We start from the raw sequence: 71,923 nt of genomic DNA, 5'->3' as shown, positions 1-71,923 counted from the left end.
AAGCAGTGGGAAGTTTCTATCGAGACTGCAAGGCATGCGTACGAGTAGGAAAAGAGGAGAGTGATTGGTTCCCAGTGGAGGTCTGTCTACGGTAAGGGTGCGTGATGTCTCCATGGTTGTTTAATTTGTTTATGGATGGGGTGGTTAGGGAGGTAAATGCAAGAATTTTGGAGAGAACGACGAATATGCAGTACGTTAAGGAGTATAACATATTATCCCTAGGGATAGGGAAGAAAGAATACTTCCCACTTATTCCCTGTGTGTCGTACAAGGCGACTAAAGGGGGGAAGGGGAGAGAGCGGGGGCCTGGAAATCATTTCCAACACATCCCCCCTCCTCTGTACAACCCTATCAATATATATGTAGAATCTTAACTTTACAGTGAAGAGATATATGCATAATCATCACTAGAAAGAGAAAACAAAAATGTGAGTATTTCCGTTTGATTCATCCTCACACTTCCTCATCTTTTCACCTATTCCCACCTTCACTAACCCCATTCACCTCCACTAAACACTCTATCATCACTACACTCTAATCTTCCTTGGTGAAGTACACTAGCACCCACCCCCTCCCTTCCCCATCCATCTTCACTACACATTTTATCTTCACTACAGTCATCTTCCTTACACGCGAAAATACACTAGACCCCCCCCCCCTCCCCTCCACATTTATCTTCCCTACTCATTTTATCTTCACTACACTCTCATCTACCTTACACGCTAAAATACACTAGCCCCCCCCCCCCCCCAGCCTCCCCTTTCAACTTCACTACACATTTTATCTTCACTACACTCTCATCTTCTCTACATGCTCAAATACAGTAGTCCATCTCTCCCCTTTCATCTTCACTACACATATTTCATCTTCACTACACCCTTATCTTCTCTATACTCTTACCTGCATTAGCCCCCCTTCATCTTCATTAAACATTTTATCCTCGCTACATATGGATCTTTACTGCAAACCTCTTCTTCAATACATCCTCGACACATTCGATCATGTTCACTATACCCTCACCCTCTCTCCTTATTCAGTGAAGTATCGTTTGTCCGAATAAAAGACTTCACTATATTTAGCTTCACTATATTTTTGTATATACAAGGACATCCGAGGTTACGTGGTAAAGTTTGTTATGACTCTCGAAGACATTATCAAAATGTTCCTCCTCGAAAGATTTTTCCACCGCCTGCACGAATTGCTGGTCCTGGTAAAGGAGAGGTTGGGGTTGGTGGTTCCCCACCACGATGTCCCTCTTATCCATCGCATTGAGCAGCAGATGCGCCTCGCTCCTCGCTGCCTCAAGGAGGAACACTCAGACAACGACCTCTTCAGCTCCATCACCATCTTCGAAGACGACAAGAAAGATGAATCATCCCTTGATCTCAATGCAGATGAACGCCATCTCGTCATACGACCCGACCTCGATGTTGTGCGCCACATAAGGACACTGGGGAAGGGAGGGAACGGGAGTGTGGACTTGGTGGACTTCAAAGGTCATACGAGGGTTATGAAGACGCTCCTCAGGGAAGCAGACGTTCCTGGATTGCTGAGAGAAATCAGAATTCAGCTCGAATTAGCAGGCGCAGGAGGAGCCCCCGAGATACATGGACTGAGCCTGGTTCCTGCCAGGGTGATAATGACCTACACTGGTCAGACTTGCGATCAGTATATAAAGGAATGCACGCAGCAGGAAGCAGTCCGGACGCTCATCCTCGTTGCCCAGAAACTTCAGGAAATCCACGAGAAGGGTTTCGCCCACAATGACCTCAAACTAAACAACATAACTATTGGCGTTTCCGAGGACGTTGACATCCACATCATTGACTACGGCCTCAGCACCAGGCTTGGAGATGTCCTCTGGCCCTCCGGCAAACGATGTGCTAGACGCCTCTGGTACGCACCCGAGTTGTACGCAGGCAAGCCATCTACTCCAGCAAGCGACGTGTATTCATTTGGTGAAGTCATTGCCAAGGTCGGCAAAATGATCACCAACCCGAATATTAGTGGTGCTTTGACCGTGCTTCAAACGTTTGCCAAGAAGGACCGTCCCGCAGACCGACCCACCCTCAGCAACTTGATTAAACAGTTGAGAATCATCGCTGAAGCTGCCCATGTTTTATGCCTGAGGGGACAGGCAAGACGCCCTCCTCCCCATGTTGGATGAATACCACTTTCTATGGTCATGGGACGAACAAATATTAATTTTGTTATGAAGTGGAAATAAGTTTTGTTATGTTGTACTAGAGGACAGTAATGTTTAGTTCTGGAGTGAATAAGATGAAAAAAAAAAAAAAGGAATTTTTTAATCAAAAAAAAAAATATTTAATTTTCGCCCTATCTCTCTTAAGAAGGCATATGATAGAGTAGATAGAGATGCTCTGTGGAAGGTCTTACGAGTATATGGTGTGGGAGGTAAGCTGTTAGAAGCAGTGGGAAGTTTCTATCGAGACTGCAAGGCATGCGTACGAGTAGGAAAAGAGGAGAGTGATTGGTTCCCAGTGGAGGTCTGTCTACGGTAAGGGTGCGTGATGTCTCCATGGTTGTTTAATTTGTTTATGGATGGGGTGGTTAGGGAGGTAAATGCAAGAATTTTGGAGAGAACGACGAATATGCAGTACGTTAAGGAGTATAACATATTATCCCTAGGGATAGGGAAGAAAGAATACTTCCCACTTATTCCCTGTGTGTCGTACAAGGCGACTAAAGGGGGGAAGGGGAGAGAGCGGGGGCCTGGAAATCATTTCCAACACATCCCCCCTCCTCTGTACAACCCTATCAATATATATGTAGAATCTTAACTTTACAGTGAAGAGATATATGCATAATCATCACTAGAAAGAGAAAACAAAAATGTGAGTATTTCCGTTTGATTCATCCTCACACTTCCTCATCTTTTCACCATTCCCACCTTCACTAACCCCATTCACCTCCACTAAACACTCTATCATCACTACACTCTAATCTTCCTTGGTGAAGTACACTAGCACCCACCCCCTCCCTTCCCCATCCATCTTCACTACACATTTTATCTTCACTACAGTCATCTTCCTTACACGCGAAAATACACTAGGCCCCCCCCCCCCTCCCCTCCACATTTATCTTCCCTACTCATTTTATCTTCACTACACTCTCATCTACCTTACACGCTAAAATACACTAGCCCCCCCCCCCCCCAGCCTCCCCTTTCAACTTCACTACACATTTTATCTTCACTACACTCTCATCTTCTCTACATGCTCAAATACAGTAGTCCATCTCTCCCCTTTCATCTTCACTACACATATTTCATCTTCACTACACCCTTATCTTCTCTATACTCTTACCTGCATTAGCCCCCCTTCATCTTCATTAAACATTTTATCCTCGCTACATATGGATCTTTACTGCAAACCTCTTCTTCAATACATCCTCGACACATTCGATCATGTTCACTATACCCTCACCCTCTCTCCTTATCCAGTGAAATATCGTTTCTCCGAATAAAAGACTTCACTATATTTAGCTTCACTATATTTTTGTATATACAAGGACATCCGAGGTTACGTGGTAAAGTTTGTTATGACTCGAAGACATTATCAAAATGTTCCTCCTCGCAAGATTTTTCCACCGCCTGCACGAATTGCTGGTCCTGGTAAAGGAGAGGTTGGGGTTGGTGGTTCCCCACCACGATGTCCCTCTTATCCATCGCATTGAGCAGCAGATGCGCCTAGCTCCTCGCTGCCTCAAGGACGAATACACAGACAACGACCTCTTCAGCTCCATCACCATCTTCGAAGACGACAAGAAAGATGAATCCTCCCTTGTTCTCAATGCAGATGAACGCCATCTCGTCATACGACCCGACCTCGATGTTGTGCGTCACATAAGGACACTGGGGAAGGGAGGGAACGGGAGTGTGGACTTGGTGGACTTCAAAGGTCATACGAGGGTTATGAAGACGCTCCTCAGGGAAGCAGACGTTCCTGGATTGCTGAGAGAAATCAGAATTCAGCTCGAATTAGCAGGCGCAGGAGGAGCCCCCGAGATACATGGACTGAGCCTGGTTCCTGCCATGGTGATAATGACCTACACTGGTCAGACTTGCGATAAGTATATAAAGGAATGCACGCAGCAGGAAGCAGTCCGGACGCTCATCCTCGTCGCCCAGAAACTTCAGGAAATCCACGAGAAGGGTTTCGCCCACAATGACCTCAAACTAAACAACATAACTATTGGCGTTTCCAAGGACGTTGACATCCACATCATTGACTACGGCCTCAGCACCAGGCTTGGAGATGTCCTCTGGCCCTCCGGCAAACGATCTGCTAGATGCCTCTGGTACGCACCCGAGTTGTACGCAGGCAAGCCATCTACTCCAGCAAGCGACGTGTATTCATTTGGTGAAGTCATTGCCAAGGTCGGCAAAATGATCACCAACCCCAATATTAGTGGTGCTTTGACCGTGCTTCAAACGTTTGCCAAGAAGGACCGTCCCGCAGACCGACCCACCCTCAGCAACTTGATTAAACAGTTGAGAATCATCGATGAAGCTGCCCAAGTTATGTGCCTGAGGGAACAGGCAAGACGCCCTCCTCCCCATGTTGGATGAATACCACTTTCTATGGTCATGGGACGAACAAATATTAATTTTGTTATGAAGTGGAAATAAGTTTTGTTATGTTGTACTAGAGGACAGTAATGTTTAGTTCTGGAGTGAATAAGATGAAAAAAAAAAAAAGGAATTTTTTAATCAAAAAAAAAAATATTTAATTTTCGCCCTATCTCTCTTAAGATGGCATATGATAGAGTAGATAGAGATGCTCTGTGGAAGGTCGTACGATTATATGGTGTGGGAGGTAAGCTGTTAGAAGCAGTGGGAAGTTTCTATCGAGACTGCAAGGCATGCGTACGAGTAGGAAAAGAGGAGAGTGATTGGTTCCCAGTGGAGGTCTGTCTACGGTAAGGGTGCGTGATGTCTCCATGGTTGTTTAATTTGTTTATGGATGGGGTGGTTAGGGAGGTAAATGCAAGAATTTTGGAGAGAACGACGAATATGCAGTACGTTAAGGAGTATAACATATTATCCCTAGGGATAGGGAAGAAAGAATACTTCCCACTTATTCCCTGTGTGTCGTACAAGGCGACTAAAGGGGGGAAGGGAGAGAGCGGGGGCCTGGAAATCATTTCCAACACATCCCCCCTCCTCTGTACAACCCTATCAATATATATGTAGAATCTTAACTTTACAGTGAAGAGATATATGCATAATCATCACTGGAAAGAGAAAACAAAAATGTGAGTATTTCCGTTTGATTCATCCTCACACTTCCTCATCTTTTCACCATTCCCACCTTCACTAACCCCATTCACCTCCACTAAACACTCTATCATCACCACACTCTAATCTTCCTTGGTGAAGTACACTAACACCCACCCCCTCCCTTCCCCATCCATCTTCACTACACATTTTATCTTCACTACACTCATCTTCCTTACACGCGAAAATACACTAGACCCCCCCCCCTCCCCTCCACATTTATCTTCCCTACTCATTTTATCTTCACTACACTCTCATCTACCTTACACGCTAAAATACACTTCCCCCCCCCCCCCCAGCCTCCCCTTTCAACTTCACTACACATTTTATCTTCACTACACTCTCATCTTCTCTACATGCTCAAATACAGTAGTCCATCTCTCCCCTTTCATCTTCACTACACATATTTCATCTTCACTACACCCTTATCTTCTCTATACTCTTACCTGCATTAGCCCCCCTTCATCTTCATTAAACATTTTATCCTCGCTACATATGGATCTTTACTGCAAACCTCTTCTTCAATACATCCTCGACACATTCGATCATGTTCACTATACCCTCACCCTCTCTCCTTATCCAGTGAAATATCGTTTCTCCGAATAAAAGACTTCACTATATTTAGCTTCACTATATTTTTGTATATACAAGGACATCCGAGGTTACGTGGTAAAGTTTGTTATGACTCTCGAAGACATTATCAAAATGTTCCTCCTCGCAAGATTTTTCCACCGCCTGCACGAACTGCTGGTCCTGGTAAAGGAGAGGTTGGGGTTGGTGGTTCCCCACCACGATGTCCCTCTTATCCATCGCATTGAGCAGCAGATGCGCCTCGCTCCTCGCTGCCTCAAGGAGGAACACACAGACAACGACCTCTTCAGCTCCATCACCGTCTTCGAAGACGACAAGAAAGATGAATCCTCCCTTGTTCTCAATGCAGATGAACGCCATCTCGTCATACGACCCGACCTCGATGTTGTGCGCCACATAAGGACACTGGGGAAGGGAGGGAACGGGAGTGTGGACTTGGTGGACTTCAAAGGTCATACGAGGGTTATGAAGACGCTCCTCAGGGAAGCAGACGTTCCTGGATTGCTGAGAGAAATCAGAATTCAGCTCGAATTAGCAGGCGCAGGAGGAGCCCCCGAGATACATGGACTGAGCCTGGTTCCTGCCAGGGTGATAATGACCTACACTGGTCAGACTTGCGATCAGTATATAAAGGAATGCACGCAGCAGGAAGCAGTCCGGACGCTCATCCTCGTCGCCCAGAAACTTCAGGAAATCCACGAGAAGGGTTTCGCCCACAATGACCTCAAACTAAACAACATAACTATTGGCGTTTCCGAGGACGTTGACATCCACATCATTGACTACGGCCTCAGCACCAGGCTTGGAGATGTCCTCTGGCCCTCCGGCAAACGATGTGCTAGACGCCTCTGGTACGCACCCGAGTTGTACGCAGGCAAGCCATCTACTCCAGCAAGCGACGTGTATTCATTTGGTGAAGTCATTGCCAAGGTCGGCAAAATGATCACCAACCCGAATATTAGTGGTGCTTTGACCGTGCTTCAAACGTTTGCCAAGAAGGACCGTCCAGCAGACCGACCCACCCTCAGCAACTTGATTAAACAGTTGAGAATCATCGCTGAAGCTGCCCAAGTTATGTGCCTGAGGGAACAGGCAAGACGCCCTCCTCCCCATGTTGGATGAATACCACTTTCTATGGTCATGGGACGAACAAATATTAATTATGTTATCAAGTGGAAATCAGTTTTGTTTATGTTGTACTAGAGGACAGTAATGTTTAGTTCTAGAGTGAATAAGATGAAAAAAAAAAAGGAATTTTTTAATCAAAAAAAAAAATATTTAATTTTCGTCCCTATCTCTCTTAAGAAGGCATATGATAGAGTAGATAGAGATGCTCTGTGGAAGGTCTTACGAGTATATGGTGTGGGAGGTAAGCTGTTAGAAGCAGTGGGAAGTTTCTATCGAGACTGCAAGGCATGCGTACGAGTAGGAAAAGAGGAGAGTGATTGGTTCCCAGTGGAGGTCTGTCTACGGCAAGGGTGCGTGATGTCTCCATGGTTATCTAATTTGTTTATGGATGGGGTGGTTAGGGATGGGGTGGTTAGGGAGGTAAATGCAAGAGTTTTGGAGAGAACGGCGAATATGCAGTACGTTAAGGATTAGATGCCTGGGAAGTGAGTCAATCGTTGTTCGCCGATGATACGCCTCTGGTAGCTGATTTTTTTTTTTTTTCCAAAAGAAGGAACAGAGGGGGCCAGGTGAGGATATTCCAAAAAAGGCCCAGTCCTCTGTTCTTAACGCTACCTCGCTAACGCGGGAAATGGCGAATAGTTTAAAAGAAAGAATATATATATATATATATATATATATATATATATATATATATATATATATATATCGTTAATGAGATGGCCTTGAATAGGACCCCAGCTGCGCGTGCCGTCTCAGCTAAAAAAAAAAGTAAGAATAATGATAATGATAAACCCATATAAAATCAAGTCTAGTTTACTACTCAAGGTTAGCATTCAATAAACTACAGCAGTGTAGGTATCTTTATTTTCTCAACAAATAAAATATATATATGCTCTATAGCGTCACAGTACAATAATACTTCATTCTAGATATGCTGAACACTGAAAACCAATATAGAATATCCAAGAGAATTCAATAAAGATGATTATTCACATAATTTGTTCATATATATATATATATATATATATATATATATATATATATATATATATATATATATATATATATATATATATATATATATAATGGATAGGCAGTCATATCTCCTGTCTGCAGACGCACCGAGAATTTGCCAGGCGCGCAGCAAGTAACCCCGCACACAGTTTTTAAATAACTCATCCATTTTCTCAGTTTGATAGAAAATGGTGGCTACTTGAGTGGTATATTTTCAGTAAATATACAGCTGCGGGGCGGGCGAAGGCTCTTCTGGCAGCATGAGAGGCATGAGAGAAAAAAATGGGTAGGGTGAGTCGTTATACCACTGGACAATGCCATTCAGCCGTTCTGTAACGCAACGCATCAAAGGATTACGTTGCCGTCAGAGTGGCTGCTTGCTCCAAGTCCGAATGCCAAAGGTTAATGAGTAGATACTCAGCAGAGCCTCTCAACCTTCTGCAGGAGTGAGCAAAGGAGGAAGAAACCCGACCGGGGACCTGGGTGGGAAACAGTAATGCCTACATAGTCCCTGCGTGACCAACAGAGCGACTAAGACGAGTTGGGGGAGGAGGAGTTGTTACTTTCTAAAAGAAGATATCAAATTCCCTCGACTCGTTTTCCTTTATGATCTTTCGTTTTCAGTGAATTACGTTCTTAGTGACACACCTTTCCATGTTCCAGGGTTTTAATCAGAAGGTTAATATCCTTTTCGTTACGTAGACTTTTTTGTTTTTTTTGTTCGTAAGGAGAGGTTTTTACGCGACTTTTTGTTTTCAGATTAAAAAAATCTAATTAGTCATAAGGTAATCTAATTAGTCATAAGGTAATCTAAATCATAAGGTCATCTAAGTCATAAGGTAATCTAATTAGTCATAAGGTAATCTAATTAGTCATAAGGTAATCTAAATCATAAGGTCATCTAAGTCATAAGGTAATCTAATTAGTCATAAGGTAATCTAATTAGTCATAAGGTAATCTAATTAGTCATAAGGTAATCTAAATCATAAGGTCATCTAAGTCATAAGGTAATCTAATTAGTCATAAGGTAATCTAAATCATAAGGTCATCTAAGTCATAAGGTAATCTAAATCATAAGGTCATCTAAGTCATAAGGTAATCTAAATCATAAGGTCATCTAAGTCATAAGGTCATCTAAGTCATAAGGTAATCTAATTAGTCATAAGGTAATCTAATTAGTCATAAGGTAATCTAAATCATAAGGTCATCTAAGTCATAAGGTCATCTAAGTCATAAGGTAATCTAAATCATAAGGTCATCTAAGTCATAAGGTCATCTAAGTCATAAGGTCATCTAAGTCATAAGGTCATCTAAGTCATAAGGTAATCTAATTAGTCATAAGGTAATCTAATTAGTCATAAGGTAATCTAATTAGTCATAAGGTAATCTAATTAGTCATAAGGTAATCTAATTAGTCATAAGGTAATCTAATTAGTCATAAGGTAATCTAATTAGTCATAAGGTAATCTAAATCATAAGGTCATCTAAGTCATAAGGTAATCTAAATCATAAGGTCATCTAAGTCATAAGGTCATCTAAGTCATAAGGTAATCTAATTAGTCATAAGGTAATCTAATTAGTCATAAGGTAATCTAAATCATAAGGTCATCTAAGTCATAAGGTAATCTAAATCATAAGGTCATCTAAGTCATAAGGTAATCTAATTAGTCATAAGGTAATCTAAATCATAAGGTCATCTAAGTCATAAGGTAATCTAAATCATAAGGTCATCTAAGTCATAAGGTAATCTAAATCATAAGGTCATCTAAGTCATAAGGTAATCTAATTAGTCATAAGGTAATCTAAATCATAAGGTCATCTAAGTCATAAGGTCATCTAAGTCATAAGGTAATCTAATTAGTCATAAGGTAATCTAATTAGTCATAAGGTAATCTAATTAGTCATAAGGTAATCTAATTAGTCATAAGGTAATCTAATTAGTCATAAGGTAATCTAATTAGTCATAAGGTAATCTAATTAGTCATAAGGTAATCTAATTAGTCATAAGGTAATCTAATTAGTCATAAGGTAATCTAATTAGTCATAAGGTAATCTAATTAGTCATAAGGTAATCTAATTAGTCATAAGGTAATCTAAATCATAAGGTCATCTAAGTCATAAGGTCATCTAAGTCATAAGGTAATCTAAATCATAAGGTCATCTAAGTCATAAGGTCATCTAAGTCATAAGGTCATCTAAGTCATAAGGTCATCTAAGTCATAAGGTAATCTAATTAGTCATAAGGTAATCTAATTAGTCATAAGGTAATCTAATTAGTCATAAGGTAATCTAAATCATAAGGTCATCTAAGTCATAAGGTAATCTAATTAGTCATAAGGTAATCTAAATCATAAGGTCATCTAAGTCATAAGGTAATCTAAATCATAAGGTCATCTAAGTCATAAGGTAATCTAAATCATAAGGTCATCTAAGTCATAAGGTCATCTAAGTCATAAGGTCATCTAAGTCATAAGGTCATCTAAGTCATAAGGTCATCTAAGTCATAAGGTAATCTAAATCATAAGGTCATCTAAGTCATAAGGTAATCTAAATCATAAGGTCATCTAAGTCATAAGGTCATCTAAGTCATAAGGTCATCTAAGTCATAAGGTCATCTAAGTCATAAGGTCATCTAAGTCATAAGGTCATCTAAGTCATAAGGTCATCTAAGTCATAAGGTCATCTAAGTCATAAGGTCATCTAAGTCATAAGGTCATCTAAGTCATAAGGTCATCTAAGTCATAAGGTCATCTAAGTCATAAGGTCATCTAAGTCATAAGGTCATCTAAGTCATAAGGTCATCTAAGTCATAAGGTCATCTAAGTCATAAGGTCATCTAAGTCATAAGGTAATCTAATTAGTCATAAGGTAATCTAATTAGTCATAAGGTAATCTAAATCATAAGGTCATCTAAGTCATAAGGTCATCTAAGTCATAAGGTCATCTAAGTCATAAGGTCATCTAAGTCATAAGGTCATCTAAGTCATAAGGTCATCTAAGTCATAAGGTCATCTAAGTCATAAGGTCATCTAAGTCATAAGGTCATCTAAGTCATAAGGTAATCTAATTAGTCATAAGGTAATCTAAATCATAAGGTCATCTAAGTCATAAGGTAATCTAAATCATAAGGTCATCTAAGTCATAAGGTAATCTAATTAGTCATAAGGTAATCTAATTAGTCATAAGGTAATCTAATTAGTCATAAGGTAATCTAAATCATAAGGTCATCTAAGTCATAAGGTAATCTAATTAGTCATAAGGTAATCTAATTAGTCATAAGGTAATCTAAATCATAAGGTAATCTAAGTCATAAGGTAATCTTAGTCATAAGGTAATCTAAATCATAAGGTCATCTAAGTCATAAGGTCATCTAAGTCATAAGGTCATCTAAGTCAAAAGGTAATCTTAGTCATAAGGTAATCTAAATCATAAGGTAATCTAAATCATATGGTCATCTAAGTCATAAGGTAATCTAAATCATAAGGTCATCTAAGTCATAAGGTAATCTAATTAGTCATAAGGTAATCTAAATCATAAGGTAATCTAAGTCATAAGGTAATCTAATAAGTCATAAGGTCATCTAAGTCATAAGGTCATCTAAGTCATAAGGTCATCTAAGTCATAAGGTCATCTAAGTCATAATGTCACCCATCTTGAGTTTACCCTCATACCTCATACACTACTCACCTTAACACACTCACCTGCGAGTATCATGACCCACCCTATTTTTCACCTTATTTGCCACCTGTTTCTATCAACTTACAGCAGATCTGGCTGAACACCCACCTACCTCCACCTACTGCAGGAGACATAGCAGTTCGCCAGTCTCTCCAACTTAACTGATCTACAACCTATTCTGTCCCCCCAACCCTACCTCATCTCTACGTAAATCTCCCGAAGGGGAAATTTGTGGGGAAACCTCACAGAGGCGTTGACGACGCCCTTTTCCTCTTCAAGAGAACCCAATCCTGAAGGAGCTTCCTGACGAAGTTGGTACACAGAGATGGCCCCAGTGCCCTCAAGACCTCAATGCGGCCCCCTTTTTTTTGAAGGGTTCTCGATCCTTAAGGAGCTCCTGACGAAGGTAGTATACAGAGATGTCCCGTTCCCTTAAAACCTCAATGCCGCTCTTGTTTTTCGAAAGTATTCTCGGCTCTTAAGGTGCTCCTGAAGGCGTTGCCGACGAAGAGAGGCTCGCGCTACGAGCCGCCTCACCTGTAGGAGACCTCGGAGACGTTGATGCGGCCCTTCTCCCCTGTGGTCTCCGTCCTCGAGGTGATGTTGACCGTGTTACCGAAGAGGCAGTACCTCGGCATCCGCTGTCCGATGACGCCAGTCACCACTTCGCCCGAGTGGATGCCGATGGTGATGTACTGGAGGAGACGAAGGAGAATGGTGAGGTACGGGGAAGAGGTAGGAGGAGGAGGAGGAGGATAAGGAAGAGGAGGAGGAGGAGCAGGAGGAGGAGAGGAAGAGGAGGAGGAGGAGCAGGAGGAGGGGTAGAGGAGGAAGAGGGAAGAGGAAGAAGAGGAGGAGGAGGTGGAAGCACCATCTTTACGTACCAAAAGTGGGCAGGACGAAGGACCCTCAATGTCTTATCAGGTTTGAGATGGAATCGTGAGTGTATGAGGGATAAGGATACATTCATCTCTAGTTGTTGGAATACTGGAAGGTTGTGTTTAAGGTTAAGGAGATGGGAAGGGTATATGTGGCCTGGACTAGACGCCTGAGATGTACTGCAACACACTTTGAAAACTGTTGTGACGAACTGGAAAAAAATATAAAAAAAGATAAAATGTAATTCAGTGGACAGTGTGGCTGTTCGCTGTCATGTCTGAAACTCTCTCTCTCTCTCTCTCTCTCTCTCTCTCTCTCTCTCTCTCTCTCTCTCTCTCTCTCTCTCTCTCTCTCTCTCTCTTGGAGGAGGAGGAGGAGCAGCAGCAGCAGGAGTGAGGGAAGGTGTGGGGTGAAGAAGAAGGAGGAGGAGGAGGGAGGAGCAGCGAGCACAACTCACCACCCGCTGGCCGTCGACGATAACCCCAGCGGTTTTCTCCATCATATCCAAGGCCAGATTGGCTATGCAGCGCGCGTGGTGATCACACATCTCCGGCAGCCCGCTCACGGCCATGTACTTGTCTCCCACCGTCTCCACCTGGTGTACAAGTGTACGGATCACCCTTGGTGTACAGGTGTACAGATCACCCTAAAACTGAGGTTTTTCAAACCTAAAACTGAGGTCTTCCAACCTAAAACTGAGGTTTTTCAAATCTAAAACAGATTTTTCAACCTAAAACTGAGGTTCTTAACCCAAAACTGAGGTTTTTAACCCAATCTATTCCCATCAGAAACCCCCTCTCTTCACCTTGACCTCTCCAAAACCCCCACACTAATATCACTTTGACCTGACCTTCCTACATACTATTAAGTAACACTGACCTGACCTGACCTTTATATATACACTACTCTACAACCTGACCTTTTCATACTATGCTTAGCCTGACCTGACCTGACCTTATGTACACACTACAACCTGACTACTTTTTTAATACTCTGCTTAGCTTGACCTGACCTGACCTGACCTTGTAGACGTTGGGGTTCTTGACCTCGTCGGTGAGAACGTCAAAGGTCGTGTAGAGGTCATTCAGCATTTTAACGATCTTAGAAGCTCCAGCGATGTCCGTGTGGCGAGAGCAGTACTCCGTGAACCCCACGATACCTGTATGGTACGTGTTCGTGTGTGTGTGTGGTGTGTGTGTGTGTGTGTGTGTGTGTGTGTGTGTGTGTGTGTGTGTGTGTGTGTATGTGTGGGTGGGTGTGTGTGTGTGTGTATGTGTGGGTGGGTGTGTGTGTGTGTGTGTGTGTGTGTGTGTGTGTGTGTGTGTGTGTGTGGGTGTGTGTGTGTGTGTGTGTGTGTGTGTGTGTGTGTGTGTGTGTGTGTGTGTGTGTGTGTGTGTGTGTTGGATGTAGATTTTGCTCGTTATTCACTGAATATCTAAGAAGATTTGGGTTTTTATATCAGGCAACTTTTTCAGTCGAGTGGAGGAATGTAAGTGAGGGAAATGTTCAGCAATATGTTCAACATGGGGTATATATATATATATATATATATATATATATATATATATATATATATATATATATATATATATATATATATATATATATATATATATATATGACGGTTGAGGAAGAACACAGAACCATGTTCAGCATGGGGTATATATATGAGGCTTGAAGAAGAACAAAGAACAATGTTCAGCATGTTATATGAGGGTTGAGGAAGAACATAGAACAATGTTCATCATGGTATATATATGAGGGATGAGGAAGAACATAGAACTATGTTAAACATGGTATATATAAATGAGAGTTGAGGAAGAACATAGAACAATGTTCAACATGTTATGCGAGGGTTGAGGAAGAACATCGAACTTAACAAATAAGGTCCAAAAGTGAGAGTAATAAAGATGGTCCACAGAAGTAAGAGCTACAGAGAGAGGCTTGAGAACGTAAGATGGTCCACTGTGGAAGAGAGAAGAGTAAGGGATGATTTGATCACGATCTTTTAAGGAAACTCAAGCAGCGAGTCTCTTCGAGGGTAGAACTCCCTTTAAAAAAGAGAGAGAGAGAGAGAGAGAGAGAGAGAGAGAGAGAGAGAGAGAGAGAGAGAGAGAGAGAGAGAGACTGACTCACTCTCTCACCTGAGAAAAGCAACGTTACCACCTCGTACCGACGTGGATGCACTGGGCGCTTGTGCCTCAACTCATTGGCAATGCTGATGGGTAGGACAGAATACAGCAGTCTGGTGGATACAGAATACAAGATCAGTTTTCTATGATACATAGACTGTATACAGAATACAAGATTAGTTTTCTATAATACATAGACTATATAGAGAACAACATCAGTTTTTTGATGAAATTTCTATAATACATAGACCATTTCTGTCATTTGCAAAGAGAAGATATATACCTATAATGATTTAATATAGATATGGGACGAACACACACACAACACACACACAGAATGAACAAGAACAGAGAAGGGGGCCAGGTGAGGATATTCCCTTAAAGGCCCAGTCCACTGTTCTTAACGCTACATCGCTGACGCGGGAACTGGAGAATAGTATGAAAGAAAAAGAAAGATATATATATATATATATATATATATATATATATATATATATATATATATATATATATATATATGAGTGAGAAATGAGTCATATAACTCACAGACTCATGAATGAGTCACGAGCCATCATGATTTATAACACGACTCACTTGTCTGTTTTCTGTCTCTCGCTCTCGAGTTCTCGGTGCGTGTGTTGCAACTTGTCTGTGAGGATCTCGAGCTTGGTGGTCAGGTTGTACTCGGCCTCGAACTTCTCGCTGAGGAGGACCAGGTCTCGCGTGGCGTCGTGGAGGGGGATGTCCGATAGATAGAGACCACGACGGTACAAGTCGTCTAGGTTCAGGACGGAGGGCGAGCACACGTACAACATGAGATCCGTTTCAGGCAGGTAGATCATCTGACCCTAGGTGTAAATGAAAGTAGAGTAGATTGTAAATAAATAGGTGTAAATGAAAGTAGATTGTAAATGAACGTTAGGTGTAAATGAAAGTAGAGTAGATTGTAAATGAACATAAAAAGGTGTAAATCAAAGTAGAATAGACTGCAAGTGTTTATGTAAATGAATTGTAAACTATTGTAAATGAACTACGTATTATTACCTTGTTTTTTGCAGAGCTAGTGAGTGAGGTCGTATTATTAATACATCTCTCTCTCTCTCTCTCTCTCTCTCTCTCTCTCTCTCTCTCTCTCTCTCTCTCTCTCTCTCTCTCTCTCTCTCTCTCTCTCTCTCTCTCTCTCCATACAGCTTGTTCTTTAACATCAAATCTATCCTTTATTCATCATACATTCCCTTTCATCAACACCCCCTTCTCTTCTTCCTTCTTCTTCATTTTCTTCTTGTTCTTCTTCCTCTTCTTCTTCTTCTTCTTCTTCTTCTTCTTCTTCTTCTTCTTCTTCTTCTTCTTCCTCCTCTACCTCATCTTGTTCTTCTTCTCTTCCTCCTCCTCCTCCTCCTCCCCTCAACACACACACCCTCCTCTCCTCTCCTCCCTCCCTCATATTCCCAAGTCACTCTTCCTCATCCCTTCCCTCACACATCACCTTTACAAACTCGTCCGGAACCCTGGCTCTTACCTTCAGCCTGAGGCATCCCTGGTCGGTGCCCAGGTCACGGTTGTCTCCACGGGTCGAGACGATCCCCTCCCTGGTGCGCAAGACGTAGATTGTGTTGATGTGGGACAGGATGTTGTCAAAGCTCAGCTCCATATGGGGCCTTACCTGCAGGGAGGGAGAGAGAGAGAGAGAGAGAGAGAGAGAGAGAGAGAGAGAGAGAGAGAGAGAGAGAGAGAGAGAGAGAGAGAGAGAAGGGATGGAGGTGAGAGAGAGAGGGAGGGAAAGAGATAAATGTAATTATACGCATTCGGACATGTGTAAAAGTCGAGGAGCGAGGGGAGGCGGGAGTGGAGGTTTAAGGTGTGGGGTGGAGAGAGAGACAGACCCACTGGTCATTTGGCAGTGATTTCTATTTGCAGTGGCGACTGAAGGGGGGTCTTAATTGGGGGGCGGTTAAAGGGTCTTAAAGGGGGGGATGTGGAGGAGAGGGGGGTTTTAAATTGGTAATGGTTGGGGAAGGGGGGGGGAAATGTTTGGAATGGTCCATCAGCCCAATTTCAGGTCATAACACAGGGGTTCCCGTAAGAACCATTGGTTAAGGTCAAGGCTAATGGATATACTCGGGGAGATATATACCCGTAATGGATATACATAGGGGAATATACCCAAGGCTATACAGGACGCTATATTACCTTATATATTTCTAGACGTGAGATTGGTATATAGATTTCATGAGGTGGGTAGAGAGAGAGAGACATAGATATAGAGTTAAGATATAGTTAGACATAGTGTCTTATGTCTAACTTTCATTCTAGTACTTCATGAGTTAGAAGTCTCACACATTTCTGTCTACAATGAGTAATTATGATTTCGTTAATCATAGGGTCATTAAGTGATGAGGTCAACTTGTCATCTAATTGGTAATTCGACCGATCAATATAACACATAACCCATTAAAAAAAATGACTATATTAATCATTACACTCGCCAACTAATCACACACTGAAGTAATTAGTTAGAAGTCAGTTAAAAAAGAAAATGGATGCTTAATGACCTGGACTCCCCCATATATGTACATAAAAAAATAATATATAAGACACAAAGAAAAAAATGAACACCAACCTAAATTAAATCTGGGAAAAAATCGTAGAAATAAAATTAAAACTTGAAAAAATCGTAGAAATAAAATTAAAACTTGAAAAAATCGTAGAAATAAAATCAAAACTTGAAAAAAATAATGATATTTGACTCTTTCATTAACTCGATCCATCACCACCCCTTTTGTCTGAGTGAGGGGAGGCCTCCCCTTTCTCCTCCCCTTCCCCATTTCTGGGAGAGGGAGGAGGGACGGTAAGGTGGTATGGGCGGTGGGTGGGAGGGCGATAGAGATGGATAGGAAGGGAAGGCAGCAGAAGGCAGGAGAGAGGGAGGGAAGAAGGAAGGGAGGGAGAGAGGGAGGGAATAGGTTCTTTCCCCTCCCTCCTCCTCCTCCTCCTCCTCCTCGTACATCCACTACTCCTATAGAGTTTCACAATTAACTTTATAATGACTTGGAGGGGTCTTTCCACCCGCCTTTGTTTTACAGCCTCTTATTAACCTAATTATGACCCTCCTCCCAAGAGGCTCGCCTTTCGGGACGGAGGAGGAGGAGGAGGAGGAGGAGCCACATCCTTTCACCCCTTCCTCACAGCATCGTGGAGGAAGTGTTGGGGAAATTACTAAAAGAAGAGAAGTTAAGAAAATTAGTTCCCGTTTATCTTGATCTTACGGAGCGCACGACGTGGAAACGTTATGTGGGTGGTGGTCGAAGTGGTGTGTGTATATATATATATATATATATATATATATATATATATATATATATATATATATATATATATATATATATATATATATATATATTCCTATGAGTCCACGGGGAAGATGAAACACGAAAAGTTGCCAAGTGCACTTTCGTGTAATAATCACATCATCAGAGGAGACACAAGAGAGAAATATAACAGTCTGTTGATATACATCGAAGAGACGAAGCTAGGACGCCATTTGGTTTACCAAATGGTTTACCAAATTTTTGGTTTACCAAAGCCACAGGGTTCTGATAAAAAGGGATCCTAGGGTTGTATGGTTAAAAACAGAATATAATCTATGGTTAGAAATGATCATGTGATTAGCAACAATAACTATAAGATCAAAGATTAATCCAATCCAAAGGCGATCCAATCATATATAGAGATTTCAAAATGATATGTGATCAAGTATTAATCATTTGAGATAGATTAATCATCTATATTTCAGATTTCAAGGCACGAGATCAGCTATATTACAACTGACATTTGAGATCATAGACTGTAAAATGTACTGGAAGTTTAGAAACACTGACACACACACACACACACACACACACACACACACACACACACACACACACACACACACACACACACAAGTGCAAAACTAGGCAATACCACAAATAGGAAGATTAATATTCTATATCTATCTATCATCATAGGAAATCCATTATGCCAAATCTATATACCCTGGTGCTGGAGTAAAATTGCTCAACCCGCATGACATGGGGGACTGTAACGCTAAATACAGAATCGGATCAAATCGTTTTATGAATATTTATATATTTTCAAATTAATTCGGATCGGTTTTTTTTTCTTTTTAAGCCGGATTAACACAATTGGCCATTTACGTAGATGCAGTTTTGTGACATGTATGAATAAATTCGAGGTTATCTATTGTTAATATTCTTTTTCACACGTTCAATTCTCTCTCTCTCTCTCTCTCTCTCTCTCTCTCTCTCTCTCTCTCTCTCTCTCTCTGTGTGTGTGTGTGTGTGTGTGTGTGTGTGTGTGTGTGTGTGTGTGTGTGTGTGTGTGACACGAACGGAGGAACGGATTCTATTCATGTGAATAGACTTGGGAATGGTGTTAACAATAGATAGATAGATAGATAGACAGACAGACAGACAAATGGACAGACAAATAGATATAGGAAGATAGAAAGATACAGATATCCACACCGACTGAAACAACATAAGACGACCAGTAGTATTGCATCTTTATCTTTTGGCAAGACAACTAAAATATCTTACAAGACAACTTAGAAGAAGATATTCTATACAAGGTCATCCAAAAAGATATTCTATACAAGGTCATCCACAAAGATATTCTATACAAGGTCATCCACACATACCCTTCCTTGTAGTGATCACGGACATGATCCATGTCTCACCCTCAGTCAAGATTAAGTTTACCCTTCAAATATTACGTTTTTTATCTTGAGGAAACTAAAGAAAATGTAGCAGTAAGAGAGATTTAAATGAGTAACTCTCCTAAATATATTTATCAAGCTGATGTATGTTATTCTACAAATCTTAATGGATTACATTGTTAATTAAGCCTTACTAAAACATACATTTGATTTCGTTAATCTCGATGGATTATTCAGCTCAGCTCGACCTGATATAATATAGAAAATATGCGTATATATGATCTTAAATGTCAAATGCGAAGGTTAGCATCTCTGATCTTTATATACAAATCAATGATCGTTGCGACCACCTTTGTTCAATCTACTACGTTTTCTGAGAGTCTTTTGAGCGCTGAATACACGGGAAGAATGTATATAGCCTTAGGATTATAATTGCTATCGGAAGAAGGTGTTCAATATATCCCGGTTATAATCAACTCTTAATCACCCAAGTGGTAGTTGATCGTACCAAACCCCAGCTGATCATCCAATTAATCTAGAAGCCATAAAGTACTTCTTTGTTTAGGAATACTACATTTTCCCTTAGTAACAAAGGAACAAAGAGAATGTTTCATAAAGTTTGTGTACAATCTCGAAGGAGAACAAGGGATCTGGCGTTTGCTTTCATTTTTCTAATTAGACATTTTTGATTTTTGAAGTTAATGAGGCGATTTTGTGTGTGCGTGCGTGTGTGTGTGTGTGTGTGTGTGTGTGTGTGTGTGTGTGTGTGTGTGTGTGTGTTAGAGGGAGAGAGTTTTTACACTCGTGTCGCCCCCCGTCTCTTACCCTCGTATATATATGTACCATATCTTTACTCCTATATGTTACACACACACACACACACACACACACACACACACACAGACACACACACACACACACACACACACACACACACACACACACACACACACACACTAACACACACACGTGAGAGTTAATTACGTACATATAACCTTTCCTGTGTGGTGAGACCCATCTTAATATGAGATAAGGTGGAGCTCCCACGAGACATCAGCAAAGTATACATGATAATTCTAACTTTTAATGAGGGTTTGGGAGGAGCATTGATCAGCTCACTACCCGAGCCCATGCTCAAGGAAAAGTTCCGAGTTAGAGTTGGAGAAGGCCAAAGTTCGGAGTTAAAGGGGAGGACCAAAGTTCCAAATTGGAGAAGGCCAAAGTTGGAAGCTTGGAGAGGCCAAAGTTCCGAGCTTGGAATGAGAAAGTTCTGTGTTAGGGAGATCCAAAAAGTTCCAAGTCGGATAGGCCAAAAATTCAGAGTTGGTTGGGGAGGTCAAAGTTCCGAAACAGAGAGAAAGAAACCGTAGCAATATCATTAGACACATTTGACCAAACCATTTCAAAACACCCTCTTCTGCTCTCTCAACCACGCTCTTTTTATTTCCACACATCTCTCTTACCCTTACATTACTCACCCGATCAAACCACCTCACACCACACATTGTCCTCAAACATCTCATTTCCAGCACATCCACCCTTCTCCGCACAACCCAATCTATAGCCCACGCCTCGCAACCATATAACATTGTTGGAACCACTATTCCTTCAAACATACCCATTTCCGCTTTCCCGGATACCTCTTTTCTCTTTCCACACATTCTTCAGCGCTCCCAGAACCTTCGCCCCCTTCCCTCCCCTGTGTGTGTGTGTGTGTGTGTGTGTGTGTGTGTGTGTGTAGGGTCTCGACCAGTAAACCTGTCGACTAGGAACGGGACCATGGGAAGGGTCGACCAGTTCTGTTTCTCATGGCCCGCCTCATGACACAGCCTTGTTATGAGCCCATGTTGGCGTCCGAATTCCTCTGCGGACATACACACACACACACACACACACACACACACACACACACACACACCACCCTACCCTATGCCGTTTTCAGTCCCTTTCTATACGAGTAAGAAAACAGAGAACTGTCTTAGTGGCAAGGTATAGATGAGTCTCCACTCGTCTCTCTTTCTAAAAGGACAACCAAGATGATGGATGGTTAGTTTATTGCAAATTCCATTTCTTTTTTTTCTTTTTTTTTTTAGTATTTCATGAATAACTTTACTCACTCACTCCACTTGGCTGGGTAGGGGGGGGGAAGGGTGGAGAAGGAAATGAGATATCGGTCCGCTACCGCACAGGTTGTGTCTTTCTTTCTCTCTTCTCCCTCTCTCTCTCTCTCTCTCTCTCTCTCTCTCTCTCTCTCTCTCTCTCTCTCTCTCTCTCTCTCTCTCTCTCTCTCTCTCTCTCTCTCTCTCTCTCACACACACACACACGCACGTACGATCTCTTTTGCTCTATGTCTGTCTATCTATTTTTCCGTTACTGTATTTCTAAGTTCTCTCTCTCTCTCTCTCTCTCTCTCTCTCTCTCTCTCTCTCTCTCTCTCTCTCTCTCTCTCTCTCTCTCTCTCTCTCTCTCTCTCTCTCTCTCTCTCTCTCTCTTTCTCTCTCTCTCTCTCTCTCTCTCTCTCTCTCTCTCTCTCTCTCTCTCTCTCTCTCTCTCTCTCTCTCGTCGCGCTGGGAGAGAGAGGGGGGAGGGGGCGCCCCTCTTTGGGGGTGGGTGGGTGGGTTCCACCCACCCACCCGAGGCTGAAGAATCAAATTTACTTGGATAATCTTTGGAGAAAAATGACCTAGGATGGATGGCCTCCGAGGTGAAAGGTTATGTGCCGCCTCAGTGAGGCTCAAGCTATTGTGATATATTGGGATAATGGGAGCGAGAGAGAGAGAGAGAGAGAGAGAGAGAGAGAGAGAGAGAGAGAGAGAGAGAGAGAGAGAGAGAGAGAGAGAGAGAGAGACCGCGTGAAGGGGAATATCATTCGTATCTATAGAAACTTGGAGTGTAAGGAAATGAGTATATGAAACTGATTGAACAAAAATTTGGGTGTGAAAAATTGTGTATACAAAAACGAATGTACGAAATTAGATGTGCAAAATAGGGTATAGAAAGTTGGTGTACAAAAATTAGGCATACAAAATTGGGTGTACAAAAATTGGGTGTACAAAAATTGGGTGTACAGAATTGGGTGTAAAAAAAAAATTGGGTGTATATGAATTGGATGTAGATCATCAACTGAACTGAAAGCATGTCAGTAAAGTGGTGACGTGAGGCAAAAGTAATTCCCCTGAGAATATCCAACGAAGATTATTCATGGAATAATTGTTCAAAGTGATTATCTAAAAGTATTCCCCTGAGAATATCCAACGAAGATTATTCATGGAATAATTGTTCAAAGTGATTATCTAAAAAAAAAAACAGAAAAAAGAAATAACTTTATGACCTACTTATTGAACAGTCCTTCTAATTAGAAAAGGTCACTTTGATCCATCATATCTGGGTGTGGCTGATCAAATGCTTAATAATTTTATTTGGGGAGGGTTCATTTTCTTTATTTTTTTAGCTTTTATTTATTATCCTTTGATTTGTCTCTTTATTGATGGATGTCTTTATGTGTTTTATTTCATGGAGGGTCATGTCGTACTGGGGAAAAATGTGTTCTGACCATTTTTTAATTAGGGGAGAGTTGATTGAGAAGGGTTTTTTTTGGGGGGGGCCTCTCTCTCTCTCTCTCTCTCTCTCTCTCTCTCTCTCTCTCTCTCTCTCTCTCTCTCTCTCTCTCTCTCTCTCTCTCTCTCTCTCTCTCTCTCTCTCTCTCTCTCTCTCTCTCTCCCTCTCTCTCTATTTCCCTTCCCCCCCTGACACGCCCCTGTCCACCGCCTGATGAGCACGCCCAATCATCAGGTGTATCAAGGAAGACCCACCCCAGGCATCAGTTATGGAAGACTTACGCCCTAAAGGTCTTCCCTAACCCACCCACCCCCGACCTACCCATATCACTGGAGTGGCTTAGCACCGTCTTGCCTCCAGGACCTCGTCTTGAAGGGTGACATTCCGAGAGAGGGAACACTCTCACCTCGCCCTTAGCTGACCGGTCAACATACTACAACTCCCCCCAAACATACTCACTTACCAGCATATCTACTTACCGACATACTTTGCGCTCACATACTTTATCAACATACTTAACACTTATAAACTCTACCATCCTCCTCCTCCTCCTCCTCCTCCTCCTCCTCTTCCTCCTCTTCCTCTCTCCTCCTCCTCCTCCTCTTCCTCCTCCTCCTCCTTCATACTTAACACTTATAAACTCTACCAGCATCCTCCTCCTCCTCTCTCCTTCCCCTCCACCTCCTCTCTCCTCCACCTCCTCCTCTCTCCTCCTTCCTCCTCCTCCTTCCTCCTCTCCTCCTCCTCTTCCTCCTCCTCTCTGCCAACTCACCACGTCAAAGAGAGTGTCCAGGTCAGCATCTGGTGAATAGACAGCAGGCAATACCCTGGAGATAGATACGCCAGACTGGTGGATATGCAGATCTCGGTCGAACATCAGGTGAAATGGACACACTTGGCAGAAGGTACGTGGGCTGATCTTTGGCTCTGGTGGTAGGAAAAAAGGAGAAAAAAAAGAAGAAAATTTATTAGAAGAGAAAAAAAATTTGGGGTAAAAATAATTTTTTTTTTTAAAAAGAAAAAAATTGGTATAAAAATGGTGAAGTCTGGATAAAAATCGAGTCTAAGAATTTATATGAAATGGTGAAGGGTAAATCAAAAAGATAAAATTGGTATAAATATTTGAATTCTGGATAACATCGAATTAAAAATTCAGACGAAATCGATAAAAATCTTGGTATGGGGGGGGGGGGAGCTCACAAAGGAAAAATTGGCATGAAAATGTGAATTCTGGATAAGCATCGAATTAGAAATTTGAATGGACTGGATAAAAATCTGGTAGAATTTTAATGGAAATAGAAGTTTTGTACAGATTCAATGGAAATCTATAAAAATCTGATACAAATTCAATGAAAATAGATTAAAATCTGATACAAACTAAATGAAAAATAGATAAAAATCTAATACACATTTATTGAAAATAGATAAAAATCTGATACAAACGTAATGAAAATAAATAAAAATCTGATACAAACTTAATGAAAATAAATAAAAATCTGATACAAATTTAATGCAATAGACAAAAATCTGATACAAATTTAAAAGACTCTGTCAACATGCCTGTATACCTGCCACCCTGGCAATTTAATCATCCATCATCGATGTGCCAATCTAATATGTGGGAAAAAATCTAGCTTCAACCTAATCTTAAGTTATTGTATAACTTAGCTAACTAAGTTATTGTATAGCTTACCTAACTAATAACTATTAATGACCTCCCAGTGTCGTAATATCTGTAATACCCCAAGGTTATATTTTCTGCCAAATGGTTTCCTACAACCAATAAAACGGTTAATCTATTCATTTATCTATATTTATTCATTCACACACACACACACACACACACACACACACACACAGGAATTTTGTGTCCCAGTCGAACGCTCCACCTGCACAAAGTGAATAAAATCTGAAGCTCTTTGAACATTCCAGGCATTGTTTTCGAGATTGTAAATTACTGCAGCAATCTGGCTTCCAGCTGTTTGCAAACCATACACAAACAAAATCATCCCAAAGCATGACGAGGGTTTGTATGACAAAGAATGTGGGGGATGGGTGGAAAATAAAGAGAAGGGGGATGTCACTTTCCCACACTTCTTTTTCTTTTAAAAAAGGTGATCCTCAATCTTGCATAGTTTCCTTCTCTCTCTCTCTCTCTCTCTCTCTCTCTCTCTCTCTCTCTCTCTCTCTCTCTCTCTCTCTCTCTCTCTCCCTGACCCACCCGTGTCCACGACGTGGTCCTGGGCCTGTTCGCTGATGTGGTATCTGGTCTGCGCGTCCTTCTCCGTGATGAGGAACTGCACGTGGTCCTCCTCGCTCTTCGTCTTCAGGATTTCCACCTCGACCTCCGCCTCGTGCAGCTGAGAAGCCACCGCCTGTAAGAAGAGGAAGAAGAAGGAGGAAGAAGAAGAAGGAGGAGGAAGAGGAAGAGGAGGAGTGGGACCGTCAACTTGATGAAGATCTTGGGAGGAGTCGAGAGGGCGGGTGTAACTTCAAAGCAAAGAGAAGACGATGAAGCGAAACAATACAAAGAGTAGAGGAAAAACCACAAGATGGTGCGAGGATAGTCATGATCTATGTAGATGAAAACGGAATAAGAACAAAGGGTAGAAGGATGATGATGAGTTGTAGATGAGGCTAAAGGGTAGATGATGAGGCGGGAGTAGATACTAGGACACTCTGGGTAGATTGAGGGACACGAAGATGATGATGAATGAGGAAAGAAAGGAGTACATTGCGAAAGAGATAGAGACATCTTGTAAGACATGATGGACTCAGACGGTCACTGAATGAGAGTGGGACAGTCGACTACACACACACACACACATTCTCTCTCTCTCTCTCTCTCTCTCTCTCTCTCTCTCTCTCTCTCTCTCTCTCTCTCTCTCTCTCTCTCTCTCTCTGGTAAACTGCCCTCAGCAACTCTGATGCATCAAGCTTTGAAAAGCTCGTTCGTTGTTACTTTTGTCGAGAAAGAGGTGATTAGGCCTCCACCACTTTCCTTATAGAGTTTCGTGTATAGAGTTTCGTGATAATTATAGATGAGGGAATGTTATCCTTTGAAGCTAAGATTTTTCACAGTGGGACGAGGCATCTTCTCAATGACGCTTCTTGCTAAGTCAGTTCTCCTTTCAGTGTTACAGAGAATGATTATGAAATCATTTACGTATGTTTATGAAGGTTTTCGTATAAAATGAGATGGTATATTGAGGTAATGAGCGCTCTTATATCTTCCAAAGGAGTGGGTGGTGGGGAAGGTAGTATATATATATATATATATATAGAGAGAGAGAGAGAGAGAGAGAGAGAGAGAGAGAGAGAGAGAGAGAGAGAGAGAGAGAGAGAGAGAGAGAGAGATACGGACGATAATCTTATATACCCTGCTGAAGAAACGACCAGTCCTAATCCTCTCTTTTAACGATGCTCTTCTCATTCCCTCCTTGAATTCGAGACGGTAAAGTGAGATCAAACTCCTTCTCTCTCCCCCACACACCCCACGCAGCAACAAGTTCTTACCCCCCTAACCCTCCACACTCGCTTAGAAACGCCAGACACCCATTTCTTATTCCAAAAGTTTCAGAAATAATAAATGAAGGACGTTTAAAAGGGAGAGAAGGGAGAACCTTTGGAGTCGACAGCTCTTAAAACTGGTTTTGGGATCTGCGTTCCGTGAGGGTTTTTGAATACATGTTCATCGCCTCAAACTTTTGTGGCAAGTCGATGCAGAGGATTCGTGTGCGTGCGTGTGTGTGTGCGTGTGTGTGTGTGTGTGTGTGTGTGTGTGTGTGTGTGTGTGTGTGTGTGTGTGTGGAAAGGGGAATCCCCTTCCTCCTACTGAGGAAAGGGGAGGAGGGAAAGAGATGGGAAGGGTTGATTCTCTTCCTCTTCACTTGGAGGGTATTATTCCTTCTCCATCTATTGAGGATTATAGATCAATCATACGTCTGTATCCACGAGGAAATGGCGCTTCTTTCACATAGCCTTGTCTTGCCGTCATGCGTTTAGCAGCCATGCGCAGGCGTAAATATGGCCTCTCCTCCTGTATATGCATATCCAAGTGGAGGACCGACCATGCAAACGACACCCCCCCCCCTCCCTCCCTCCCAACAACCTTGTATACACATCCAAATGGAGACCAGGTCATTTCAGACGAGTGGTAAATACTCTCTCTCTCTCTCTCTCTCTCTCTCTCTCTCTCTCTCTCTCTCTCTCTCTCTCTCTCTCTCTCTCTCTCTCTCTCTCTTTCACCCCTCCAGAGGGATAAAAAAAAAAAAAGATAATGACGACACAAGCGATTTCTCAATTCTTCTCAAACTTTCAAGAAACGAAACTTAAGGTGTGAGAGGGATTGACATTAGAATAGAAATCTCCAAGACTTTGAAACTTGAAACGAAACGAGATTGATCTGTTTATTCTCGAGGTTTTCCTTCCCTAGAGATGGCAGCTTACTAAATAAAATAGAAAAAAATAAAAGTTTCAGAGAGCTGTAAAACTTGACCACTGCCCCACCAGAGTTGGGAAAGATAAACTTCACCAAATGTCTCTCCTGGGAAAGCAAACAACGGCCATTCCGTTTTCTATTTTTTCTTTTTTTTTCCCCCACTCTTATGGTTAAAGTCTAAGAGAGGCATGAGGAAGAGTGGTGAGAAAATGGAATACATACTAGTGTGTGGTGAAGAAGAAGGTGGGCGGGGGGCGGCGTGGTTTGAGAGAGAGAGAGAGAGAGAGAGAGAGAGAGAGAGAGAGAGAGAGAGAGAGAGAGAGAGAGAGAGAGAGAGAGAGAGAGAGAGAGAGAGACTGTGAGATAACCGTGGGAAAAGGCGCTGTATGAATAACGTGGGCAAAACAATGGTAAAAAAACAGAAGAGGAGGAGAAAGAAGAAGAGGAGGAGGAAGAGAGAGAAGAAGAGGAAGAGGAAGAGGAGGAGGAGGAGGAAGAGGAGGAGGAAGAGGAAGAGGAGGAGGAGGAGGAAGAGGAGGAGGAGAAGGAAGAGGAGGAAGAGGAAGAGGAAGGAGATACTTGATACGAGGGACATAGGGGAAAGTGGAAAGTTGAGATGGGTCGGAAACGCCAGAAAATAAAAGACAAATAAAAGATAGTGAGGGAAAGCTGTCGTTGTGGCTATCTTTATACACACACACACACACACACACACACACACACACACACACACACACACACACACACACACGTACGTCGTCCGGCCTTCGATGGGGTATGACGTGCGTCAGTAACGCTCTCTGGTCGCCTACATGTCACCATGCGTATGCGAATGAAATGATACGCGTAAAACAGAAGAGTTACGCGTATCGAAAAAATGAAAACATACGCCTTAAAGAAAAAAGAAAACAGGAGTTACGCCTAGAGGGAAGACAATATCTTACTTGCCAATGTGAAAATATACGCGTGAAAAAAAAGAAGTTATGCGTATGAGAAAATAAAACACAGACGCTTAGGAAAGAAAAGTTATGCGTAAAGTGAAGACAGGATCTTACACGTGGAGGGAGACGAAACACACAAAAATATTTACACTTCCTCTCTCCCCCTCTCCCCTCTCCCTCTCTCCTCTCCCTCCCTCCTCTCTCTGGGCAGGATCTTCCTCTAGCTATAGGACAAGGGAGGTGGTCTTCTTCCCCCCACCCCCCATCCTTCCTTATAGGATGGTTGAGAGTCCTTAAGAATATACAGGGGCCCCCCTCCCCCCCTACCCCCTCCACGCCAGCAGACGCCAGTGGAAAAACAACGCGAAAACCAATTCATATATGACCACACATCCCTCAGCTGGATCAAAACAGCGAGAACACAGGGTTTGATGATTACATGCTCAGGGGGGGAAGAGGGGGGAAGGGGGGGGTTGACTTGTAAGGGTGGGAGGGAGGGGGTTGTTAACTTGTTGACTTGTAAGGGTGGGAGGGAGGGGGTTGTTAACTTGTCAGGGAGAGAGAGGGAGAGACTGACTTGTAAGGGTGGGAGTGCTGAGGGAGGGAAGGGAAGGGGGGTTTGTTGACTTGTAAGGGGATGGTACAGTGACTAGGTTAAGGGAATGGTACAGTGACTAGGTTAAGGGAATGGTACAGTAACTAGTTTAAGAGATGGTTCAACACCTAGGAGAAGGGAGAGGCAAATTAGCTAATGGGTAGACGAATCTACATTGATCACGGATAGGGAATAGTACAGTAGTAACTATGAGATAGAGTATGGATGGCACTGTAACTAGGGATAGGGGATAGTACAGTAACCATGGAATGGGACAGTTACAGTAACTTGGGGAAGCCAATCCAATCCAATCGTGTCTTAGTGTATGATGGATCGTAACCTGCAAGAGAAATACACATCGAAGCCTCATCCACTTCTGGGATTCGAACCCATCCAAAATATATCCCCTACCCGCCACCACCCCACTTTCCCTCAAGCCTCTCACAACACGATTAATTACGAAATGTCTCCCGGCAACATAACTCCCGACTCAATCGCCTCACGGCAAAATAGCCATGGATTCCAGAGCAAAAATTCCATTCATCCAATAATACTATTCCTCCTCTTTCCAAAATGCATCAGTCATTCCAAATTCCTTAGAATTAATCTTCAAGAAAGAATTCTAAGCATTGAAGGCCAGAGGTAATTAAGAACGAGGGAGAGAGAGGAAAAAAAAAAGACATTCTATACATTTTCTTTCTGAGAATTTGATAGATTTCTGATACTGTTGAAGATATGAAAAAAATCCCCGTATCACATTCGGAGAGAATTTAATGGCAGAGAATTTAATGTCTTTTGTATACTTCGGGGGCCTTTGGGGTAGACAGGTTAACAGATAAGCCATGACTGACTGGGTCAGCCATGCTGGATAGACTGAACCCCACGTCAAAGGGAAGATGATGGGCAACAGAGCATCCTGCCGTGTTGAAGATGCCGTGTTAAATCATGTTGAAGCCGTGTTAGATTATATTACTCTTGGTTTATACAGGCGATTAATAAGAGGCTATGTTAGGTCATGTTACTCTAGTTTTATATAGACACTTAAGGAGCTATGTTAGGTCATATTGCTCTTGTTATATAGAAATTGTTATGAAGCTATGTTAGGCCACATTACTCTAGTTGTATATAGACGATGAACAAGCTATGTTAAATCATACAACTCCAGCTTAGACAGACCATTAGTTAGCTGTGTTAGATCACATGACTTCCGTTTATACAGACGATTATGGTGCTGTGTTATATCAAGTCACTCTCACACATACACGCGATTATACAGCTGAGACACACACACACACACACACACACACACACACACACACACACACACACACACACACACACACACACACAATGTCGCTGGCCATGAACTTCCCCTTTTTTTTGTTTTTAACTTTCAATAATTGCAAATCCCAGAGGGGTAGTGGGTGGGTGGTGGAGGGAGCTCCTCCTCTCTCTCTCTCTCTCTCTCTCTCTCTCTCTCTCTCTCTCTCTCTCTCTCTCTCTCTCTCTCTCTCTCTCTCTCTCTCTCCCCTAAGTGTGGGGCCAAGAATCCCTTCTAAACTTGATTACTAGTTTCCTTTTTCTTCTTCTCCTTCTCTCAAAACCATTCCGTAAGGCATGCGGGGGAGAGGGGACACACACACCCTCTCTCTCACTCCAGTCATTAATTATTCCAGTCCTGTGTCTAGCAATTAACCCGACGACTCATTAGCCCCTTTAGAGGGGGGGGGGGGGAGAGAAAGAAAATGAAGGGTTGGATGTGTGTGTGGGGGGGGGGGGGAGAAGAAAGAAAATGGGGCTTGTGAGGGAGGGTAGGTAAAAGTATGAGGAAGATTGTGTGTGTGTGTGGGGGGGGGGGGGGAATATAGGGAGAGAAAGTAAGACCTGATGGTCGACTGATAGATATCTGATGGTATCTGTACATCCCTGATCTATCTAGATGGAGAGAGAGGATAGTAAAGAAGAAGGAGTCAAGAAGGAAGAGAACTGGACGTGGGCAATGAAGATGGGAGGAAGGGATGACTAAAATGGTCTATAGTGTGGACGCGTTAAGGAAAACGGGTAGCCAACTCAGCCTAGCCCACTTCGATGTGCATAGACCACTTCGATGTGTATAGTTAGCCCACTTCGATGTGTATAGACCACTTCGATGTGTATAGTTAGCCCATTTCATTGTGTATAGCCCACTTCGATGTGTATTGCCCACTTCGATGTACACAGCCCATTTCATTGTGTATAGCCCACTTCGATGTGTATATTCCACTTTGACGTGTATATTCCACTTCGATGTGTATAGCCCACTTCGATGTATATGTATATATATCCAAATTTTCTCCTCTAGACACTAACCCTCACTCCTGGACACACGATCTCCCTCCACCCCTACGCTGTCGCCTTTGATGGACGGAATCATAGTACTTTTAAATATTAAAAAAGGTCAAACTGACCGTATCCAAAGGTCAGGTCATCCTACACTCTGGGCATTGTCTGAACAACCTCGCTGGTGAAGCCATCGTACTCAAACGTCAAATTGTTGTACTTTATGAATCAATTATCGTACATGAGAGTCACACTATCGTATGAAGACTCAAATCAAAATATATCTTTCTCTTTCTTTTTTTTTCCCGAGGGATAAGAATCATTTAGGCTCAAGGAATCACCTCAAGGGATCACCTCATTTTCCCCTAATCGCACGGGTATCGAACGTGGGAAGTAGAAATTACAAGCCACATAAGTGAGACAGGAAGGAGAGGGGTGAGGGAGGGAGGGGAGGAGGGAGAGAGGGGTGTCGTCTTCCTTCCCTGGCCAATCAGCGCCTCGTCTCCTCCCTTTGACCATCTCACCCCCCTTCCCCCTCCCCCTCTACCACTAAGTCAAGGCAATTGGGTCGTTATTTGGTTTGTCAGCTCGACAGATGTGCGATCGGAGGGGGGAGGTGGAAGGGGAGTGTGTGGGGTGGGGGAGATGGTCGGCTAGAGGGGTGGGTAGGGTTAGGTTGTTGGGTGGGTGTGTGGGTGTGTGGGTGGATTGTGTGTGGGTGTGTGGGTGTGTGGGTGGGTGTGTGGGTGGGTGGATTGTGTGTGGGTGTGTGGGTGGGTGGGTGGATTGTGTGTGGGTGTGTGGGTGGGTGGGTGGATTGTGTGTGGGTGTGTGTGTGTGTGGATGGGTGGGTGGGTGGATTGTGTGTGGGTGTGGGAGGAGGAGGAGGGTGGATATAGTTCGTGGGGAAAGGGTTGATGGTGTCCGAATTCGTCCCCATTCCATCTCCCACATTTTCTCTCGTCCCCAGAAGCAAAGTCAACCAACAGCTTCTTCAGTTCTTCTCTCCCCCCCAACACATGTGAGTGGAGGGTGGAGTGGAGGGTGGAGTGAAGGGTGGAGTGGAGAGTGGAGGGTTAATGGTGGGCGGTTCTTCCAAAGCATTGTTCCCTTTTTTTCTCATGGATCTCTTCTCTTATCCTTATCATGCCTTCTTCTTCTTCTTCTTCTTCTTCTTCTTCTTCTTCTTCTTCTTCTTCTTCTTCTACGTCTTCTTCTTTCTTCTTCTTCTTCTTCTTCTTCTTCTTCTTCTTCTTCCTCTTCTTCTTCTTCTTCTTCTTCTTCTTCTTCTTCTTCTTCTTCTTCTTCTTCTTCTACGTCTTCTTTCTTCTTCTTCTTCTTCTTCTTCTTCTTCTTCTTCCTTTTCTTCTTCTTCTTCTTCTTCTTCTTCTTCTTCTTCTTCTTCTTCTTCTTCTTCTTCTTCTTCTTCTTCTTCTTCTACGTTTTCTTCTTTCTTCATCATCATCTTCTTCTTCTTCTTCTCCTTCTTCTTCTTCTTCTTCTTCTTCTTCTTCTTCTTCTTCTTCTTCTTCTTCTTCTACGTCTTCTTCTTCTTCTACTTCTTCTTCCTCTTCCTTCTTCTCCTTCTTCTTCTTCTTCTTCTTCTTCTTCTTCTTCTTCTGTCTTGTCGTCTCATTTCCCTCCAAATCCTCTCAACTGTCTCCAAGTCCATCAGCTTCAAGACCTGCCACCCTAACCACCTTCTTTACTTCCTCCCAAACCTCATAATCCATGTGAGGTGGCATCTCTCCCTATCTTCACCCCTCACTCGTCTCTTTATTCTCATGAACGCCCTTGTAGCCTCATACCCTCCTGACGGCGTGGCGTGTGTGGTATACCGACACATAATAAGATCACATGACCAAATCAGCCAGCCAATCCAGGCCAGCGACAGAGCCACGCACGTCATCCGGCACCCAGCTCCCCGTGTGTGTGTGTGTGTGTGTGTGTGTCTCTGATACGCTGGTGTTTGTTGCTTTGCTGGTGTCACCTGGCGACAGGGGGGAGAGAGAGAGAGAGAGAGAGAGAGAGAGAGAGAGAGAGAGAGAGAGAGAGAGAGAGAGAGAGAGAGAGAGAGAGAGAGAGGAGGTGGGTGGTCTCTCTCTCTCTTGGTCCGTGTTGGTTTTCGTCTTTGTTGGTGTTACTTTTAAGAAGGTTTATGGTCCTTCTCATTGGTTCGCTGGCCAGTGTCTGGGGCAATACTGGTGCTATGTTATCTATACGTTGTATCATATCATATCTTTATATCATATTACCTCATATCATATCATGGTATATTATGCTATATTATATCATATCATGGTATATTATGCTATATTATATGATAATACTGTATTATGTTACATTAGTAGCTATCGACCAGACATGGGATAATATGTACATTTATATCCCATCCCCCAACCCTTATATACACCCATGGGTCTAATATTGCACCCAGTCACCCCGCCCACACTTCCCTAACACCCACCCACCCACACACCCACACACACACACACACACACACACACACACACACACAGCTGTATAAAGCGTGCCTCATATTGGAAGGAAATGTGTTTTATGAAGTACTACCGTACTCATGTGTGTGTGTGTGTTTGTATGACCGGGGCGTATAGCCTTGAGACCACAGGAGCCACATAGAAATGGTGAGGTGGAGGGAGGGAAGGAAACCCCACCCACCCTCCCTCTGGAGTTGTATAGTAAATCAGTGTATGTATGTGTGTGTATGTCCAAATCATATACATCCACAGGAAACATCTATTTGTCAGTAGAGATGATATGAATCTGTGTGTGGGGGAGGGGTCACACCTCCTCTGCTTGTTATTTAAGATGGGTTCTTGGGTCGGGAGGGAGGGAGGAAGGAGAAGGAGAAAGGGTGGTAACACCGTCGCCTTCTCTCAGTACTCCGGCAGAAGGGCTTGTGGTCCTCCTTGATTAAGGTAGGAACAAGGAGTTCTTCCCCTAAGGAGGTGGCATATGGACACATAAGAATAAGAATACAGTCCTAGACATTAACGTAGACTATAAACTGCTACTTAAGAAATGAGAAGCCCATAAGAACTACTTCATCATTCTCGTAATGATGTATATTCATCTTGTGTGTCATCTCTCTGTATGCGGGGTAGTATAATGTATACATGTTCAGTATACGATGAGTATACTTGTTAAATTGTTTCCTCACAAACGCGGGCGAATGTCGAAGTTAAGTTCCAATTTCTGAGCCATGCTTCGAACCGTAGGTCGAACTGATAAGACGGTCCTGTGAATCAGATAATGTTCTTACCTCTCGTCATGGTCTGTAAGTGGAATGCCTGCCTTATACTACCAAGTGCTTCACCCGGCCAACCAAATTGCCTTCGAAGCAATTAGTGTCAATAGCTGTCGAACCTCCTTAACAACAGGGAGTCAATGTCGTTCATTAAGACGAGAGAGAGAGAGAGAGAGAGAGAGAGAGAGAGAGAGAGAGAGAGAGAGAGAGAGAGAGAGAGAGAGAGAGAGAGAGAGAGGGAGATCCGTGCAGGTCCAGACGACATACGCCCTTTACGAAATTTGTTAATTGTCAATAATGAAAATGTACGTTGTTGTATCTTGGTTGAGATAATTCTACACGTTTAAAGTGACTTACTTATCAATCTTATCTGTATAGATTCACCCGTGCGCATATGTACTCACACACACACACACACACACACACGTGAACTGGGGCTATATACATATATGTATATGTATACTTCAGTATGTATCACCAGGGAGCAACGGGTCGCAGTCGCAGCCCCACTAAAAGAATAAAATCCTCATGCAAAAACAAGCATGCAATGATTATACACACACACACACACACACACACACATAGAGGAACCACCTGACGAAGGCCTACCTTGACGATGCCAATGACGATGTACTCCAACCCTGGCCTGTCTGAGTAGTAGTGAAGGATAAGGGCGCCGTCCTCCGGCCTCTCCGTACACCTGAAGCTGGGCGCCTTCATCCCAGGGTAGATCAAGGCCAAGTGATCGTGAAGGGCGTCTAGGTTCTGCATGGCGAGAAGAACAGAAAGATGGGTGTCGGCGAAGAAGGAGGAGGAGGAGGAGAAGGAGGAGGAGGAGGGGAAGGGATTTAGACTGTGTGTGTGTGTGTGTGATATGGGTGTCGGCGGAGAAGGAGGGGGAATGGGAGAAGGGATATAGACTGTGTGTGTGTGTGTGTGTGTGTGTGTGATAATCTGGAGTCTGATTGACTGATGGAATATAGTAGAGATTGAATGAGAAATGGATACCGATGGTGTAGGATGAGGCGTGAGAGAGAGAGAGAGAGAGAGAGAGAGAGAGAGAGAGAGAGAGAGAGAGAGAGAGAGAGAGAGAGAGAGAGAGAGAGAGAGAGAGAGAGAGAGAGAGAGAGAGAGAGAGAGAGATGTGTTCAAACGGATGGAGATGGTAGCAATATCTCATGGTGTAATTGACTACCAGTAGTTAACGAGGTTCAGAGACCATCTGCGAGGAGGTCAAACACTCGAACGAACGCTTGGGGTTAAAACAGCATCTCAGTACTGAGAGGAAGGGGTGAAGTTTCTTTCCTTGTGTCTGAGCCACATTCTTAAGAGAAAGGGATGGGGGGAAAGTGGTTGGTTGTTTTGCTGAACGGAGGAGTAAAAGGGATAGAATGATAGGGTAGGATGGTAAGGGAAAGAGACGTGGGGTAAAGGTTCATATAGTACTATCAAGGGTTAGACAAGAGCACTCAGGGAACATTAAAGAGAAAGGAACAGGTAGGAATTGTCCCGTTCCAGTGAACCATTAAGGGGAACGGCTGAGTAGGAGTGGAACAGATAGAGGAGATAGAGGGGGGGTCTTTTCCTGTTCCATTGTGTGTAAGGGAACTTTAGACTGGCAGAACAGGTTCGACCAGGTCATGGATGTGTCAATGGTCGTTCTCTGGGGCCATTCAGGGGGAAAAGGTGGAAGGTAAAGGTGATTCTGTGAAACAGAAATGAAACGGAATGTTGTGACAAAGTGTCTATCTGTCAAGATAAGACTATACATTATACATTATACATTACACATTATACATTATACATGAGGGGGTTCTCTCTGAGAGTGATAAATAAGGGGTCATGATGACAATGATAAATAGGGAGTCACTGTGAAATTGGTAAATGGGGTGTTCAATAAGGAAGTGTTAAATAAGGGAAACCACTCTGAAAATAGTAAATGGGGTTCTAGTTTAAAAATGGTAAATAGGGTTTCACTCTCGAAATGATAAAAATGAGCTCATTCTAAAGTGTTAAATAAGGGGGGGTTTTAATGACAGTGGTAAATAAAGTGCTTTTTCTTTTAGAGAGAGAGAGAGAGAGAGAGAGAGAGAGAGAGAGAGAGAGAGAGAGAGAGAGAGAGAGAGAGAGAGAGAGAGAGAGAGAGAAGCTTTGGCCATAAGACGGCAAAATAAAAAAATTCTAAATTGTCCTTAAAGGAAAAAAGAAAAAGTTTCATATAGATATATATATATATATATATATATATATATATATATATATATATATATATATATATATATATATATACCCTGGTTTAATAAATAAAATTTATGACCACTAACCTTGGAGGAGAAATTAAAAATTCTTCTGCCAGCGGGACTTATTTCATATCCCAGTTAATATCCCACAAATAGCCCGCTGCAGCGGATGAAACACACGCAATTAGACATTGAGGATATGTGGTCAATTAGATTCGCCTTTTTTGGAGACGCTGGTATAAGTGTGCGCTGGTAAAAAGCCTCGCTCAAGCTGGTCCTCTCCAACCTTCACACACACACACTCACATTTTCCTTTTTGAAGTCGTGAGACTTTGACCAAAAAGTATTGAGCAACGTGCCAAAACAAAACGATATATATATATATATATATATATATATATATATATATATATATATATATATATATATATATATATAAAAGACATGGCATAAATGAATTTCTTTCAACACACACATACCACCTCTCTCTCTCTCTCTCTCTCTCTCTCTCTCTCTCTCTCTCTCTCTCTCTCTCTCTCTCTCTCTCTCTCTCTCTCTCTCCCTCTCTCTCACCTGCAGGAAGTCACTCACAGTCGCCCCGAGCACCTGCAGGATGGCGTCGTATCCTGATTCTTGACAAAACTTGAAAAACATTTTGCCAAACATTTCCAGGATCGCGTTGGCTGGAACACCTGGAACGAGAGAGAGAAAAAGAGAGATTGAGATAGAGACATACAGAGAGAGAGAGAGAGAGAGAGAGAGAGAGAGAGAGAGAGAGAGAGAGAGAGAGAGAGAATGGTTTGTTGTCCTGTCAGTAATGATGAACCTAAAAAGGTATGTGTATCCTTTACACACACACACACACACACACACACACACACACACACACACACACACACACACTTGTCCAAGGTCTACCCACGGGGAGTTTGCAAGACTCACGTAATTTGCCTCATGGAGAGTCGCTTGTTAATCTCCCCGCCGCTCCCATTAGGAGAGGGAGTGGGGAGATAAGGGGAGGGGAGGGGAGGGAGGCAAAGTCTCCTCCCTCATTTCGTGTAGTGCAAACAAATCGTGTTTACCCAGCTGCTTGTCTGCCTCGGGGGTCACTCTTAGCTAGGAGGATGGAGGAGAGTAGAGATTGAAGGAGGAGGAGGGGAGGAAGAGCTAGAGGAGGTGGAGGAGGAAGGAAGGGGAGGGGCAGAGGTGGAGAGGAAGAGGAAGAGGAAGAGGAGGAGGAGGAAGATGAAGATTAGGAGGACTTGGGAAGGACGGACATCAGAAGACCTGATTAGTCCATGATGAGGTGACCTGGTTATCAGTGGCTGAAAAGGATAGTAAAGCAGATGACACCTCCCTACCCACCTCGCCCTCTGGCTCAACAGCCAAAAATAGAATAAAAAAAGATAAATATAAAAAGAAAACACTATGCATTATGGGGTTGTACACTGCCGTGGAAATTCAATAGGAAAGTGAACGAAAAAAATACAAAATTCTCCACTAGTTCAAAAACAACAGCACTGACGCTGGTCTCTGAAAAAAGAGAAAGATGGGGTTTAAAAAATGTCACGTTTTGAAGTATGATTATAGACTGATAACATACACATCACGCTAAAGCAAAGTGATTTACAATGTGTATGAGTAATATACGCTAGAAGCAAAGTGATTTACAATGCAAATTTACAATTTGCATTTAAGTCGATTTACAATTTACATTTAAGTCGCTTTAAAATTTACATTTCTTTCTTTTTATTTGAGAGGCTAAGCTATAGATACATGATCCACCTCAATGGCTTTGGAAATAGATGTCACGATGATAGATATAAGAGATGAGATCACAGCGTTACCTTATCATTTTTGACCTCTCGTAAACAAACCTACACCCCTACCCTCCCCCCCCCCCCGTTCCACATGCACGTACGTGCGGGGCCGCCCCTACCACCCCCCACCCTCCGTTCCTCACGCACGTACGTGCGGGGCCGTGAGTGCATTGAAAGCACTCAAGAAACACTTGCCACTTTCAGGAATCTCTTGCCTTCAGGGAGTGCTTGCGAAACGACTTCCGCTCTCTCTCTCTCTCTCTCTCTCTCTCTCTCTCTCTCTCTCTCTCTCTCTCTCTCTCTCTCTCTCTCTCTCACACACACACACACACACACACACACACACACATCTGTACAACAGAGAAAAGTGTCTACACACAGACGAGTGTATGTAGAGGATATGGCCGCTCGCTCCGTGGATGGGCTCCGCAGTCTTCGGTGTTTAGTGTCTATAGCCTAGTCTGTGTTCAAGATGGACGTCTGCTGAAATTCAGCCCATCTGCGAGGAATCAGCTCTCTGTGGCTGAAGGTACACGGCAAATCTGTGTGTGTGTGTGTGTGTGTGTGTGTCTGTCTGTCTCTGTCTGTCTGGGTGTCGACTATAACTTGCGTCGACAGTAAGTATATTTTTCCCCCCCTAACATCATTGACAATGAACCCTATCTGTCTTCACTAATATAACTACTACTAATACTACTACTACTACTACTTACTACTACTAATACTACTACTACTACAAATGCCACTCTATTACTACTACTACTACTATTACTACGAATTAGTACTAATACTACCATTACTACTACTACTTCTACTATCACTGCTACTACCACTGCTACTACTGCTATTACTATTACAAACGCACCTACTTCTACTATTACTACTACTACAAATACCACTCCATCACTCGCACTACTACCACAACCACTACTACTACTACTACAAAACAGTCCAAATTACCTATGAGCAACTGGCTTACATCCCATAAGCAAGCCGGACAAAACTAGACAATACAGAAGTATGCAAACACTAGTCTATATAGATGTATACAAACACTAGATTAAACAGGTTTATAAAAACACTAGACTATATAGATGTATACAAACACTAGATTAAACAGATTTATAAAAACACTAGACTATATAGATGTATACAAACACTAGACTATATAGATGTATACAACACTAGATCGTACAGATGTATACAAACACTAGATCGTACAGATGTATACAAACTCTAGACTATAAAGATATATACAAACACTAGACTATAAAGATTTATACAAACACTAGACCGTACAGATGTATACAAACACTAGACTTTACAGATTTATACAAACACTAGATATATAGATCTATACAAATAAATCTAGACTATACAGACGTATACCAAAAAGAATAGACAATACAGATAAATACAAACACTAGACTATACAGATCTATACAAAAAAAATCTAGACTATACAGACGTATACCAGAATGAATAGACAATACAGATAAGATACAAACACTAGACTATACAGAAGTATCAAAAAAAATCTAAACTATACAGACGTATACCAAAAGGAAACTAGATTTTACAGATGTATACAAAAGTCCTGTCCTTGGAACTTGTCTTTCTCCCCCTCTGGTGTAAATAACCTAAAGGAATTGCAAACCCCGTGATGGTGTTTGGCCTCACCATCAACAATAGGTCTGACTTAGTGCCTCCAGATGCCCGCAAGAGGGAGCTAAAGATAAACCACAAGGTAGGAACACGGTAAAAACAACTCTACCTGTGTACAGAACCGGGGTCTTTGTAACACACCATCGTTCGTCGACGCTAGTTTACAAAGAGCGGGGAATGGAAGGCGTCTTTTTGTCAGCGAAGAAATTATGGGAGCCTGAGAGACAGTATGGGGGTGGGTGGGTCTATTTATCGGGGGGGAGGGGTGGGGGCTGTAATGGATTGGGTTAGAGCGTATGAACGTCTGATAGTGAGGGAGGAGAGGGAAGAAGTGGTGGATGAGGAATCAGACGTCTAAAAGGATGTTGTAGGTATACACAAGCCATGTATGAAATATATACACACACACACACACACACACACACACACACACACACACACACGAGAGAGAGAGAGAGAGAGAGAGAGAGAGAGAGAGAGAGAGAGAGAGAGAGAGAGAGAGAGAGAGAGAGATAAGGGCCCTCCCTCCCATGTAAAAGACGGAGATAAGAGAGAAGTTTAGGAAAGGAGCCTGAGGATGATTAATGAACCACTCAGAAATTAAAGATGAAGAGCAATGCTTACTTGGCGTGAGTTGAGGGAGAGGTTTATGCTAGATGATGTCAAGGACAAACCCCCAACACCCCCGCCGCCCCCCCAACATCCCTCCAACACCACAATCCCCCAACACTCCTCCAACACCCTACCGGGTTTTTTTTTACATCTTTCCCTCTTTAGTTACACCTCTTTAAACCTCCTTACAGGCTAAAGTTAGATTCCCCCACCCAAAGGGGTTTACAGACACGTTCATGTATCATTTACATTTACGATTACATCGCTCTACTGACCAGTAGGTGAAAATGAGATCCAGCAACCGTTCTGTAAACAAACGTGGTCATGACGTTTGTAGGTTATTTACACGCGTTTACACACGCTCACTCTCGAACAAGTGTCGTAAATAGAATGTCTAAATGTAAAGAAGGGTTTATTTGACCACCGTAATGTGTGTGTGTGTGTGTGTGTGTGTGTGTGTGTGTGTGTTTGATTAATCATTCAGGACAGGGGCCTTAATTGTGGTATGACTAAATACCTGTTGGCAACGCTTTCGACCCAGTTATCTGCGTCGTCAAAGGCCCTTTTCGAAATCCAGCGCTGGGTCCTCGCGAACGAAACATGGTTTAACCCATCAACATAATTCATCTTGTGTCAACATTGCCCAAAAGCCGTGTCAACACAATTCATAATAAACAACCTCCGAATTGCCTTGTTAAACCGTGAGTGATAGCTGGAAAACGCTGACTGATTCATGGAATATCACAAACAACTGTTTATCTGAAGCTGTTTGGACTGTCCAAACGAATGAATGGTTTACATTGCTCGTTTCTGGGAGCCATTGGAACCAGCTTGTTTCGGCACGGAGGGTAATTAAAGGGGTAGACTTGATTACATGTGTGATTTTGACTCCCAGGTGTTGGTGGGCGGTCTTCACCTGCACTGCCTCTGGTCATACAGGGAGTCATCTCAGAAGAGGGCTGTGTCATAGTTGGATCACGAAGGGAGAAAGCACAGTCTTCGAGGAAGAACCTCTCAATTCAAAGGCGTCTGTCCCTTCCCTGCTACTGGATGTAGCGCATGTCTTAGAGCCGCAGGAGCTTCTGGGGGGGGAAGAAAATGAAGCTCCTTAAGGCACATTTTTTTGGGACCCCTTCAAGAAAAGGGGGGGTTCCGGTGTATTTATAAATAAAAACCAAGCACTGCTTCCAAGATGAAATGGAGCTCTTTAAGTCACATTTTTGTAACCCCTTTCAAGAAAGGGGTTTCCGGCGTACATATAGAGCAATAAAAACCAAGCGCTGCTTCCAAGATGCATCTTGAAGAGGAGGTTGTCAACCCTCATCCATTTTTTTTTTTATTTAAACGTCTCGCTTGATTGGGCGAAACCAAGAGAATGACCGAGTCAGATAGTGGGTAGGTAATATTTTTTTTTGGGGGGGGATGGGAAGCGAGGCTGTGGTGCTCGTCCTTGACGTAGCAAATAACTCAAAGAATCTAATCTACTTTGGACTGAAATGGTGACCATCCTCCATACTCGATAATTACCGTAGGGTAAGGAAAGAAAATGGGAACGAATGAATCACTTTGAGAAAGAGGTTGGAAATGAGAAAAAACCCATTTTCTTTTTTTTTTTCATTTTAGATGACGTTGCTTCGAAATGGTTCGAGACTGCTGTGTCTCGGTGTTTCTGATGTCCCTCACCAAAAAAATTTATCTGAGAGTGAGGAATGAGTGTTAAGATATTTTTTTTGGGGGGGGGGGCGAAAGATAAGGGGATATGAATTTCTTTTCTTTTATTCTCAATTTAGTTTGGACAATGGAAATGTCTATAGAACGAATACTATTATGACATATTTGTTTTCATATATCATCTATATATAAATGGGGTTGAGGAAGGGGGGGGAGGTTCCTGGCGTGAGGAGGTGATGGGGGGGTTTTTCCTGGGGTGGAAGGAGGTAGGGGGGGTGGTGTTAGGGGGGTGTGGGTTGGCGAGGGGTGGGGGGTTCACCCTGGCGTGGTAAGCATGGATGGTAATAAAGCTCATATCACTTCCCTCTTGCTAAAATCTTGAGCCCTATGAGAGCCACGTCCTCCCCATCCAACTTTATGAAAGGGAATGTGTACTCCCACACACACACACACACACACACACACACACACACACACACACACACACACACACACACACACACACACACACACACGAGGCAAATTTGAGAGCTATGTAAATATTGTAAGATCTAATTACGACTAATACACTTGTGCAAAAGAGAGAAGGACTCAACAAGACCGTCTTAAGGGATTCGACACCAGGACTTACCCAAGACCCTCTTGTATAAGGGATTCAACACCAGGACTTACCCAAGACCCTCTTGTATAAGGGATTCAACACCAGGACTTACCCAAGACCCTCTTGTATAAGGGATTCAACACCAGGACTTACCCAAGACCCTCTTGTATAAGGGATTCAACACCAGGACTTACCCAAGACCCTCTTGTATAAGGGATTCAACACCAGGACTTACCCAAGACCCTCTTGTATAAGGGATTCAACACCAGGACTTACCCAAGACCCTCTTGTATAAGGGATTCAACACCAGGACTTACCCAAGACCCTCTTGTATAAGGGATTCAACACCAGGACTTACCCAAGACCCTCTTGTATAAGGGATTCAACACCAGGACTCACCCAGGACCCTCTCTGCTGCCGCTACAATATTGTAGGTAATCTCGTCTTCGTAGGTCAGCCTCACGAGGAACGAGCCTTCCATATGCACCTCGGCCTCGCGTCTGATGAGGAGGAGAGGTTATGAGTAAGTTATGAGGGGTTTGTGGGGGGGGAGGGTTACGTAAACATGTGAAGAGGGTTTGAGAAGGGTTGTGAGGGACTGTGGTAGCATGCAAGGATGGTTTATGAGGGGTTGTGATTGCTTGTGAGGAGGATTAATGAGGGGTTATGAGATTTTATGAGAGCTTGGAGCTTGTGAGAAGGGCTTGTGAGGGCTCGTGAGGGATAACGAAATATTGTGAGGGTGGGTGGTGATGAGTTATGAGCACTTAGTAAAGGTTATGAAGAGGAGTTTATGAGGAGTTGTGAGGCTTATAAGAGTTTGTGAAGATTGTTTATGAAGGGTTGAGGAACGATTGGGAAAGTTGTGAGGAATGACTATGAGGAGTTTGAGAGACCACTAGACCGTGAGTAAGTTCTATGAGTACCTACCTGGAATTATGAGTAGGGGATTATTAGACACTCGAGAGGTCATGAGGCATTATGAGATCTTTAAGAAGGGATTTTGGAGGATTTTGAAGCATTATGAGATCTTGTAAGAAGGGATTTTGGAGGATTTTGAAGGTTTATGAGATCATTATGGAGGTTCTATTAGGAGATGAGAGGAGTTTTGAGAAGGATTTGCGAGACGTTTCATGTTGTGAGGGTCTCATAAGACATCTGAGGACGGATTATGAGTAGCTGTAGGAGACTATGAGAGAACACGATATTGTGAGCGTCTAATATAACATTTGAAGATGATTATGATTAGCTGTAGGTGACTATGAGGGAATATGATGTTGTGAGGATCGAATATGACACATGAGGACGGATTATGAATAATAGGATTATGAGTAATTATGATTATGAGTAATTAGGAAACCATGAGGGAACACGATGTTGTGAGGGTCTAATAATAAGACATTCTGAGGATGGATTATGAGTAGCTGTATGAGAATATGAGGGAATACAAGAGCTTGTTTAGAGAGTTTATGAGGAAAAGGGATTGATGTGATGTGAATCTTTGGGGAAAAAAAAAAAAGGACTGGATTTTGTAAATTACCTTTCGAAAACCGAATTACCTTTATAAAGGAACTCTTTTTTTTTTTTTCAAAGGAATTACCAGTTATAATTCAATTAAGTGAATTAGAAGAGACGAGAATGCCTGAGTTTGATCTTTCTCTCACGAGAGAAAGAAAATATAAATTATATATATATATATATATATATATATATATATATATATATATATATATATATATATATATATATATATATATATATTCTTTTTCGTGGGGGGGTAGGTATTGTCTTACCAGTTATGACTTCATTAAGGAAACAGACGCAAAAACATACAGAAAATTCTTTGAAATGATTCTATTTCTAAAAAGAGACATGGTAATGGCGTCTTAATTACGTTTGCACAGAGCAATTAAAAATATTTTTTTTCTTTTTCGTAATTTTTTTTTTTTCGTACACAGGTTTTCACATCTCAGTCCCATTTTCTATTATTGGTGTATCTCGTTATTCTTTCTTTTTTTTTAATTATTAGGATTTCTTCAATGTCTTTTTTTTTTTTTTTGAGGCAATGATTGTTTTCCGTCGTTCTAATTCGTATATTGTAAAATCAATGGCTTTTTTGGCGTTTGTTCACACGATTGTGTGTGTGTGTGTGTGTGTGTGTGTGTGTGTGTGTGTGTGTGTGTGTGTGTGTGTGTGTGTGTGTTTTGTTTTCTTAATTACCTTATTTCCCCGTTGATATCATAACCTGTCGTAGAATCATGATCCAAATTGATTCAACTTAAAAATTTTCCTTTACAGCTAAAGTAATTTTTTTTTTTTTACCCCACCTGGATGGAAAGGGACGAAGAATAAGAAAAATTCCTTTTGCAAAATCTAACGGAGGGGCAAATATAATTAGCTTCGTGAATTTACCTTATGAGGCTTCACTGCATTATTTATGTCCACTTTCATCACCTTTGTTGGTCATGATTTGTTTTACTCTTAAAAAGTATATATATATATATATATATATATATATATATATATATATATATATATATATATATATATATATATATATATATATATATTTTTTTTTTTTTTTTTTTTTTTTTTTTTTTTTTTTTTATACTTTGTCGCCGTCTCCCGCGTTTGCGAGGTAGCGCAAGGAAACAGACGAAAGAAATGGCCCCCCCCCCCCCCATACACATGTACATACACACGTCCACACACGCAAATATACATACCTACACAGCTTTCCATGGTTTACCCCAGACGCTTCACATGCCTTGCTTCAATCCACTGACAGCACGTCAACCCCTGTATACCACATGACTCCAATTCACTCTATTTCTTGCCCTCCTTTCACCCTCCTGCATGTTCAGGCCCCGATCACACAAAATCTTTTTCACTCCATCTTTCCACCTCCAATTTGGTCTCCCTCTTCTCCTTGTTCCCTCCACCTCCGACACATATATCCTCTTGGTCAATCTCTCCTCACTCATTCTCTCCATGTGCCCAAACCATTTCAAAACACCCTCTTCTGCTCTCTCAACCACGCTCTTTTTATTTCCACACATCTCTCTTACCCTTACGTTACTTACTCGATCAAACCACCTCACACCACACATTGTCCTCAAACATCTCATTTCCAGCACATCCATCCTCCTGCGCACATCTCTATCCATAGCCCACGCCTCGCAACCATACAACATTGTTGGAACCACTATTCCCTCAAACATACCCATTTTTGCTTTCCGAGATAGTGTTCTCGACTTCCACACATTTTTCAAGGCTCCCAAAATTTTCGCCCCCTCCCCCACCCTATGATCCACTTCCGCTTCCATGGTTCCATCCGCTGACAGATCCACTCCCAGATATCTAAAACACTTCACTTCCTCCAGTTTTTCTCCATTCAAACTCACCTCCCAATTGACTTGACCCTCACCCCTACTGTACCTAATAACCTTGCTCTTATTCACATTTACTCTCAACTTTCTTCTTCCACACACTTTACCAAACTCAGTCACCAGCTTCTGCAGTTTCTCACATGAATCAGCCACCAGCGCTGTATCATCAGCGAACAACAACTGACTCACTTCCCAAGCTCTCTCATCCCCAACAGACTTCATACTTGCCCCTCTTTCCAGGACTCTTGCATTTACCTCCCTTACAACCCCATCCATAAACAAATTAAACAACCATGGAGACATCACACACCCCTGCCGCAAACCTACATTCACTGAGAACCAATCACTTTCCTCTCTTCCTACACGTACACATGCCTTACATCCTCGATAAAAACTTTTCACTGCTTCTAACAACTTGCCTCCCACACCATATATTCTTAATACCTTCCACAGAGCATCTCTATCAACTCTATCATATGCCTTCTCCAGATCCATAAATGCTACATACAAATCCATTTGCTTTTCTAAGTATTTCTCACATACATTCTTCAAAGCAAACACCTGATCCACACATCCTCTACCACTTCTGAAACCGCACTGCTCTTCCCCAATCTGATGCTCTGTACATGCCTTCACCCTCTCAATCAATACCCTCCCATATAATTTACCAGGAATACTCAACAAACTTATACCTCTGTAATTTGAGCACTCACTCTTATCCCCTTTGCCTTTGTACAATGGCACTATGCACGCATTCCGCCAATCCTCAGGCACCTCACCATGAGTCATACATACATTAAATAACCTTACCAACCAGTCAACAATATATATATATATATATATATATATATATATATATATATATATATATATATATATATATATATATATATATATTTGGGCCGCTGGATCAAAAATTAACAAATCGACTTCATTTTGATTTGTTTCTGCTTTCATCAAAATCAGCACGCTATTCATCTATCTATCTATCTGTCTATCTATCTATCTATCTATCTATATATATATATATATATATATATATATATATATATATATATATATATATATATATATATCAGCCTGAGCCAGGTACCCAATGTATCGACCAGCCCCTAAGGGAACGATGAACAGCTGGGTTGACTGTGGACCGAGTGCCGCGACCAGTTTCCGAACCAGAGTGGGCTCGAGCCTGGGCGGGCCGTGGATGCATCACGGTCAAGAACACACACCCCTATATCACAGAGGTCCATATTATTCTATCAAACGACCGATTCTCGATAAAGCATTTACCAAAGGCTTAGAATAATGTATGAAATGAAATTATCCTCATGGATAATTCACGTACAGGTCGAATAATTCATAATTTTCAGCGAAAGTTCAGAAAAAAACTATATAAATCCATTCTCTCGCACGCCAGGCCAAGACTCAAAGGCTTTCACTGATGGTGGTAATTGGTTAGAATTGAGCCAATCAGCAACACCTTTCCATGCGTCACGTTAAGAAAGTTCCCAAGACGTGCGTGCATTAAGGACGGTGATTGGCCAGAATTGGACCAATCAGCAACCTCCCCCCCCCGCGCTCTTCCATGCGTCATGCAAAAGGCTTATCTAATCAGGCTAGGGAGGATAAGAGATATCTCATGAATTATTCCACAAGTGTCCCAGATTAGAACTGAGGGATGAAAGGGGGTGGCTTCTCTCTCTCTCTCTCTCTCTCTCTCTCTCTCTCTCTATATATATATATATATATATATATATATATATATATATATATATATATATATATATATATATATATATATATATATATATATGTATATATATATATATATATATATGATACTTCTACATAGCATTATCCTAAGCCCATATCAATATCATAAATAATGTAGGATTACGTAAAAGCACTCAGTGTGTGGGGCGGCACACCGCATAAATATAACTCAAATTCCCTTGATTAAGGAAATTCTTGGAGATGTAATCCAATAACTGACTACCATTACGAGAAGGATTTCAGATAATGGGACGAGCGAGCGAGTTAAAAAAGTTACTACACTCTCTCTCTCTCTCTCTCTCTCTCTCTCTCTCTCTCTCTCTCTCTCTCTCTCTCTCTCTCTCTCTCTCTCTCTCTCTCTCTCTCTCTCTCTCTCTCTCTCTCTCCCTCGGGTAGATTCACGAACTAGGTGAGGCACAGAAGGATGATCTAAGACCTCATCTGCCGTTGATTTTCTTTACCTATGGCGAGGCGCTACGCTTGTTTACCTTCCTAAGGGAGGAGGGAAGAGGAGGGAAGAGGAGGGAGGAGGAGGAGGAGGGATGAGGAAGGAGGAGGAGGGAGGAGGAGGAGGAGGGATGAGGAAGGAGGAGGAGGGAGGAGGAGGAGGAGGGATGAGGAAGGAGATGGAGGAGGAGGCCTCCTCCAGACACCACCACTACCACTACCTCCCACTACTAACACTACAACTACAACAACAACACGAAGGAGGATCTCCCTCTTCGTTTGGCCAGAGTCGATCCTCCTCCCAGGCACATCTGACGTGGGGTCTCGACCCACACACACACACACACACACACACACACACACACACACACTTCCTAAATCCCTTTCTACGTCATGTCACTAACCAACAGTGTTCGATACACGTAAGGATTCACATCAAAGCAGTACGTTTCGGTCTAGTAAGGCAAATAATAACATTTCTGTAAAGAAAAACAAAAAATACAGGACGAAAGAAGGTGAATGTTCTACATTTCTCTGCTTGACCCTTCTCTGGGGTATAACCTTTCTCTGGTGTATACTCCTCTCTGGGGTATATGCTTCTCTGGGGTAAATGGAGGTGGCCCATCTCCTGATGGTGTGGCCTCATAGCTCACGACGAAAGAGAGAGAGAGAGAGAGAGAGAGAGAGAGAGAGAGAGAGAGAGAGAGAGAGAGAGAGAGAGAGAGAGAGAGAGAGAGAGAGAGAGAGAGAGAGAGAGAGGCGGGCAAAAGAGGATGAGGTGTGAGGGAACACAAATGCACTTGCACTTTGGCCGAAAAGTATTTACGATATAAAACCCGGATTTAAATCAAGATGTTGTAGCAGAACACGGAAATAATATGTACAAGATTTCGAAAAACCATTCGTTCTCCCTCATCATTCCTTCAGTTCACTTCCATATGTTAAATCAGAAACGCTCCTGGTAATGGAATTACTCATAGGATGACATGGAAATGACAGATAACAGGAGACCTGATGGCCCATGACGAGGTTATCTGCCGATGGAAGGGGCGTGGGAGTACATGATAAGGACAGATAACAAGAGACCTGATGGTCCATGACGAGGTTATCTGCCGAAGGAAAGGACATGAGCCTACATGGAAAGGACAGATAACTGGAGACATGATGGTCCATGACGAAGTTATCTGCCGAAGGACAGGACATGAGGCTACATGGAAAGGACAGATAACAGCAGACATGATACCTAATACATTTTGATCAATCGCAAGCGTACTTCAATATCTCTTACTGTGGCAATATAAGTAAGACCTTTATTGGAGACTAAGTGAGACTTTATTGGAGACTTAGAGAGACTTTATTGGAGTCTTAGTGACTAAAACCACATCCCATTTCTTGTGGATACTTACTAGAACTAATGGACCCAAGGAGGGGCAGGTGGTGAGACGTTTTGGCTAATGGACAATGTACGAAAAAAACTAGTAAGTACTTGTTTGTTCAGGTGGGGGCAAGACAGTGGTATACGACTTCACACACACACACACACACACACACACACACACACACACACACACACACACACACACACGAGTCCAGTTTGGTTGGTGAAGAGTGTGTTCATCAACGTGTCTTCGTGTAAGGCAAGTGTAGAGAGTGTGTGTGTGTCAATGGGGGGAGGGGGGGGCTGTTGGTGTGAGGTAAACGTATAGAGTGCGTTTGTGAGGGATTGCTGGTGTAAGATCAGTGAAGAGTTTGTTTACGAAGGTCCGTTGATGTAAGGCAAGTGCACAAGAGTGTGTTGGCAGGAGTGTCAAGTATGAAAGAGAGTCTGTTAGTCTGTTCGTTGATGTAAGGCAAGTACACAAGAGTGTGTTGGCAGGTGTGTCAAGTATGAAAGAGAGTCTATTCGTTGATGTAAGGCAGGTGCACAAAGTGTGTTGGCAGGTGTGTCAAGTATGAAAGAGAGTCTGTTGAGAAGCATTGCTGATCAGTGTGTTGTAAGTACACAGACGTACATGCAGAGAGGAGGAGGAGAGAGAGAGTAGAGGGTGTACTTACTTAATGTCCTCCCAAGTCTCATCCCCGAAGTTCCTCACCACCAACTGCTCAATGGCGTAGTTAACGAAGCCATACTGCAAGGATGAGATATGCCAATTAATACGTAAAAAAAAAAAGGGAGGAGGGTAGTTACCTACTTACAAGGACCTGCAAGAGATATGGAGAGAGAGATGACGAAATCTATCAATTGGAGAGTAATTTACATGTAAATGTATATATATATATATATATATATATATATATATATATATATATATATATATATATATATGTAAATATATATACATAGAGAGAGAGAGAGAGAGAGAGAGAGAGAGAGAGAGAGAGAGAGAGAGACCATATATATATATATATATATATATATATATATATATATATATATATATATATATATATATATATATATATATATCCTATAACTATGAATATTTACTATGAATCAAGGTAGCCTGTCACGAAGCGAATGAATCATGAAGCAAAGACCGAATCTTCACTTGAATCACCTCTCTATAGACATCCATATCCAAATAATTTTGAATCTCACTCAAGGACACGAAGAATATCATGATAGACAAAGACATTATTCCTGAAGGAGAAAGGAGAAAAGTGTCTCTTTATTATGGATGGATTAAGATGGATTTTTATCTGTCACAGAGTTTGGAGAATAACTGAATAGGTGAGAGAACCCGAATCGAAACAGCTTCATATCTTTTATGGCTCATGTTTCTAAAAATTGAAGGGTACATTGTTGCTAAATTCATTTATCAAAAAAAAAAAAACATATACGTATATCAAGGAAATATTTTTTTCAATTTGAAGATGAATTTAAAATTTCCAAATTCTTTTTGATTTGACGATAAATTAAGAATTTGCTGATTTAAGAAAAGACTTGATAAATCAAAAATGTTCTGATTTTTTTTTTTATTTGACGATAAATTAATAATTTCCTGATTTTTTAACATTCAATTTGACGATGAATTAAGAATTTCATGATATTTTTTACTCTCACTCTTTTTAATTTGACGATGAATTAAGAATTTCCTGATTTTTTAATATTCAATTTGACGATGAATTAAGAATTTCATGATATATTTTTTCTTTCTCACTCTTTTTAATTTGACGATAATTAAGAATTTCCGGATTTTTAGTATTCAATTTGACGATGAATTAAGAATTTCATGATATATTTTTTTACTCTAACTCTTTTTAATTTGACGATAAATTAAGAATTTCCTGAGTTGTTGGAATACGCTGAAAATATTTCCCCAGAACTCCTGACATTTGCAGAAACTTTAAGGTCAATGTGTGCTGGATGCCAAATGTTGTTGTATGTTTACTTGCACGAAACATCACATCCTCTGGCCTGCACTCACAAACATTCATTCGTAGTTAGGTTAGGTTACTTGCACGAAACATCACATCCTCTGGCCTGCACTCACAAACATTCATTCGTAGTTAGGTTAGGTTACTTGCACGAAACATCACATCCTCTGGCCTGCATTCACAAACATTCATTCCTGGTTAGGTTAGGTTACTTGCACGAAACATCACATCCTCTGGCTTGCATTCACGAACATTCATTCCTGGTTAGGAAATAAGCGAAAGGGAAATACAAAAAAAAAAAGGGGGTTGCTGTACTGAGTTATTAACCCTTAGGTACAGTTCACGAGTAGATAGACGCCCAAGAGAAATACAAAAAGAAAAAATAAGGGTTACTGTACCAAGTTATTACCCCTTGGGTACAGTCCTCCTCGGATAGATAGACTCCCTGTAGTCATGGAATACAGTTGACAGTGTGTTTGTGTGCGTGTGCGTGTGTGTGTGTGTGTGTGTACGATGAATGGATTCAGAGACAGACAAACACCCAAGCTTCTCTCTCTCTCATGATATATTGTTCCAAAATCACTTTACCCAGTGATTCTCGTGGTCTTATTACCCCTCCCTTCCTCTTATCGTTCGCTCCCCCTTCACAATGATCCAAATCAGATCACACAGGAGGAAAAATTCAACCCAGCATCGTCGCCAGGCCTGGGAAAAGTAACGCCGGCGCAGAATGTTTTGGTGCCTGGTTCTTTGACACGTTATTTCCTAGACGTGAGCTGGATGTTGAGGACGTCGGGAGTCGGAGGTTCGAAGATGGGGTTGTTTCTGAAGCAAGAGATGAGTCAAACGTGTGTACACCAGTGAAGCGAGTGAAGCAAGGGTGAAAGGTGAGGCAAATGGTGGAGTGAAGCAAGGACCAAAAACTGGTGCAAAGGAGTAAAAGTGTGTGTGTGTGTGTGTGATGTGATGTGAAAGAAAAAAAAGAATGAAGAAGAAAGAAGACATGGGTGAAAAGGTAGAAACACGAAGGAAGAATGAAGAGGAACGAAGGGGGATAAGGGAAGGAGAGAGAGAGAGAGAGAGAGAGAGAGAGAGAGAGAGAGAGAGAGAGAGAGAGAGAGAGAGAGAGAGAGAAGAGAGAAAGAGAGAGAGAGAGACGAAAATCACATAACCCAGAAATAATTCCCAACCCACACCATTCTTGTCAAATAAGAAACGGGAAAAGACAGGGAAAAAGAAAGATAATGGAAAGAGAAATCTGATTGTAATATTCATACGCCATTGCTAAGGATAATCTACCATTTACGAGCCAATGCACACAAGAACAAGACGTAAATGGGGCCATTTACCACACACACACACACACGTATATAACCCTTGGAACGACAGAAGGACTGGGGGTTTCGTGTCATAAAAGGCCTTGGTACTTGAAAAATGGCATTACCCCCTCTCACATTAACCTTTGGCCCTTGCCAAAAAAAAGAAAGGAAATGTCATTTATAGTTAAAAATCTTAGCAGCCAAGCAATGCTCCCACTGTTAATGCTCGGAAATATCTGGGTGTTTCGTATTCTTTAAAGGCATTTCGTGTTACTTGGAAGATCAAGGTTACGAGTGTGTGAGGGAGGGGAGGGGAGGAGAGCCATTTGCATACAAAGCACTTGTAAGTTCACACACACCCACACACCCACCCACACACACACCCACACACACACACACACACACACACACACATACACACACACACACACACACACACACGAGAACTGTTCTTTAAAGTAAGATCCAACTAACACTCACATCCAGACACACACATACACACATATTCCCTGGAACCTATGCAGATATCTTGAGAATAGCTGTCGTAAAAACACGACCGATTGGACAACAAAGCTGTTCGAATGCATCTGGGAAGCTGCCTAAATGCATTTGGCCTCACCACTCGCCCTTCAAGCTTCAGTGTAAAGTTAGATTAGATCCCGTGTTACTTATATATTTTGACGTGTGGTGAGATTACATACAACGGCGAGCGCTGTGACAGACGAGTCTGGCCATGAATCACGAAGTGACTCGAAACTCCTAAAGTAAGCGACAAGGAACAGTGGGCCGAAGCTTCGAAACAAGGAACAGAAACAGAGAGCTGAGCTTCGAAACCAAAGATAAGAAACAGTGAGCTAAAGCTTCGAGATAGAAAAAAGACATGACACAGGAGCTAAAGCTTCAATATAAAAAAATGACACAGTGAGCTAAAGCTTCCAAACTTAAAGACAAGACAGAGTGAGTTAAAGCTTCGAAATAAAGACAAGAAACAGTGAGCTACAGCTTCAAAACTAAAGAATATGAGACAGTGAGATGAAGCTTCGAAACAAGAGAAAACAAACAGTGAGATGACGCTTCGAAATGAATAATAAAAGAGACAAGACACAACGACCCGAAGCTTCGAATCAAAACCATTTAAAGGTGATATTGCTCTACAGGGTAAATAGAAAGTGGAGCAGACTACCTGCCCTTGTTATAAATGTACAAAACAATAGACTCATTCAACAACAGACGAAGTATACACAGTTAGTTCAATTAAACACATTAGAGATACACAAACATCTTCAGTTCCTTCATGTATTCTCGGTACAGTAAGTTCTTTCGTAATACATTGACTGTGTGTGACCATATGTAGACAACTCCAAATCCGGGAAAAATAAATGTACAGAAACTATTTCCATAGAGAAATAAGAACAATAGACTATCTCACACTACTGAAAAAGGACCGTTTGAAGAAGTAACCGACACACGATTAAACATTTTTCATGACGTGTATATATATATATATATATATATATATATATATATATATATATATATATATATATATATATATATATATATATATATATATATATATATATTCTATCGTCTCCCAGACCCTACTCAACAACATATCATCAGATAAGCCCCATGAAAAGAAGGAAAGAAACCCAGATGATAAATCAGGATCAGAATAATAGAGTTATCCCTCCATAACCTGGAATTCTATTCTTCAGAAAATAGAAAATGAGGTGACGGTTGTCAGCCCCAGACCCAAAACGCTCTAGAAAAAAAAAAGATAAAGAAAAACGAAACTATTAAGTTCTCAACCAGCTTTCAAAGGAGTGATATAGACAGACGGCTAACCACCACCCAATTTTCGAACCGACCGGCCCCTACCCACCCACCGATCGGGCCCACCCACACCCCCGCCCACGATGCTGAGAGAAGCGAGACAAATCAGCATCCGGGTATGATGGTAGGTCATGGGACAGAAGAAGTAGCGAAGCGCAAGAGCTAGTGTCAAAGGCTTTCAAATAATATTCATATGTATATATATATATATATATATATATATATATATATATATATATATATATATATATATATATATATATATATATATATATATATATATATATATATGTGTGTGTGTGTGTGTGTGTGTGTGTGTGTGTGTGTATGTGTGTGTGTGTGTGTGTGTGTGTGTGTGTGTGTGTGTGACGCTTGTGCCTTCTTGCTTCAATTTCTATTATACGTGACGACACTTCCCCTAAACTTTGCCACCTCCTTTGATAATAATGTCGTGATTGCATCGCAGTTGACCAGTCTACCATGCACGGCAGATCAACACACACACACACACACACACACACAATTGCTGGGAGGAAGGAGAGGAGAAAGTGGAAGTGTGATAGACATGGAATGGAAACCTGGGGATGGTGAGGGTGTCTTGTAATGGTGTTTGAAGGGTGAGGTGGTGATGGTTGGGAAGGAGGAGGAGGAAGGAAGAGGAAGAGGAAGAGGCTGTTGTTGTTGTTGTTGTTGTTGTTGTTGTTGTTGTTGTTGTTGTGTGGATGTGGGGGTAAGTTGGGGGGATGGGGAAGGAGGGTAAGTTGGGGTGGATGGGGTGGTGTGGGGTGTTGTGCAGTGAGCTAGAAGATGAATTTGGTGATGTCATCAGGGTGAGGGACACACCAGAATCCAAGTGGAGTGGCTGATGAATAGAGGCTGTGAGAGGGAGGGAAGGAGGGAGAGAGGGAGGGAGGGAGAGAGAGAGGGAGGGAGAGAGAGAGGGAGGGAAAGAGGGAGGGAGGGTTGGTCTGCCTGCTTGCTGATTGGTGGAGTTGCTCTGAGGGCTGCTCCTGTCGTGTTCAATTCCAGCGAGGGTTTTGGAAGAGAGAGAAGAAAGGAGAGAGTTCGTGAATGATGTTCTAGGTTCTCTTTAAGGTAGAGGGTTATGTTTTCATACGCTATATATAAGATACAATACGAATAGATATACCCCACACAATTCCTGAATACATACATGTATCCTACACAATTCCCAAATACATACATACACACAACACAACACCCGAATACATACATATATCCCACACAACGCCCAAATACATACATATATCCCACACAACACCACACAACCCCAGAATACATACATATACGCCCCACAACACACGAATGCATACATACATCCCACACAACGCCTGAATACATACATATATCCCACATAACCCCTAAATACATACATATATCCCACACAACACCCAAATACATACATGTACACCACCAGATACATACATATGCACTACACAACCCCACAAGTCTGCTAGGGATGTATGTATATTAAAAAAAGACTCGAACCACACACATGCCTCAAGATAATGCCCCCAAATACATCAAAATGCTCACAGCGCACTCCCTGAACACACATCAAATCTTCCTTTCCACTTCAAACTACCCTTTCCACTGTCTCCACCTCATCCTCCTCCTCCACCTCTCCTCTCCACTCTAACCACCTTGTTGTAACAAGGGAAAAGAAACAGCTCATCATACGCGAGTCTTATTCAAAACTACAGCGAGAGAGTTGACTATTTAATTGCCAGGCTTAGACTTCATGGAATATTTTTACCTTCATTTATTAAGCTGAGGTTAATTAACTTTGGATTATGAGGCGAGTAGAAAATTTTGTAGAGCACTGAAAGATTTTTTATTTTGTTTTCTCTTTTAATTATGGAGGGCAAATACTTTTCGTGTGTGTGTGTGTGCGTGTGTGTGTGTGTGTGTGTGTGTGTGTGTGTGTGTGTATGTGTGTGTGGGCGTGTGTGTGTGTGTGTGTGTATGTGTGTGTGTGTGTGTGTGTGTGTGTGCGTGCGTGTGAGTGCTTTAAGTATACCTCTCTCTTATCTATCTATCTATCTATCGATCTATCTATCTATCTTCTAGACATTCACTATATATATATATATATATATATATATATATATATATATATATATATATATATATATATATATATATATATATATATATATATATATATATATGCGCACAAAGGGTGAGGCTTTAGGACGATGAGGGAGAAGAAAATGGAGTGAGGGTGGTGGGATCTGATTGACAGAACATGGAATATGGATGACCCTCGGCAGCATCCTTGAGAGAGAGAGAGAGAGAGAGAGAGAGAGAGAGAGAGAGAGAGAGAGAGAGAGAGAGAGAGAGAGAGAGAGAGAGAGGGTGGGTATTTCTTTTTTTGTTTCTCTTCTTTCTTGCCTTTTCCAAAACTCCTTATCTCTCTCGCTGTCGTGGATGACCAAAATGATGCGTTCCTTTTTTTTTTTATCTATTAGGAGTGATATCCATTATCTATTGTGAGGGGAAGGTCTTCGGTGGTGGGGTCTGTCTTCCCCCTTTTGGAGATTGGTCTTCTCAAATGACCCGGTCATTCAGAGACCACCCCCCTTCCCATCAGTCAAGGTCCATTTCGTTAATATCAAGTCATTCCCAAGGACCACCCCCTCCTCCTGTTTCAATGGCTTACGACCGTAAGACATCGTTGTAATGGTCGTTATAAATACGTCCTCGACAATGCCATCTCACAGGTGGTCCTTAAACTGCTATTACACCTGTGGAGTTTTAAATGGCTGTTATAGACGAGCTTCGACAGCGCAATCATATATAGATATATATATCGTGTTTCATTTTCCCCCTGGACTCATAGGAACAGATATATATATATATATATATATATATATATATATATATATATATATATATATATATATATATATATATACATATATCCCTCAGAATTATTGGAACGTCTTTAAATACAGGAAACACATCGTCATCTGAAAAAACCTAAAGACGTTTGAGGCCACCACTTCCTGTCGGAGACGCTGAAGAGAGACCGCCACCTCTTTACCCCAAGGGCGTCTCATGGTACTCGAAGCACTGAGGGTCACGTGTCCTCAACAACCCCCCCCCCCCCCCCCAGCCTCACCCCCCGCCACCTCGTCTTCACTCTTTTATTCTCCATGGTGTCTGGCTCAAGGTTAAGGGGGGGGGGGTCTACTCCCACAGTCGCCCCTGAAGGTCGGTTGTGGTGGTGGTTGTGGTAGATCGGGTGGCGGCGGTGGTAGAAGAAGGAAGGAGAAGGTCATCTCTCTCTCTCTCTCTATCTCCCCTTCTGTCACTAGGGGGTCATAGGTCAAAGATTTGTACTACTTGAACCTCCCTCCAAAACTCGTATATCTTTGGATCCGGACTTTCACTTGAACACACACACAGATATACATACATCCCATTGGCTTGATCCAGAATATCAATTATGTAATAAATAACTGAATGATAAATGGATGTATTTAGGTCATTATAGTCTCATCTATCCATCTATCTATCTATATCTCCAACGACCGTTCCCTTTTAGGGAACTCCCTCAAGGGCGTAGCCACGGCAAGTGAGTGACCCCCACTTGTGAATTCCAATTTCATTCTTTGCCTTAATAATTCACATAAAAACCTAATCATTAAAAAAAATCTATATTCACTCCAAGATGGGAAAACATCTGTTCACACACATATAAAGAACATCATCATCATGCCAAAATACCAATTATTCATCATCACCATCATGCCAAAATTCCAATCATTCATCATCGTCATCATACTAAAATACCATTACATACAACAGTAATGCTAGTATACCAATCATACACCATCGTTTGATGAATATAACCAGTGAAAGAAAATCGTATAGAAATCCAATCATCTGTGCAATCATCAAGAAGATAAATTACTTTATGGCGCAGCGAAGCATTTGACCTCACAGAGTTTCTACACTTCACTTATACTTTCAAACTTGCGACATCTGGGATTTAAGTAGGGCAAGAAAAGGGGACCATCATCCCATATCTCTATATATCCCAAGAGGGCAGAAGTTTCCTCATATATATTATAATCACGTCTAGCGGTCCCGCACCTCTGTGTGTGGGTGCAGCAAATTCCAACGGTGTCTTATGGGTTTTCGAAATTCATTTATATATATATATATATATATATATATATATATATATATATATATATATATATATATATATATATATATATATATATATTCACTCAGTATACACACGACCATGCACGTACATATATACACACATGAACATATCACCATACACACACACACACACATATATATGTATATATAAATATATATATATATATATATATATATATATATATATATAAAGGTATTTTACAGGGAAAGCGGCGCCAAGTCTTGTGGGAGCGGCTTTTCTGTTACATATTCATCATTCTCACTCAGGACCCAAAAGACACACAACCACACACTACAGATGGACATTTGTGAAGACAAATTGCCTCTTCTTCCTCCTCCTCCTCCACGTAAATGCGAATATATCCAAAGTTTACCATTAATCGTGGCAGGAAATACGTTTACGAATGTCTTTGGGCGGGAGGGGGCGAAGAGTCGTTTCTTTCCTTTAAATTTGTTTATATATCTCGAATGATGTCACACAGTTTATCCAGTTTATTTGCTAATGTTTCTTTTTTTTTTCCACTGTTTGGTTTTAACTTTATCTGAATACTAAAAGGAGGTAGACAAACTGTCTAGTTTCATTCATAATGGATGGAATAAGCAATAGATGTATTCTACATTTCTATATATCTATTTCTAAGTGTCTGCATTAATTCATGCTGTATGTAATAAGCAGGAGATTTCTATTTCTGAATTCTATTTCTCGATTTATTCATGCTGCAAATATAAGCAGTAGATGTTCATCTATGTTTCCATCTATCAATTTCTGTTATTCTCCATCAGTTCTTTTTTTTTTTCATGATTTTCATCTCTTTTACATCTATCTGTCTGCACTGTGTTGTTCACCTCCTCTTCATTCCTATTGACACATCAGCATAAAAGATTTAGAACACCATCAACATCCTCAGGTACCAGGAAACTTTAGATACCTATAAATGTCGCTGGGGTTAAAAAAAAAGGTATCTAGGGCAATTTATTAGACCACTTATCTCCTACACCGAAGGGGAGGAGTGAGGAGGAGGAGCGGAAGGAGGAGCGGGAGGAGGAGTGAGGAGGAAGGAGGAGGAGCGGAAGGAGGAGGAGGAGTGAGGAGTGAGGAGGAACGGAAGGAGCAGGTGGAGGAGGAGGAGCGGAAGGAGGAGTGAGGTGGAGTGAGGAGGAGGAAGGAGGAGGAACGGAAGGAGGAGGAGGAGTGAGGAGTGAGGAGGAACGGAAGGAGCAGGTGGAGGAGGAGGAGCGGAAGGAGGAGTGAGGAGGAGGAGGAGGAGGAAGAAGGAGGAACGGAAGGAGGAGGAGTGAGGAATAGCGGGTGGGCGGGCGCGGGGCGCCAGAGAACGAGACGTACGCCTCATCTCGTTCGAAACCTTTGGGTCGAACTCGACCGCATACGTCTCACACGACGGGAAGGAAGGGGGAAGGGGTTGTGTGTATAGTGCCGGCGGCAGCGAAGGCGTTAGTTGAAGATATAAGGATTCCCGGGTCGTGAGAGAGAGAGAGAGAGAGAGAGAGAGAGAGAGAGAGAGAGAGAGAGAGAGAGAGAGAGAGAGAGACTGTCTCTCTCTCTCTTATTTTCCCCTTAAGATGATTCGAGTGTGAGAGGATGTAGATATGCCGGCGATGGAAAAAGATAGCGCCTTAGGGGGAAGGAGAAGGAGGAGGAGGAGGGGCGTCCCCTGCTATCATTACGATGAGGCCCTTTGGCTCCTGGCCAAGTTGCGGGATGGCGCAAGAGGCGGAGGTTCTCCTGGGAATCGAAAGAAGAACCGTTCAACGCTTTCATATTTTTTTTCCTACTATTTACTACGATATCTCTTCTAAACGTCTGATAAATGAATCAATAATATTAAAGTCTTTAATATCGAGTTAAACAACATCGTTAATTAATGGAATTTACTTCACTAAGAATGAATTTCAGCTGGAGCTTGGGCGTCTGCGGAAAAATATTCAGCGACCACAAAGATCCGATTGGCTTAACGCGTATGATCTCAACGTAGTTCTCTCACTCCCCCTCAAACTACAGAGACCACGTCGATGCGACCATGTCCATACGACGCCCTAGCTAGAGACGTGACCTTTTTAAGGGTCGGATGAAAGGCTAGGACTGACCTAAGGGATTTAAGGGAGCTTTCCTTAATAATCTGCCATTAGCTACCAGCACCTTAAGGGGAGAAAAGCCCTTTTACATCTATGGCTAAATCAACGAATATATATATATATATATATATATATATATATATATATATATATATATATATATATATATATATATATATATATATATATATATATATATATATATATATATATATATATATATATATATATATATATATGATTTATCATGTAAGCGATACATTGGCGCTCTTCAATCTCTCGCTATATACATATGTATTCACTAATCCCGAACGACTGACACGAAATAACTCTAATTAGAGTGGAGCATTTCGTCCATTTTATTCATCTCTCCATTCCCCTGGCCCCCGTGAAACGCCAGCTGGCTGCGGGAGGAGTGAAACATCCTCATAAAACTATATCCCGAGTTACCTGTTGGCGCCCTTGGACGAACTTCTCTACCGCTGCGTTTGTTAACACCAGTTACCCTGTACACACTCCTCTCTTTATTTATGGTTTTTGCGGGGGATAAACTCGAGGCTGGTACTCACCATTATGGCCAGAGGTAAGTGGGAGACTTGGTGTCTCCCCCGGGTCTCGGCAAACACTGGAATATGTGCTTTATCAGGGGAGAAATGCAAGACGAAATTGATTGGAGGATGCCGTCAGCCGAGCTCCGTCCCCCCTACTGCCACCACGACGCTGCCGGCGCTTGCACTAACATCTCTTACCGTCATGTACAGCCCTTTAAAAAAAAAACACTCCATTATCACTAAATCACGTATCTAATTACACTAACGACATCAATGTAATATATGAGAAATGCAGTTGAACTGGTATTTATGTAATTCAAGATGTGACAAAAGTATGAGAGGGGAAGGAGGGAAGGTGAGATCGATCGTTCGTTTGGCAGTGGTGCCACAGCATCCCTAAGGTTTCTTCTCTCTCTCTCTCTCTCTCTCTCTCTCTCTCTCTCTCTCTCTCTCTCTCTCTCTCTCTCTCTCTCTCTCTCTCTCTCTCTGGGGTGAGGGGGGAGGGAGCTGCCGCTGCTGCCCCCCCCCCCCCCCCGCCCGTAGAGTTATGGACCTGACCAAAAGATGTCTCTAGTGATGGCTTTCCCAGTCCGGCCATTAGTGGGAGATGGCTGAAGTTCCCTGGCCCCCTTTCCCTTACGGAATTTCAAACTGTTCTTGTGGTCGAATATATATATATATATATATATATATATATATATATATATATATATATATATATATATATATATATATATATATATATATATATATACTATTCGCCATTTCCCGCGTTGGCGAGGTAGCGTTAAGAACAGAGGACTGGGCCTTTGAGGGAATATCCTCACCTGGCCCCCTTCTCTGTTCCTTCTTTTGGAAAATTAAAAAAAAAAAAACGAGAGGGGAGGATTTCCAGCCCCCCGCTCCCAATATATATATATATATATATACATATATATATATATATATATATATATATATATATATATATATATATATATATATATATATATATATATATATATATACATATATGAGACAACAGTGGTGCTACACACTTCTCCTGACACCAGTGGTGCCACAACAGGCCCCTGACACCAGTGGTGCCACTCGCCTCCCGACACCAGGAGTGCCAACGTCTCTGACTCCGTGAGACACCTCTCGCTGGCAGCGTTGCCAACACATGGATCAATAACCATGTTGATTTACATCTGAATTCTATTTACACCCTCCTTTACCTCTACACCCCTCCCCCTCCCCCTCCCCTCCCCATCCCCCCTCCCCTTCCCCCCTCCCCTTCCCCTCCCCTCCCCCCTCCCGCCCTCTACCCCCGCGGAGCCGGAGGGGAGGGAGGAGAGGGAGGGGGAGGAAGAGGGAGGTCTCCTCCGTGTTTACAATGTTTACATTTCCATACGTGTACATAACTATTGTCTCCTTTAAGTGAATAAATGTTCATAGAGTCTTTTTAACTACATCATCCCAAGGTCTACGTTAAAAGGCTCTTCCTGCAGCTATAAGGCTGCGCTCCAGTCAGTAGCAGGGAAATGAGTGAGGCGCTTGTTGACGAGACTGTACACTTCTCTCGTCCAAAGGCAATGCCAATCGAGCAGTAACATCATATATATATATATATATATATATATATATATATATATATATATATATATATATATATATATATATACATTTTTTTCATACTATTCGCCATTTCCCGCGTTAGCAAGGTAGCGTTAAGAACAGAGGACTGGGCCTTTGAGGGAATATCTTCACCTAGCCCCCTTCTCTGTTCCTTCTTTTGGAAAATTAAAAAAAAAAAAAATGAGAGGGGAGGATTTCCAGCCACCCGCTCCCTTCCCTTTTAGTCACCTTCTACGACACGCAGTGAATACGTGGGAAGCTTAATTAAGGGTCTGAAATACGTCCAAATGATATTTCAAACCCAAATTTGTATACAGCATGAAAAATACTTCTTATATTGAGATTCTAAGGGAAATCGATTTTTTTGCAAAAAGTACCAAAAATTGCAGGTAATAGTTCAGGGTATTTTTTAGCTCAAAAAACTTTTTGTTTCAGAAATGAAAAATGAGATATTGAAACACTTCTATACTTGAAATATTCAGGGAAAATATATCACAATACTCAAAGTTCATTCTAATTACGCAGTAACTACCATGCAAATAATCAGATGATATTTTTAGATTGACTTTATTTAACAGCTTAATTAAGGGTCTTAAATACAACCAAATGATATTTCAACCCTAGATATGTATTCAGCATGAAAAATACTTCTTATAATGAGATTTTAAAGGAAATCGATTTTTCTACAAAGAGTACCAAAAATTGCAGGTAATAGTTCAGGGTATTTTTTAGCTCAAAAAACTTTTTGTTTGAAAATTGAAAAATGAGATATTGAAACACTTCTATACTTCAAATTTTCAGGGAAAATATACACAATCCTCAAAGTTCATTCTAATTACGCAGTAACTACCATGCAAATACTCAGATGATATTTTTAGATTGACTTTATAAAACAGCTTAATTAAGGGCCTTAATTACAACCAAATGATATTTAAACCCTAGATATGTATTCAGCATGAAAAGCATTTCTTACAATGAGATTTTAAAGGAAATCTAATTTTCTACAAAAAGTACCAAAAATTGCAGGTAATAGTTCAGGGTATTTTTTAGCTCAAAAAACTTTTTGTTTGAAAATTGAAAAATGAGATATTGAAACACTTCTATACTTCAAATTTTCAGGGAAAATATACCACAATCCTCAAAGTTCATTCTAATTACGCAGTAACTACCATGCAAATACTCAGATGATATTTTTAGATTGACTTTATAAAACAGCTTAATTAAGGGCCTTAATTACAACCAAATGATATTTAAACCCTAGATATGTATTCAGCATGAAAAGCATTTCTTACAATGAGATTTTAAAGGAAATCTAATTTTCTACAAAAAGTACCAAAAATTGCAGGTAATAGTTCAGGGTATTTTTTAGCTCAAAAAACTTTTTGTTTGAAAATTGAAAAATGAGATATTGAAACACTTCTATACTTCAAATTTTCAGGGAAAATATACCACAATCCTCAAAGTTCATTCTAATTACGCAGTAAATACCATGCAAATACTCAGATGATATTTTTAGATTGACTTTATAAAACAGCTTAATTAAGGGCCTTAATTACAACCAAATGATATTTAAACCCTAGATATGTATTCAGCATGAAAAGCATTTCTTACAATGAGATTTTAAAGGAAATCTAATTTTCTACAAAAAGTACCAAAAATTGCAGGTAATAGTTCAGGGTATTTTTTAGCTCAAAAAACTGTTTGTTTCAGAATTGAAAAATGAGATATTGAAACACTTCTATACTTGAAATAATCAGGGAAAATATATCACAATACTCAAAGTTCATTCTAATTACGCAGTAACTACCATGCAAATACTCAGATGATATTTTTAGATTGACTTTATTTAACAGCTTAATTATGGGTCTGAAATACGTCCAAATGATATTTCAAACCCAGATTTGTATTCAGCATGAAAAATACTTCTTATAATGAGATTTTAAAGGAAATCGATTTTTCTAGCAAAGAGTACCAAAAATTGCAGGTAATAGTTCAGGATATTTTTTAGCTCAAAAAACTTTTTGTTTAAAATTGAAAAATGAGATATTGAAACACTTCTATACTTTAAATAATCAGGGAAAATATATCACAATACTCAAAGTTCATTCTAATTACGCAGTAACTACGATGCAAATAATCAGATGATATTTTTAGATTGACTTTATTTAACAGCTTAATTAAGGGTCTTAAATACAACCAAATGATATTTCAAACCCTAGATTTGTATTCAGCATGAAAAATACTTCTTATAATGAGATTTTAAAGGAAATCGATTTTTCTAGCAAAAAGTACCAAAAATTGCAGGTAATAGTTCAGGATATTTTTTGGCTCAAAAAACTTTTTGTTTGAAAATTGAAAAATGAGATATTGAAACACTTCTATACTTGAAATAATCAGGGAAAATATACCACAATACTCAAAGTTCATTCTAATTACGCAGTAACTACCATGCAAATACTCAGATGATATTTTTAGATTGACTTTATAAAACAGCTTAATTAAGGGCCTTAATTACGACCAAATGATATTTAAACCCTAGATATGTATTCAGCATGAAAAGCATTTCTTACAATGAGATTTTAAAGGAAATCTAATTTTCTACAAAAAGTACCAAAAATTGCAGGTAATAGTTCAGGGTATTTTTTAGCTCAAAAAACTTTTTGTTTGAAAATTGAAAAATGAGATATTGAAACACTTCTATACTTCAAATTTTCAGAGAAAATATACCAGAATCCTCAAAGTTCATTCTAATTACGCAGTAACTACCATGCAAATACTCAGATGATATTTTTAGATTGACTTTATAAAACAGCTTAATTAAGGGCCTTAATTACAACCAAATGATATTTAAACCCTACATATGTATTCAGCATGAAAAGCATTTCTTACAATGAGCTTTTAAAGGAAATCTAATTTTCAACAAAAAGTACCAAAAATTGCAGGGTATTTTTTAGCTCAAAAAACTTTTTGTTTGAAAATTGAAAAATGAGATATTGAAACACTTCTATACATGATATAATAAAAGAAATATATGACAATACTCCGAGATCACTCTAATTACGCAGCAAATACGACGCATGTAGATGATTTTCTTAGATTGACTTAATTTAACAGCTTGATTATGGGTCTGAAATACGACCAAATGATATTTCAAAACCAGATTTGTATTCAGCATGAAAAATACTTCTTATATTGAGATTTTAAAGGAAATCGATTATTCTGCAAAAAGTTCCAAAAATTGCAGGTAATAGTTCAGGATATTTTTTGGCTCAAAAAAGTTTTTGTTTGAAAATTGAAAAATGAGATATTGAAACACTTCTATACTTGAAATAATCAGGGAAAATATATCACAATACTCAAAGTTCATTCTAATTACGCAGTAACTACGATGCAAATAATCAGATGATATCTTTAGATTGACTCTATTTAACAGCTTAATTAAGGGTCTTAGATACAACCAAATGATATTTCAAATCCTGATTTGCATTCAGCATGAAAAATACTTCTTATAATGAGATTTTAAAGGAAATCGATTTTTCAACAAAAAGTACCAAAAATTGCAGGTAATCAGGGTATTTTTTAGCTCAAAAAACTTTTTGTTTGAAAATTGAAAAATGAGATATTGAAACACTTCTATACTTGAAATAATCAGGAAAAATATATCACAATACTCAAAGTTCATTCTAATTATGCAGCAAATACGACGCATATAGATGATATTCTTAGATTGACTTAATTTAACAGCTTAATTATGGGTCTGAAATACGAGCAAATGATATTTCAAATCCAGATTTGTATTCAGCATGAAAAATACTTCTTATATTGAGATTTTAAAGGAAATCGATTTTTCTACAAAAAGTACCAAAAATTGCAGGTAATAGTTCAGGGTATTTTTTAGCTCAAAAAACTTTTTGTTTGAAAATTGAAAAATCAGATATTGAAACACTTCTATTCTTGAAATTATCAGGAAAATATACCACAATCCTCAAAGTTCATTCTAATTACGTAGTAACTACGATGCATATATATATATATATATATATATATATATATATATATATATATATATATATATATATATATATATATATATATATATATATATATATATATCGCATTGTCCATTTCAGCAAACAAGTCATTCCTTTAGAAAAAAAAGAAAATCTAACTTTTCTCCAATATTTTACCTTCATAGGGAATTAAGCCAAACTTTCTGCCTCTGTTCTTGTCTAATTAAGTTCAGGTGTTCATCTCGAGACAGAACGTTCTACTTAACAAAGTTATAATCCGTTCCTGCTCGTCCATTGATCAATATGTGATAATGGATGACACACGCTTATTAAGTTGGACAGACTCATTATAACTTTTATGAACTTCAAGAAAACAGAATATCTTCTCTTCTCTCTCTCTCTCTCTCTCTCTCTCTCTCTCTCTCTCTCTCTCTCTCTCTCTCTCTCTCTCTCTCTCTCTCTCTCTGATAAACTTAACGAAACGGGAAATATGGTACGATAAATGATAAATGATAATGATAATAGTAGTAATAGTTCTAATGATGATAATGACAATGAAAATATTAATGATGATAATAGTAATAATAATAATAGTAATGATAATAATAAAAATAATAATAATAATAATAATAATAATAATAATTATAATAATAATAATAATAATAATCATAATAATAATGATAATAATAATAATAATGATAATAGAAATAGTAATAATGATAATAATGATAATGATAATAATGATAATAAAATAGTAATGATAATAATAATGATAATAATAATAATGATAGTAATAATAATAATAATAATAATAATAATAATAAAAATAATAATAATAATAATAATAATAATAATAATAATTACAGTTATAATAATAATGATGATAATAGTAGTAACAATGATAATAATGATAACAATAATAATAATGATAATGATAATGATAATAATGATAATAATGATTATAATGATAATAATAATAATAGCTGACCATCCAAGACTCTCGTATTACCACCCCCCCCCCCACGAGCCATCATGGCTACCGTGTTACCCACCAGAGTAATTACATTACTGGGATGATCCTTCACTCACTTGTCCTGGCGTGGGTCATCAGACGTCACCCTGGGATTAGAACTCACCATGTGGGGTCAGGTCACGTTCATATCGACCATCGTACATGGGGTCAGGTCGCATTCAATTCGACCATCTTACATGGGGTCAGGTCGCGTTCAATTCGACCATCTTACATAGGGTCGGGTCGCGTTCACTTCGACCGTCTTACATGGAGTCAGGTCGCGTTCAATTCGACCATCTCACATGGGGCCAGGTCGCGTTCAATTCGACCACTTTCCATGGTCAGGTCACGTTCAGGCCAATCACTGTATATGTGATGGTACTTTGGTATGGGAATGAAGCAAAATTCACTTCATATATATATATATATATATATATATATATATATATATATATATATATATATATATATATATATATATATATATATATATATGTAGAGAGAGAGAGAGAGAGAGAGAGAGAGAGAGAGATACATTCTTCTTCCACTGTGTACCAAAATTGGGACATCTACCTTCTGTTGTCTGTTAATCTCTGTGTTTGCCCCCTTGTCTATTTGTCTGTCTATCTATCACAGTTTTGCTAAAATTCAAAGTTGGGAAGAGGAGCGGGATGGTCCATTTTACAGAAGGTTCTTGATAAATACAGAAGCTGTAACTGAAAGATACACGTAAAATTACGTTTCCCAGAGCCAAAGGATATCACAGCGTCCATGTATTTAAGGCGTGGGTGAGCACCTTACGTACCGTTTTCTTCAACATATATAGGCCGATCCCGTTTTCTTTCTATACAGTCAACCCCTGTCTAGCTATATTGTATATCGTCGGCTCAGAAAACATTCTCCTATAAGGCTTCTAAATGTGAGTTCACCTTTTATCATTCTTTTTGATATCATCACTTGTAGCTCCGTTTTCTAATTGTGGTAGGTTCAGTACCAATAAAATATAACATTATATTTGCAATTACTTTGGAGTTTCAAAACTCGGGATAAAGTTATTCTTTTTATCCCAAATTATTGGGAGGGTTTTTTTTTTTTCTTTCTGCTGTTTGGGGGACGAGGGTAAATGGCATACAAAAGTTGAAAAGGTTATGTGACATTATGTGACATTGGAGAAAGTTCAAGGGGAGGAGGGGGGCTCCCCTCCACGTAGAGTAGAAATAGGGTAATTACACACATGTAGACATACATACATACATACATACATACATACATACATACATACATACAGACAGACAGACAGACAGACAGACAGACAGACAGACAGACAGACAGACAGACAGATAGACGCAAACACACACACAGAACAAGAAAACAAGAACACAGATCTATATATACATCTTTACTCAAAATATTCCTCACTCATATACCCTGTGGAAATCCACTATAAAGATGAGTTTAAACCCTGAAACAAAAAAAGAAATGAATAAAGAAAGAAACGCTGGTTTTCACACATTCCGTTTTCTCTCGTCTGCTCCCCGCCTCAAAAAAAGAGAGACGGGGAGACAGAAGAGATGGCCTGGCAAATCCTTCCCACTCCCAGATCTGATACCCATTCTGGGAATCAAACTCCCTTTCTCCCCTTTCCTCCTCCATCTCTCTTCTCCCCTTCCCCTGGTGGTGTTGACAGGGGAGAAACCCTACACACTTATTCTTTGCTCTCCCAGCCTCTCCCTTAGCCTCTCCCAGCCTCTCCTTTAGCCTCTCCCAGCCTCTCCCAGCTCAGTGAGGGAACCGAAGCCTACAAACAGCTTCGATATGACGTCTCATTTTTTTTTGTGAGGGTTTAGGTGTCTGTGTGTGTGTGTGTGTGTGTGTGTGTGTGTGTGTGTGTGTGTGTGTGTGTCTGTGTGTCTGTGTGTCTGTGTGTCTGTGTGTGTCTGTGTGTGTGTGTGTGTGTGTGTGTGTGTGTGTGTGTGTGTGTGTGTGTCTGTGTGTGTGTGTGTGTTTGTGTCTGTGTCCGTCTGTCTTTTTCTCGGTCTTTTGAGCCCGTCTGTCTGTCTGTCTGTTTGTCTGTCTTTTGTACTCTCTCTCTCTCTCTCTCTCTCTCTCTCTCTCTCTCTCTCTCTCTCTCTCTCTCTCTCTCTCTCTCTCTCTCTCTCTCTCTCTCTCTCTCTCTCTCTCTCTCTCTCTCTCTCTCTCTCTCTCTCTCTCTCTCTCTCTCTCTATCTATCTATCTATCTATCTATCTATCTCTCTGTTCCGTACCTCTGTGGGAAAATAAGACCTCAAAACCCCTCTGTTTTTGAAGAATGAGGGGAGAAAAATATATTCATCAAAAAGAAATCAAAGTTCTTTTCTTTCTTGTATGTGTCTAACTTAGTTTCTGGGCTTCCTGTTGAGCTGGTGTAATGTTAGCTCAAGGGCTTCTTTTAATTCTGTTGTGTGTGTGTGTGTGTGTGTGTGTGTGTGTGTGTGAGAGAGAGAGAGAGAGAGAGAGAGAGAGAGAGAGAGAGAGAGAGAGAGAGAGAGAGAGAGAGAGAGCAGGCAGGAGGGGGACACGTATCGAGATTTTCCTCACGACACAAACATCTTAGGCGGAGATAAATAATGGAAGCTTCTCTCTCTTTTTTTTCTATCTTTTTTCCTTCTAATTTGCACATAAATGGATTCATTCTTTACAATAACATCCTCATGCATATATCGTTGTCAGTAAACACATGCACACTCACACACACACACACACACCACACACACACACACACACACATGTGAGAGAAATGTGTGGACGAAAATGGACGGTAGCCTCAGCTTACCATATGATTACTTAGACAGACTCCAAAATGGAACGAGTAAACACAAGGCAAAGAGGATGGGATGGGTGGGGCACATGGCCAAGATTCCTCAAAGCCATTTTCATTCATCCTTCCATTTCCTCCTCTCTTTTCCTCCCACCATGTCTCTCAGAGATCCTCTTCAGTTCATCGCTCTTCACTCATCCTCTCAATATGTCCGGACCGTATCATCAGACGTCGCACATACACATTACAAGCAGGACCTAATTCAAATGCTTCGAAGAGAGTAAACAAGCCGCAGGAATCGGTGTGTCAGTGAGACATAGAGATGGA

At 41.0% G+C, this 71,923-nt stretch overlaps 1 protein-coding gene across 4 annotated transcripts; it reads right to left on the bottom strand.

The window, feature by feature from the left end:
- Positions 1-11,662: 11,662 nt before the first annotated feature.
- On the bottom strand, positions 11,663-62,315 carry Gycbeta100B (guanylate cyclase soluble subunit beta-1-like). Of its 4 annotated transcripts, none has more exons than XM_071668969.1 (13): positions 62,178-62,315; positions 50,837-50,910; positions 43,572-43,672; positions 37,377-37,495; positions 35,173-35,328; positions 25,221-25,374; positions 23,772-23,926; positions 16,244-16,387; positions 15,319-15,572; positions 14,737-14,837; positions 13,615-13,751; positions 13,050-13,187; positions 11,665-12,408 (listed from the first exon to the last, which is right to left on the bottom strand). In XM_071668969.1, exons 1-13 carry the CDS (start codon positions 62,178-62,180, stop codon positions 12,247-12,249), a joined length of 1,698 nt encoding a protein of 565 aa, XP_071525070.1. In that variant the 5' UTR covers positions 62,181-62,315; the 3' UTR covers positions 11,665-12,246. The 4 variants fall into 4 exon arrangements, 2 of the variants coding, with proteins under 2 accessions (XP_071525071.1, XP_071525070.1); XR_011713614.1 differs by having other exon boundaries at positions 12,270-12,408; positions 13,605-13,751; XR_011713615.1 differs by having other exon boundaries at positions 12,270-12,408; positions 13,610-13,751.
- Between the last annotated feature and the right edge of the window lie 9,608 nt (positions 62,316-71,923).

This window comes from Panulirus ornatus, chromosome 13, assembly GCF_036320965.1.
Source record: "Panulirus ornatus isolate Po-2019 chromosome 13, ASM3632096v1, whole genome shotgun sequence".
Classification (NCBI taxonomy): Eukaryota; Metazoa; Arthropoda; class Malacostraca; order Decapoda; family Palinuridae; genus Panulirus; species Panulirus ornatus.
The sequence above is the reverse complement of the archived record's forward strand: the minus strand, read 5'-3'. Positions and strand labels throughout refer to the sequence as shown.

What these genes read in the sequence shown, in the direction of transcription:
- Gycbeta100B (XM_071668969.1), bottom strand. An exon ending in TGGACACTCTCTTTGACGTG is followed by an intron (nt 16,388 to 23,771) that starts GTGAGTTGGCAG and finishes CCCTCCCTGCAG; the next exon opens with GTAAGGCCCCATATGGAGCT. An exon ending in AGAACCCCAACGTCTACAAG is followed by an intron (nt 13,188 to 13,614) that starts GTCAGGTCAGGT and finishes CTTGTACACCAG; the next exon opens with GTGGAGACGGTGGGAGACAA.